The following is a 71901-nucleotide window of genomic DNA, read 5'->3' on the forward strand; positions in this document are numbered from 1 at the left end:
AGGGCTCTACAATTTGTGTGAATTTCCCTTGGCATGACCTGACATGAGGTTGAGTCAACATCACAAACATCATCCTCAGTTAGGTTGCTCAACTACTGTGAGACTAGACTGGTGGGATTCTGGGCAGTAATGACTACCTATTTTTGAGTGTGTTTCTCAAAGGCATATCACACAGCTGAGCAAGACACGTGACTTAGGTCATTTTAATTTTTAAGAAAAGACAAAATTCCACATTGAGAGTGTGCATTTTCCTTGGCAGCATAACCTGACATGAAACTCATACAGATACATTGCATAGACATCACAAACTCAGCTTGAACACCTTACGGCCAGCTGCTTGGACATATGTAGGATATAAGGATGCCGTACCTTTAGCCTAATTCTCATTTATGAAATCCAGAAATATAATATTTTGACTAATGTATGTATGTCAAACCCTCCCTTACAATTATGTGAAGTTATTCAACTCATTGATTGAGTTGGAGGTATGCGTGGCCATGCAGTCATGGGTGAACAGGGAGTACAGGAGGGGGCTGAACACGCACCCTTGTGGGGCCCCTGTGTTGAGGATCAGCGAAGTGGAGGTGTTTCCTACCTTCACCACCTGGGGCGCAGCCCGTCACGAAGTCCTGGACCCAGTTGCACAGGGCCCAGAGCTTAATGATGAGCTTGAAGGGTACTATGGTGTTGAATGCTGAGCTATAGTCAGTGAACAGCATTCTTACATAGATATTCCTCTTGACCAGATGGGATAGGGCAGTGTGCTGTGTGATGGTGATTGCATCGTCTGTGGATCTATTGAGGCGGTAAGCAAATTGAAGTGGGTCTAGCGGGTCAGGTAAGGTAGAGGTGATATAATCCTTAAATCTTAAATGTAATGTAATGTATAATCCTTAACCTCTCTGGGGTATGTGGGATGCTAGCGTCCAACCCGCGGGACACACTATTCAATAGCCAGTGAAAAAGCAGGGCGGCAAATTCAAAACAACAAAAATCTCATAATTCAAATTTCTCAAACATAAAACTATTATATCCCATTTTAAAGATACACTTCTCGTTAATCCAACCACATTGTCCGATTTCAAAAAGGCTTTACAGCGAACGCATAACATTAGATTATGTTAGGACAGCGCTGAGACAAGAAAAACCACACAGCCATTTTCCAAGCAAGGAGAGGCGTCACAAAAACCAGCAATACAGCTAAAATTAATCACTAACCTTTGACGATCTTCATCAGATGACACTCCCAGGACTCAATGTTACACAATACATGTATGTTTTGTTCGAAAAAAGTTCATATTTATATCCAAAAAAACAATTTTACATTGGTACGTGATGTTCAGGAAATGTTTTGCCTCCAAAACTTCCGGTGAATGAGCACATCAATTTACAAAAATACTCATCATAAACGTTGATAAAATGTACAACAGTTATTGAAAGAATTATAGATACACTTCTCCTTAATGCAACCACTGTGTCAGATTTCAAAATAGCCTTACGGCGAAAGCACATTGTTCAATATTCTGAGTACAGAGCTCAGCCATCAAAGCAAGCTATACAGTTACCCGCCAAGTTCTGGAGTCAACAAAACTCAGAAATAGTATTATAAATCTTCACTTACCTTTGCTGATCTTTGGCGGAATGCACTCCCAGGACTCCCACTTCCACAAGAAATGTTTGTTTTGTTCGATAAACTCCATATTTATGTCCAAATACCTCAGTTCTGTTCGCGCGTTCAGATCACTATTCCAAAGGCACAATGCGCGAGCGCAAAACCCTAGACGAAGAGTCAAAAAGTTCCATTACCGTTCGTAGAAACATGTCAAACGATGTTTACAATCAGTAGTAAACAACTCATTGGTCTCAGGCAGTCCACTTGTTGAGTCAGCTCTTATTCTCTCCCCAGTAACAGTAGAAGCATGAAACAAGGTTCTAAAGACTGTTGACATCTAGTGGAAGCCTTAGGAAGTGCAAAATGAACCCTAAGTCACTGTATAGGCAATCACTTGAAAAACGAAAAACCTCAGATTTCCACACTTCCTGGTTGGATTTTTCTCAGGTTTTTGCCCGCCATATGAGTTCTGTTATACTCACAGACATCATTCAAACAGTTTTAGAAACTTCAGAGTGTTTTCTATCCAAATATACTAAATATCCTACCTTCTGAGCCTGAGTAGCAGGCAGTTTACTATGGGCACGCCTTTTATCCGGACGTCAAAATACTGCCCCCTTCCCTAGAGAACTTAATTAGCCTCTCAAAGCACTTCATGATGACAGAAGTGAGTGCTACGGGGCGATAGTCATTTAGTTTAGTCACCTTTGCGTTCTTGGATACAGGAACAATGGTGGGCATCTTGAAGCAAGTGGGGACAGCAGACCAGGATAGGGAGAGATTGAATATGTCCATGAACACTCCAGCCAGCTGGTCTGTGCATGCTCTGAGGATGCGGCTAGGGATGCCATCTGGGCTCGCAGCTTTGTGAAGTTTAACACGCTTAAATGTCTTACTCAAGTCGGCCACGGAAAAGGAGAGCCCACGGTCCTTGGTAGCGGGCCGTGTCGTTGGCACTGTGTTATCCTCAAAGCGGGCGAAGAAGGTGTTTAGCTTGTCCGGAAGCAAGATGTCGGTGTCCGTGGCTGGTTTTCCCTTTGTAGTCCGTGATTGTCTGTAGACCCTGCCACATATGTCTCGTGTCTGAGCCGTTGACATGCGACTCCACTTTGTCTCTATACTGACGTTGTGCCTGTTTGATTGCCTTACGGAGGGAATAAATACACTGTTTGTATTCGCCCATATTCCCAGTCACCTTTCCATGGTTAAATGCGGTGGTTCGCGCTTTCAGTTTTGCGCCAATGCTGCCATCTATCCACGGTTTCTGGTTAGGGTAGGTTTTAATAGTCACAGTGGGTACAACATCTCCTATACACTTCCTGATGAACTCAGTCACCATATCCATGTATTCGTCGATGTTATTCTCAGAGGCAACCTGGAACATATCCCAGTCTGTGTGATCAAAACAATCTTGAAGTGTGGAATCCGATTGGTCAGACCAGCGTTGAATAGTCCTTAGCATGGGTACTTCCTGTTTGAGTTTCTGCCTATAGGAAGGGAGGAGCAAAATGGAGTCGTGATCAGATTTGCCGAAGGGAGGGCAGGGGAGGGTGTTGTAGGCATCCCGGAAGTTGGAGTAGTAGTGGTCAAGTGTTTTAGCAGCGCGAGTACGACAGTCAATGTGTTGATAGAACTTCGGTAGCGTTTTCCTCAAATTTGCTTTGTCAAAATCTCTAGCTACAACAAATGCGGCCTCAGGATATGTGGTTTCCAGTTTGCATAAAGTCCAGTGAAGTTCTTGGAGGGCCATCGTGGTATCGGCTTGAGGTGGAATATACATGGCTGTGACTACAACCAAAGAGAATTCTCTTGGGAGGTAATACGGTCGGCATTTGATTGTGAGGTATTCTAGGTCGAGTTTCTGTATGTTATCACGATCACACCATGAGTGGTTAATCATGAATAGTATTGGGGCAGTACTCAGTGACATCACTTCCTGATGCCAAGAGTGTGCAAAGCTATCATCAAAGCAAAGGGTGGCTACTTTGAAGAATCTCAAATACCAAATATATTTTAATTTGTTTAACACTTTTTTGGGTACTACATGATTCCATATGTGTTATTTCATGGTTTTGATGGCTTCACTATTATTCTACAATGTAGAAAATAGTAAAAATAAAGAAATACCCTTGAATGAGTAGGTGTGTCAACTTTTGACTGGTACTGTATATACACAAAATATTAAATAAGGATTTTAAAAAATGAAATAATTTGGACATTTTGAATCTTTAAGTCAGTTTTAAGTCGAACTCGTTAAGACCAAGTGGCGACAGTGTGTTGAGCCTGTGGATCCAGAAAGATTCCCATTGAAGAAGTTTCCTCTCAATGTCCCCTCCCCTGCGTGACATCTTGACCATTTGTATTCCAATGTATCTCAGAGAACTAATAGGATGTCCAGCTTGTACAAAATGAACAGCAACCAGCAAGGACATTTCAATATGTAAACATTGGTGGATATGCAGGTAATCAGGCTTTTGATCTTACATCTTCGTCCTGTGCGGGGGTGGGAAAATTAGTCACATTTGTACTTGAAACTGCATTGAGCACATTTGTAATTACCCTCCGGAACCTTGTCCAAGAAGTTTCCCTTTTCTCTGGTGGATAATCAGATTTGACCACAATGTCTTTCATGTTTGGGGGTCTTTTAAAGACCATACTTGAGTGATATTTAAAGATGGGTTTCAATTGTGGGTCACTATCAATAATGTACCAGTGCTTCCTGATAATGTCTTTAAATGCCTTCCCCAATGGTGAGTATTGGGTGAAGAGTGGGGCACATGTTCTGCGTTTTCTTTAACTTTTGGAAGAAGGCGTTCCAACTGTGTTAGTTAGCCCTTCAAAACGATCATTGGTATGTTTTGCCCAATTGTCTTTGTACCCCCTTTCCTTAAACCTTTGTGTGAGGTACATGGTATGTTTCTGGAAAGAAGCATCAGAGCTGCATACTCTTCTGGTGCGGCTGAATTGATTTACAGGGAGACTTTTAATAAGTAGACGTGGATGAAAACTGTCACCTCTAAGGAAGGTGCTCCTGTCCGTAGGTTTCCTATCGAGAGGAGGGGTCTGGATTCCGCACCACCTCTTATTCTACCCGTGTGGCTAGATGGAGTAGGTCTACAGCGCCATCTACTGGTCGCGTCGGAGACAAGTTGATGACAACTGTAATATTAGCCTATCCCTTTTCCTAACCTTAACCTAATTTTCCTAAACTGCTACGTTAATTCATATAACATCCCACGTTAATTATCCTAACCTGTTATGTACACAAACCATCTGTGATGTCGACAAATCATGATTATCACCACACCGGAATGTTTGTTTATTTTTCACACACTATTACTTAACCAAATTATTCCGACAACGTGTCTTGTCAGAACAAGATTGGAAAACCATGAATAAAACAGTAGTTTTCTATTATCATGTAACGTTGATCAGCGATACACTTCCGATATAAAAAAATGTCATGCGCGTAGTAGAGCACTGACGCGGGAAGAAAGCGCGGAAACAGTCAAGATACACCCTACCAGTTAGCTAGCAACTAGCAAGCTAACCTTCTCCCCCAAATTGGTTGACACAATCATATGTCAAAAATGGAGGAATACAAGGAGAATATTCAAGACAGGGATGGCAATGTGAAATTGTCCTCTAAACCGGAGGAAGATGACAAGGTTAGTAGCTACTGCTATCTAGCTTGCAAGATTGGAGTAGAAATAGAATCCAGGGATATGTTAAACTAGCTATGAAACTACAGTACCTACTTATGTGACTAACATTGACGGTACATTCCTTCCTATATGTCAAAGTCTTGCAGCAGAGTCAGAGTTTGTAGTAACATCGGTGAACCCGTCCGTCAAGCATCTCCTACTCACGGCGACTTCAGTGATCCAGTTTACAAAGAGATTGCTCTTGCAAATGGACATATCAACCGCATGAACAAGGATGAGCTTCGGGCCAAACTGGCAGAATTGAAGCTTGACACAAGGTATGTAGGAACACTTGTTTCAGTACCTAAGGAATTGTGCTGTATGTAATCACATACCACGTTACAATCGTATAACTAGTGTAGTGTTTCAGCAGGAGATGGCTACAATCATAATCCATTGGAGACCAGGGGTGTAATCATTAGTCCAAACTAAATCGCGTATTTTTGTTGTTGTTGACAAATTCAGGTTGGTCCCTCCCCATTCCGTTTGCTCCTGTTTTTAAGAAACGCTTTGCAACAGAACCAGCTTCATGAATATGCCCAAGGATCTCTGTGTTTGGAAATCCCAGAGCTGCTAGACATGCCACTGAAGAAGGTTCATTCCACTGAATGTCAAATGATCCCAATTTGTGTGTGTGTGTGTGTGTAGGGGTGTGAAGGAAGTGATGAAGAAGCGGTTGAAGAACTACTACAAGAAACATAAGCTGTTGATGACGCAGTCTGTGACAGCAGGTGAAGCCACGGATACCTACTACGACTACATCTGCGTGGTGGACTTTGAAGCAACGTGTGAACAGGACAACCCTGCTGACTTCACTCATGAAATCATTGAGTTCCCAATGGTCCTGCTCAACACGCACACTTTAGAGATTGTGAGTGGGAATGGAGGGGACATTGTTAGAAGCAATGCATTGTTAGGCTTGTGTGTACGATCATACAGGTCATAGATATATAGACTTTTGATTTAATATTAGTTGTTGACGCAAATAATACACAAATGTTTTGGTATCATGATTGACACTGGTTTTCCTTGTAGGAAGACACCTTTCAGGAATATGTCAGACCAGAAGTCAACACACAGCTGTCAGAGTTCTGTGTAAAGTTGACAGGAATAACACAGGTGAGACACCAGGCATAGACGTTGACTGAACTATCTTGAAGGACTTGAATAGTATGATTTAAAAATACTTCACACAATGTAATGTTCATATAAGAGTTTGTAACTGCTTTTTTTTGCCCAGAAAATGGTGGATGACGCAGACACGTTTCCTGATGTCCTTGAGCGGGTTGTGCTTTGGCTTCAGGAGAAAGAGCTTGGCACAAAATACAAATACACTCTTCTTACAGACGGGTATGTCAGTGTGGGCAGAGGGTACTAACACTGCTTTGGTGTATTAATGATAACGCTAGTAAGATATTAAATGTTCTCATTAGTATACAACTATGTGCTTTTGTTATTTCCACAGATCTTGGGACATGAGCAAGTTCATGAACACCCAGTGCCGTTTAAATAGTCTCAGATATCCACAGTTTGCAAAGAAGTGGATCAACATCAAAAAATTATACGGGAACTTCTATAAGGTTTGTTTTTTTGTATGATATGAAATTAGCTGAAATCTCTCTAAATATAGACGCATGTAAGACATTCCTTAGATACACTATGTTGAGTAGCATAGAATCTTCCCTTTACCACAGGTCCCTCGCACCCAGACCAAGCTGAGTAGCATGCTTGAGAAGCTGGGACTTAAATACGAGGGCCGCCCTCACTCTGGCCTGGATGACTCGCGCAATATCGCCCACATTGCGATGCGAATGCTGCAAGACGGCTGCCAACTGCGCATCAACGAGCGCATGCACGAAGGACAGCTGCGGACTGTGCCCAGCTCTGCCCCTGTGGAAGGAGCTCCACCCCCACATACCCCCCGCAGCAGAGACTAGCCCTCGACCTCGGCTCCGCATCCTCGGCTCCGCATCCCCCCTGCATTGAGGCCTTCAAGCAGGCATCCCATGTCTGTTTTACCCCCATATGGCTTTAAAAAAAAAATCATAGCACTTTTCCCACTCAATCGAAAACTCTGTTCTTTTTTCTTTTAATTTTTTTCCCCCAAATTGTGGGACTGTGTGGATAGCTGTTTAATTAGACTAGTAGTGCCACTTACCACAATATGAATTTTGTTGCTGCCTTTTGACATCCTCTGTAGATTTCTACAGTAGGACTAAGACATCTGCTAGGGATTTTCTTTAAAGAATGATTTTTAAATTTGTCTTTCATATTGTCTGAAAACAAAAACATCTTTGCTGCTAACCCTCGAAGGCTGTGTTTACACAGGCAGCCCACTTTGGATCTTTTGCCACTAATTAACCGTTTGACCAATCAGATCTCTTGCCCATAATTGGGTAAAAGATCAGTGGGCAAAAGATCAGATATGGGCTGCATGTGTAAAGCAGCTAAATTTACTTGACTGTGTCTGTTAGAGCACATGTGGCTTTTAAAATCGGTTCAAGACAATTGAGGATGTTGGCTTTAACTTTGGTGTAAGCAATGCATATACTTTGTGATTTACAAGATACATTTTTGCACAAGCTCACATGCAAACAATGTATTAACTATTTAGCTATTGTCTTAACAATTTCTTTTAGTACTAATAAATATGTATAAACTCCAGTAATTCTACTGCCTTGTTACAAACCATACCAAGTACATCTTATTTTTTTTAAGCAACTAAAATGTACTTCTATTTTTCTATTAATTTCCTGATACTGGTAACTATATAAATGCCTATTATTATACTGCTTAACTATTGCCAGTTCTGGTTAATAGGAGTTAGTAGTGGGTGATGTTCATTTTTAGCCTGCTTTCTTCACTTTCTGGGGGCAGTTTAAAGCCTTTGACAGTCCTTGACATGTATTGTCTGTCTGGTTTTTCTTGTGCTGCGTTTTATAATCGATTTGAACTTGATGGACTCGATGTACAGTGCCAACTGATCGATGGATAAGGACAATTGTAATACACACTAGCATAACATTTGCATTACATTTTTCAATGTACAATTGGTACAACCCCTAACATTTCTAACACGTCTGTGCTTCATGGCATCAGGTTCAAGAGAATTTGTCCTTTTTGTTATGTACAAAACCAATCAAATTTCTACCATAAGCGGTAAGTCAATGATTTCTAGTTAAATAAAATACATTTCAACATTCTATACAATATGGTGACGTAATGGTTTTGCCAACCCCGGTGCAGTCGCATCATAGCCATTAGATGGAGACAAAGCAGATAACACGCCGAAAGAACACGCACTGTTTCCCATCAAGAGAATACCAAGAGAAAGTGGTACGTGTTTTGTATTTGTCCCAGTGAGTCATGTTGCACCATGTAAGTTTCAATGTCTGCTACTGAAAATAACCTTTTCGCAGAGGGATATTTTTATCTTCCGCAATAACATATCTGGTGTTTGATCGAAATAGCATTGCAGAAACTACATTCTATATACTATTTTGTATTTTTCTTATAAAATAATTTTGTATCCCATCTGACCAGAATAATTATGGAAAAATTAGCTTAATATAGAATAATACATTTAACTTTCTCAACTCAATGGGTGTGGAAAACAGATGTAAAAAAAGTTATCTAAATAAAAAGGAAAACACCTCTCTCGCTGTAGATAAAATACATATTCCTTTATTTAATCTTATAAATGTTCTAGCCTAGCAATAAAAATACAATGTCATCATGGGCAGTCAATCGAGAACTAAACCAAGTAGGCAAAAAAATCTGACGCAGTGTTAATCTAGGCGTTGCTGCTGTTCACTCCCCCTTGAGCAGCAAGGACTAGTTTACGAGAGATCACAGGCAGAGAGATGAGCGAGGCACAAGGATGAGACATTGGCCGCTGTTTGATTTCATGCTTTGTTTTTTGATAATAGGGCGCGATTGGATGCCACGATACTAGAGAATGTGCTGGCGGGGCCAGCCCAACCGCCTGTGTTCTAAAATGGATTTGAAATTGCGGTAGGTTTCCCTGTTCATTGTGCGGTCTGCGGCCGTAGATAAAGATGCGTGAAGCACTGCTGGCCAAGTCCAGTATTGATTCGATTGAAAAACATGTGTTCTTGGTCGAAATGGAATTACTGTCGTTTTCTCTGTTGTTTGGATTGTTCATTATAAGAACACTAATCGATGACACAAGGGCACCTAGACCACCATATTGCCAGGATAATTGATGATTCCTCCCAATGAAAACAAGGAGGTGTCGGTTTTCAAAACAATGGGGGACAAGGAGAACAATCTCAAAACGGCTAAATTGTGGAGAGATGCTGCTCTCCGCTCTAGGAAGCTGCGAAGCAACCTGCGACAGCTCACCCTCTGCTCCCAAAACAGGGAGAAGATCATTCTACCTGAAAATATAAGCGATATAGAGGTACTCAATCTGGGCAATAACTCACTGCACGAGCTACCAGAAGGATTGGGGGCAACCCTCACAAACCTGCGTAGCCTTGTCCTACGCAGGAACAAATTTGTCACAGTTCCTTTTGTGGTGTTTGAACTGGGTCCTCTTGTGGAACTGGACATGAGCCACAACTGCTTGGGCCACTTCTCTGAGGACATAGGCCTGCTGAAGGGGCTGAAAAAGCTCTGCATCAGTCACAACAACATCCAGTACCTGCCATCACAGATTGGGGCACTGCATTGTTTGGAGGAGCTGGACATAAGCTTCAATGACATATGTGATTTCCCCAGGTCCTTCTCACAGCTCAAGAGGCTTCGTTCTCTGGATGCTGATCACAACAAGCTGAACCAGTTTCCCCCAGAGATTCTTGCCCTCAGTGACATGGAGGAGCTCGACTGCTCTGGGAATACATTTGCGTGTCTACCAGAGGACATCATTAAGCTGCAGTCCATCAAGATCCTGTGGCTCAGCAGCATTCACATCTCCATGTTACCAGACACGTTCTGTCACCTGCACAACCTGGAGAGCCTGATGCTGGACAGTAACAACCTCACAGCTCTGCCTCGTTCCTTTGGCAACCTGCAGAGACTTAAAATGGTCAATCTATCCTCTAATGAGCTTGAGGAGTTTCCCCAGGTTATCCTAAACATCACAGGACTAGAAGAGCTTTACCTGAGCAGAAATAAACTGTCTTTTGTTCCAGAGGAGATAGGCCAGCTGCGTAGGCTGGCAAACCTCTGGTTAGACAATAATAACATTACTTATCTGCCCGACTCCATTGTGGAGCTAAATAGATTGGAGGAGCTTGTTTTACAGGGTAACCAAATAGCCATACTTCCAGATAACTTTGGAAAACTCTCCAAGGTAAACATTTGGAAAGTGAAGGATAACCCCCTCATCCAGCCTCCCTATGAGGTCTGTATGAAGGGGATCCCCTACATCGGTGCTTATCAAAAGGAACTTGCACATTCCCAGCTGGCTGTGAAACCCAGGTTAAAACTGGTCCTGATGGGAATGAAAAACGCTGGGAAAACACAGCTCAGGCAGAGTGTTGTGAGTGAGCAGCAGGATGCCAACTCTGCTCAGGGAAACAAAGGGGTTGATGTGACTAATTGGGTAGCGGACGCCGATCGCAGTCTTACATTTTTAGTGTATGACCTGTCAGGGAAGCCAAACTATGACCTCATCAAACCTTTTTTTCTCTCACCTGGTGCTCTGTACATCCTCGTTGTGAATCTGAAAACATACTCACCCAAGAACTTTTACGCCCACGTGGGCTACTTCCTCCATCTCCTCAATGCAAAAGTGCCCCACGCTGTGGTCTGCATGGTGGGCACGCACACAGACCTGTGTGGAGACATGGAGGTGGAGGGGAAGAGCCTTGATATCCACAGACAGATTGCCCTGCAGGAGAAGTGGGACACCCATTGCCTGCGGAGCCTTGCCCAGCAGGTGGACCAGGCCCTGGAGCAGGGCTACAACGTCCGCACCTCCAGCCCTCACATCCTCTTCTACGGCGTCACAGACAAGAACCTGAGACGGAAGAAAGCCCAGCTGCAGTACATGCTGAACCACAGGCTACAGATCCTGTCCCCTGTCCTGTGTGTCAGCTGCACGGAGAGCCAGATAAATATCCAGAGGCTGAGGGAGAAGCTCATGTCAGTGGCTGACCATCGTGACATCTTCCCCAACCTCCACCGCGTGCTGCCCAAGTCCTGGCAGATGCTGGAGGAGCTGCACTTTAAGCCCCAGGACCTGTGGCTCTCGTGGTGGGACTCGGCCCGTTTGGGCCTCCAGGCTGGGCTCACGGAGGACCGCCTGCAGAGTGCCCTGTCCTACCTACACGAGAGTGGGAAGCTACTCTACTTCGAGGACAGTCTGACACTAAAGGAGTATGTCTTCCACAACCTGCCACGCTTCATTGCAATCCTCAATGTCTTCTTCCAGAGGGATGAGTCCACGCTGCTGGAGAGACTACTGTCGGACAGTGAGAAGGGGGACAAGAGGAGGACCAGTGTAGTTATAGATGGGGAGAAGGGAGAGAACCTCAGGGCTACCCATCTACAGCACCAAGTGGAGGGCTTCCTCAGCCACGGCCTCCTGCCTTCTAACGTCATACGGCTGCTCCTGAGACCTCTCATCCAAACCCAGCAGGACCTCCACCTCATCATGGAGCTGCTAGAGAAGATGGGGGTCTGCTACTGCATTAACAAGCCCCGCAGCAAGCCTCTGAACGGGGCCACCGTCTGGTACAAGTTCCCCAGCTATGTCAGCAATGAGGAGCCCCATGCCGAGGCCTGGGTGAACGGCAGCTCAGTGGCTGCTAGTCAGTTCTTCTCTGTGGAGCAGCTGCAGATTGAATACAGCTTCCCCTTTCTCTTCCCTCCTGGACTGTTTGCACGCTACAGTGTGCAGATCAACAGCCATGTGGTTCAGCGGTCAGACGGGAGGCACCAGATCTTTGCCTATCGCGGTAAAGTGCCTGTGGTGGTCAGTTACCAGCCGGCTCGGGGCAGGCTGCAGGCCGAGTCACTGTCCATAGCCAGCCATGCCTCCCTGCCAAATATCTGGACTGCTTGGCAAGCGATAATCCCACTGGTTGAGGAGCTGAATGTCCTTCTGCAGGAGTGGCCCGGGCTCTACTACACTGTTCATGTTCTGTGTTCCAAGTGCCTCAAGAGAGGGTCACCCAACCCACACACCTTTCCGGGTAAATATGCTGTCCCTTCTCTTTCTGACCCCTCCCACCCCTCAGTTACCAGGGGTTTAGAGTCATGGCATTATGGAAATATCTCATGGAGGGACATCTGATACATTTTATTGGATGAAAGGGAATAATTAAACGCTAATAACGTTTCTTCCTATTATAAATGTCTAAAAACAATCTCTCGAGCTTTGAGTGAGAAAGAGAAAACCATACTGTACATTCATGCACTGCCCTTGTTCTATATTCAATAGAAATAGGGGTTTATTGCTGTGGGTGAGAAGATTAGTCTTTAGGTTGAAGTTCTATCAGTCAGTGGGGATGGAGGCTAAACAAGGTGAGGTGGGTTCCAAGCCCCACCTCAAAGATACAAATTGGCCTCGTAGCTGTCTGTTCTGGGCCTCCTGCTGAGATCATGGACAAGTTCTGACATGGCTGTGTAGACAGAGTTGCCATGGCAATGCAACTGCCTTTATTTTCTTATAATGTGACTTGAGTACAATAGATCATACAGCATGAGCAAGCCCATAGTCAGCTCTTTGTTATGATATAAACGATGCCATCCTGACATCCGTAGGTGTGTGTACGCACATATGGAAAAATCAGTAAAGATTTCCCTATTTGTGCTTTCAGTGGGAACAAGTGTACAATGTCTCATTACTATTATGAGAATTTTGCTGTGATATCATCATATTACCTCCTCAGTGTGAATAGAGTACCTACTCCTTTTCCTGCCCCTATGTTATGACAGAAAGTCTGAAAATGTCTTTCCATTTTAAATTGTGTTTTTAAATAGGCCGTTCCATGCTGCAGATCTTGTTTGTATCTTGTGCTGGAGCTATGCACCAACCAGGATTGTTGAGATCTCGTAATTTAGGTGTGGCCCTGAATTGAGCAGGCACAAGAATGACAGCTGGGTTTCTGCCAGCAGGATGGGTAGCTGTATCTACCCTATTCCCTGGCCTTTGTCTTATTTCTTCCTCATGTTCCCTGTGTCAGCTCCCCACATACTCTTGTTTTCACGCTCCGCTCCCCTCATCCCCCTCGCTGGTCCAGGGAGCGCTTTGGCGGTCTTTGTGGATTAGTTCACGTCTGCGCCGTTGCTGGTTTGAATCATTAGACACGAGGCAGTGCTTTTTCAGAGCTCTTCTACTGGCATGCCTGGGCTTCCGGAGCAACTGTCAGTCTGACTGGTTTGGGAGCCGGGACACAGACCAGGCCCTACTATACTAATACACCGGAGCTTAGCTAGGCACATAAACTGGCTGGTAGATCAAAGTAAGGCAGTTCTCTGGCAGATACAGTATATGACATCTAGTCTAACTAGAAGAGGAGACATGGGAGGACAATACATACAAGCACAATGTGTTGTATGCCCTTGTAGTTTGCCACATTTCACAAGTCACAACATATACTGAGTATACAAAACATTAAGAACATCTGCTCATTCCATGACAGACTAACCAGGTGAATCCAGATGAAAGCTATGATCCCTTGATGTCACTAGTTAAATCCACTTCAATCAGTGTAGATGAAGGGGAGGAGACAAGTTAAAGAAGGATTTTAAGACAATTGAGACAGTTTATGTACGTGTGCCATTCAGAGGTTGAAGGGGCAAGACAAAAGATTTGTGCCTTTGAACGGGGTATGGTAGGTGTTACGTTCCCCAGCAAGAAAACCAAAAATATCACTCAAACAGAAGAGGGAACTAAGAGTCACTGACCAAAAAATTATAAAAAAACCCCGAACAGGTGGGGTTTTAGAAGGGGTTCTGAAAGATACTCATGGGGGTGTCCACTGAAAGTTGACTAGCAACAACATCTGGAACCTAAAAGACACCTACCATGAGCGCCCATTAAATTTGCCCAAGAAGAGCAAAACAAAAGAAAACCTCACACCAAACTTAAAGACACAAAGAAAAACTAAATCAGGTAAAGGATTGTTTGTCTAGAAATAAGAATAGGGAAAGCCAACTAAAGGTTTTAACCCTCGGTCTCTCAAGACGACTGTAGCACTAGGCCAGCCACTCTTAAATTGCACCTGGGCCAGCACAGGTGAAACACCTTCCCTCTAATGAGATGACCAACCAGCACAGGTGTACTATAGATTGACTAACGAGGTGACACCAATCAGTGCACCTGACGTGCTAACTGCAAGTATAAAATGGAAAAACCAAAGTCTGTAACATTGCTGCTGGTTTGTGTCAAGAACTGCAACACTGCTGAGTTTTTCACACTCAACAGTTTCCCGTGTATATCAAGAATGGTCCACCACCCAAAGGACATCCAGCCAACTTGACACAACTGTGGGAAGCATTAGAGTCAACATGAACCAGCATCCCTGTGGAATGTTTTTGACACCTTGTAGAGTCAAAAGGTGGGGGCAATTCAATATTAGGAAGGTGTTCCAAATATTTGATATACTCAGTGTAGACATTAACTTTAGCAAGATGATTGTCAACTGTTTTGGTGTACTAAACAGTTAAAAAAAAATATATATATATATATATATATATATATATATATATTTTTTTTTTATGCGTAGTAACTAGACGGTGATGGCTCATGTAAATGTACCACATTTCATGGCATGCATCGTTGTAATTTCTGCTAGATAGGAGTGAGTTACTTCACCACAATCTAGTCTTTCTACTTGGCAAATGAAGTAAGGCTGGATGTGCTATCATACGCTGATGGTTTGGCTTGAGCTGAAAAGAAAACTGTTTCTTTAGTGTCTGGACCAGAGAGAAACAACCCTGCCATTATTTGGAAGGGTCAAAGCATTTCCTCTACTTTGTCGGCAACACATTTTTGTGAGGCAGCAATATTATGGCATCTGATCTCTCATAAAGAGGAATGTTTATTCTTCTACAGTACAACTGCAACTTCCTCTACATTCTCTCTGTGTCCACTTCCATCCACACCAAGGCCTTCTCAGTTTATCATCACAATTTACTTAGAAACTCTGTCAACTGTCAATCTGGATGCTTGGGAGGCACAAAGGGAGGTGAATGTTTTGTTGATGGAGTGGGGGATGTAATGTGTTACAGGTTAGTGATTGGAATTCAAGGAATGGAACTTTAGCACTGTAGCCTACTCCTGACCCTCACCAGCTGTAAGCTTCATAATTTAGACTGGCCAATATCTGAACTTGAACAGCTGGAAGGGTGGACAGAGCTTCAAATATATGACATGACTTGATTGTAAATTGGAAAAAGGGTATAGATTGTCTTCAAGCCTTACAATGTTGGCATTCATTTAGAATGTTGGCATAAGATTCATCAATGCATCCTAAATGAAGTTCCTTCACTGATTCTCCCTTGGTTTTACGAGGGAGTTTTTCATTGAGGTCCTAAGCCCTGGTATAGGTGGTAACCATAGAGGTGTCCATTGTAGTATTCTAATTCCTAATTCTATGATGGTAACATCCTCCCTTGAGTGTTATCCTATAGAGTTTAATGAGGGATTTATCCTAGCCTTGCGTTGCGACAGGATGTGGTCGTCTGTTTGGCACTCCCTGAAGCACTTGGAATGCCCCACCCCCACCACTGTTCCCATGGTGTGTATGTGTCAAGACCAGGTTAAGCAGAAGCAAACAGTGACTCAAGTACTTACTTTTGCAGGTGACTGGCTCTCAGCTGCACCTGTCTATCACCATGGACTGTGCCCTGTTTATTGGAGCAACTCAATGGTTGCTGCTATAGATTTCTCTCATGCATGCGGTCTGATGATTTCAGTTACTTTAGAATGTGATGTTTTTCCTTTTGCCCCTGCTTTGTCCCCGTAAAGAAATTAAAATCGACTACCTTTTCCACAACCTGTTTGTCCTCTGTTTAACTGCACAGCTTTTTATCTGTTACTATATAGACATATTTTTGGCTGCTGCTGCTTGTTGATTCACTTTTGGGGCTCCTCTCTCTCCGTTTGACTGAACATGGCGGGCTCTTGAATACACTCATTCTTCTGTAGAATCTGTAGAGAATACCTCCATTGCAATATCCTTTACTCGCATCTGTTTCCTGCTAAATCTCTGAATCAAACAAAGGCATACATTCCTGTTCCTATTCATGACCTGATCTGCCTCTGTATGGCTGGAAAAAGTCTCAGCTATTTTAATTTTTACATTTTTTTAATTTAACCAGGTAGGCTAGTTGAGAACAAGTTCTCATTTACAACTGCGACCTGGCCAAGATAAAGCAAAGCAGTGCGACACAAACAACAACACAGTTACACATGGAATAAACAAGCGTACAGTCAATAACACAATAGGAAAAAAATAAAGTCTATATACAGTGTGTGCAAATGGCATGAGGAGGTAAGGCAATAAATAGGCCATAGTAGCGAAGCAATTACAATTTAGCAGATTAACACTGGAGTGATAGATGAGCAGATGGTGTTGTGCAAGTAGAAATAATGGTGTGCAAAAGAGCAGAAAAGTAAATTAAAAAAATATGGGGATGAGGTAGGTAGATTGGGTAGGCTATTTACAGATGGGCTATGTACAGCTGCAGCGATTGGTTAGCTGCTCAGATAGCTGATGTTTAAAGTTAGTGAGGCAAATATAAGTCTCCAGCTTCAGCGATTTTTGCAATTCGTTCCAGTCATTGTCAGCAGAGAACTGTAAGGAAAGGCGGCCAAAGGAGGTGTTGGCTTTGGGGATGACCAGTGAGATATACCTGCTGGAGCACGTGCTATGGGTGGGTGTTATCGTGACCAGTGAGCTGAGATAAGGCGGAGCTTTACCTAGCATAGACTTATAGATGACCTGGAGCCAGTGGATCTGGCGACGAATATGTAGCGAGGGCCAGCCTACTAGAGCATACAGGTCGCAGTGGTGGGTGGTATAAGGGGCTTTGGTGACAAAATGGATGGCACTGTAATAGACTGCATCCAGTTTGCTGAATAGAGTATTGGAAGCTATTTTGTAAATGACATCGCCGAAGTCGAGGATCGGTAGGATGTGACCTTTCCAACCTTATGGTGTGTGTATGTGTTAACATATGTTTGTTGTGTAAGCGAGAGAGAGTCTGTGCTTGTGACTGTGAATGCATTTGTTAAATGACAGAATGAGGGTTCTGAGTGAGTAGTGGTCCTGTGTAGCTCTGTTGGTAGATCATGGCTCTTACAACACTAGGGTTATGGGTTCGATTCCCACGGGGGACCAGTATGAAAATATATGGACTCACTACTGTAAGTCACTCTGGTTAAGAGCATCTGCTAAATGACTTAATTAAATGTGATTAGTAGTGTCCTCTTAATTACTTCCACACACATCCAGATTGGGTCATTGCTGATCTGACAGTTAATAACACTTAGTGTGAACTGAAAGGATGTGATCCTCCACATTCCACAGGGTTTAGTCACAAAGGTTATCCTTAAATGTGAACTGCCCACTCACTCCTGACCACTCAAATAGCCCTAGTTTTGGTGGAATTGTCAGTGACCTCCTCCTAGGGGATTTCATGGGAAAAACAGGCCTACTTGTATATGAAGGTCATTTGGTGAGTTCTTTCTGGTGTGCATCTCCTGTGTCAGACCAGATGAAGATTTGGTCACTGGTGCTATTTATGTTTGTAGGGTATTGGAACAGTGGATATTTTGGTCCCATTGCATACCTCGAGCTTAACAATGTTGCTGTGTTTTGAACTGGGTGTTGTAGACCTGCAGACAGACTGATAAGAAAAGGTTCAGCTTCAGACCCGACATTGGGCTAGTTTGTATATAGGGTCCCCTCGACCTGTTTTGTTAAGTCATCACCCTGTTGCATCATTCAGGGTCATTCATGTGATGCTGATGTTGAGTACAGCATCCACATGGGGTTAACCCGAGGACCAGGGTGTCCATTATGAAAACGTGGCACCCGGACATTTGACCAGCAGCATTTTAATTTACCAGACATTTGAGAAATATACCAGACCCATATGCATTGGGTGCATAAATGATTAGGGCATCCTCCCACGGTGGTCAGAATAACAGAAATCACATTTTAGATTATGGTAATTCATCTTAACAGAACATGCAAGTCGAGGATGCGACAAAGTGCGTCCGTTTTACCGAATTCCGATGCGGACTTCGAAGATGTTAGCGTAATTGTCCACATTTACTTTTCCTCAGTCAACAACATGAGTAATGAACAACAAAATCACTAGCCTACATCAATCTACTATTCTCCCACAGTAGAAAAGTGGACCTATTCTATTGATCAGCTTGTCGAGAAAGAAATATTCCAGACAGACTCTGGGACAGTTGTGGGACGATAGATCCTAAATTCATACAACCAGTAGGCCTAGGCTACATAAAAAACAAACATTTAAAAGCAATGAGTCTGATGCAACCGATCAGAACATTTAGCTTAAAATGTTGATCAACTATTAGTCCTTCACATTATAAGCGCAGCAATGCTCACAAGGCCATAGGCTATGCGCAAACGTTAGTTTCCTAATACAATTAGCAGGAAAACACCAGGTACATGAGAGAAATAGGTTACTGATGAAGCCTGCCTTTGCATTTGAATGGCGAATTGGAAGTGTGCTTCAGTTATTCTACCGGTTGAGAAATAGGCCTAAAAATAGTACCTCATCAAAATTATTTTTAACACATGATTGCAGTTTTAGAATTGTTGTGCAATGATTGGGTTTATAAAAATGCTGTCTGACAGATTTTCCGCTCAAAGGCGCTGTATCTTTATGCTGTGCATGTGTGATAAATAAGATGCAAAACGAATATATACACACGCAGGAATTTAATTCCACTAAATTATATAAATTAACCCATAGATCGATAAGTATGACTGGTCAAATGTACAGATTTCCATCAATGAATAGGCAAAAAAACATTATTTTGCAATGGGACTTTTATTTTTTCTTCTTCTCCCGGACAATTGGTCGGTGGAAGTTTTATTTATCGTCTTTTCAAAAAATAAAATAACGGAAACCCTGCTGAGGACATGCCCTGGTGCTTTGCTGGAGGTACGGTATATATTTCTGAAAAACCGAGCAGATCAAAGTGTGTGTGTGTGTGCAGATATCTGAGCTGCCGTCAGTCGACCCTGAGTGGGAGATGTGTGAGAAACCAGAGCCTGATCTCTGGCTGGATGCCCACGGTCTGCCCTTTTCCAGTACAGTACCACAACCTGCTCACTGCCGGGCCGGCCAACTGCTTACTACTCTGAGAATAGCTGTACAGTAACGTTACAACAAATAAATCTGGCCCGCTGGCCTATCAGCTTGACAACCTGTGAACTACTTAGCATACATGGTGCAATTACATCCCAAGATGTTAACCAACATAGATGCATTTCGTTGGCATACCATGGTGTATTTTCTTACATGTCATCGTTGCTTTTCAAAAAAAGGTGCCACTTCAAAGTAGGATATGTAAAAGGTTGGTCTTTTGGGTAGAACAACTCTTTTGAAATCATATTTATGTCCATGTCCTTTTGACTTTGTGGTTACCAGGTTTAAGTATAGCCTACAGTTGAGGGGCAGGGATCCAGGTGAATCCTTGAGCACTTTCCCTCTTTGACTCACTACCGCTGAGCAAGCCCCTTTAATCCAGTTAGGAGATCTGATAGGATTAGGCCGCTAGTGATAAGTGTCCTGCAGGTGACTGGCCAAGAAGGAAAAGGTGAGATGGTTAGATAATCACAGAAAACACACTCATAGTCACATAGATACAATCACACACGTACACACAGAAACAAACACAAAAGCCATTTACACTCAAGCTGTTTACATAGTGTACCCTCACAGCCTCCTCCACCCACACATTTAGTGGTATAATAGTTAGACAGTTTTTCCTGTTTCATTGCTGCACTCTTTTGTATTATGAAAGAGATGCGATTTGCTGAAAGACTTGAGGCTGTCTGCCCAGTAACGATGGTATGAAGACAACTTCGTTCGCTGGAACATTTGTTTGGACACTATTTCAGTTTAATTCTGACCTGATACCTTTTTTGTTGTTGAAGTGAATATGAATACTGGAGTCTTTTCACTGTGGAAGAGCTAGCCGTTTTCTGAGTATGAATAGCGCGGAGTCATACATGCCCCTAGGGCTCCCTGCTTGCCAGTTATTACAGTCTTAGTCTATCCTCTTCCTTCCATCTAGGAGCATAGATCAGTCATACAGTCATCATGTATTGTTTTCTCACCACATTGAAGACATTTTAATTGGGCTTCTTACAGGTTCCGTACATCCCCTGGGGAATATCCTGAAAAAGCTTTGGCCAACTTAAGATAAGTTGGTGTGCTTTACCCCAGGAGCCAGAGAAGACTGTGTCTCATTTTATGGGTGTGTGTTGCCAATGTAACCAAAGGCCTCCAAGATAAAGTAAGACAAGTCACAACATTTATACCTGTCACAGGAATCACAGAGAAGATGTCAGGATCGGCTAAGTTTTATTGTTTGCAAATTGAGCAAACCACCTTTAGAAATCTTGAGGAATTTGTAGCTGTCAGTAACAGTAGCTTTGTTGATTACATGGATTGGCAATACAGAGAGTATTAATGAGGCAAAAGTTCAAATCCTGTCTGTCAGTCTCTTGCAGCTCTTGAGCTGGGACTTCTCGGCCAGTTATGACTGAGTGTTTTACCAATAAAAACATTCTGCTGGTGGAAGTGCTGGGAAATGACACAGCTCAGACACTCTGGCCAAGGACTGATTGCAGGGTCAGGAGGAGACAGACTCAAGGCTGGGGATGATTGTTGCCATACAGTAACTGCCAAGCACAAGGAACTCTGGCAGAATGAGCCAGAATCTCACAACCAAAGTAAAGCTGTTTTTGGGAAAGTTCCATGGACTGGAGATCTGAGAGGCAGAGACTAGACTACAAATACACATGAAGTGAAGAGTATTGATTAATACTAACTTGGTATGCTGCTGAAGGGCCTACATTAATGTTTAGTTGTTATTTCTAGTGAATGTGGGTCAATCACAACTGTTGAGGCAGAGACATAAAGGTTGCCAAAATAAAGGAAAGGGAAAAGTATACCTAGTCAGTTGTACAACCGAATGCATTCAACCGAAATGTGTCTTCCGCATTTAACCAACCCCTCTGAATCACCAAAATAGTGTCTTAATAGGGCGTTAGGCCACCACGAGCCAGAACAGCTTCAATGCACCTTGGTATAGATTCTACAAGTGTCTGGAAGTCTATTGGAGGGATTCGACACCATTCTTCCACAAGAAATTCCTTCATTCATTTTTTGTTGTTGATGATGGTGGAAAACGCTGTCTCAGGCACCGCTCCAGAATCTCCCATGCATTCAAATGGGTTGAGATCTGGTCATATGGTTGACATTGTTTTCATGCTCATCAAATCATTCAGTGACCACTCGTGCCCTATGGATGGGGGCATTGTCATCCTATGGGGGCATAGCCATTGTAGCCAAAATAATGGCCTGCCCAGTATTTTTATACATGACCCTAAGCATGATGGGATGTTAATTGCTTAATTACCTCAGGAACCACACCGGTGTCGAAGCACCTGCTTTCAATATACTTTGTATCCCTCATTTACTTGTGTTTTCATTATTTTGGCAGTTACCTGTAGCCATCGTACTAGTGGCTGATAACCTGAGGGAGGTTCTGTATTGATGGAGAGGTTCAGATGTTTTGAGTTTTCTGGCTCAGGGACAAGCCTGGAAGTGAAAATGATAGAGCTCATATTGCCCCTCGTACTGATGTGCTGCTGTGACCTTCTGAGTTGTCTTTCTCTGTTGTGTGTGTTTGTGTATGTCTGTGTGTGACGTGAATGAGCTGTTGACATGAAAGAAGATTACGCCGTTTTTTGTTTTGTTTTTAACTCTGTAGCCATCACATGAGTAATGGTCTTATGGACATCTCTCAGTAAATATGGTCCTCTGAAGACCTTACATAGAGTTAAATAGGGCAGCATAGGTCTACCTACTAAGATTCTCTTCCTGTACAGCTCATGCTGAAATGTTCTTATTTTCTACCTGTAAAGTATATCTCATTCATGCTATAGCTAGGAGCTAAATATCTGGCTGAGAGCCTGAGGAATTACTCCTGTCCTCTCAACCACACACGAACACTGAATGACACGGCTTAGATAGATGAGACACCAGTGAGCTAAATTAGTTCTGCAAGTTGCTGCAGGTTTTGGATGGTTTAGTCTGCTTTAAATGTTGTTTTTCATATTTTCTACTTGTTTTTTTATTTTGCTGTATGAAATCTGCCTGGAGTTGAAAGCAGTAAGCCTGTCTGCTGCATTATCTCTCAGCCGTGGCGGAGACGGTGGTCGTGGGGGTGGAATTGGTTCACAGCTTCTATTCTGTAGGACCACAGAGGCAATGATGTCAATTGTCACCTGGGAGACTGACCTCATCACATAGGCAGTACACCAATGGGGTGGGTGGAGACATGATGTCTGAGGTGAAAGAGGGGAATAAAGGATTCTTCTAAACAAGATTGGCTTACATACATCTCCCAGATGGACAAAAAAGGCAATTTTCTATCTACTATATCAAATACTTTTGTTTTTCTATGGCTGAGTCATGAGCATTATACAGTGTATTGTAATCAAATATTTGCATAGACTCTTGAAATGTTTGGCTATAAAAGTCTAGATTTGTGTTTCTTGACTTAGTCTGTCAAGATTAATTTTCTTAAAAAATAAGAATACAAAATAACGACTTAACTTACTTGCTATGTTGCTGTGATTACTGTGTATTCCTCCCAGAACACATCTACAGTACTCAAATCAAATCAAATGTTATTGGTCACAGACACATGGTTAGCAGATGTTAATGCAAGTGTAGCGAAATGCTGCTGGGCTGAAAATGGTCTGGAGTGGACTGTTATAGTGTACAGCCAAGAGGCTGACTGGAGTTTGAAACCACGTCTGTACTAAACACTGGCCTTGTAACCACAGCGACACTGCTGCTAAATGCTCGTCCCACCACTGCAGCTACTGAACGCTTGCGTTGTTACCACGGAGGCACTGCCACAGTGTCTAGTCAATAGATTTTCTAGTGAATCCAGCATTCCTTGCAGAGTTATTTTCGTCCACAATCCTGTGCAAAGATAGTGGTGTTGCTGTATTCATAATCTATGGGTTCTGGAAGCCTGGTTGCCAGCCTTCGTTTTGTGTTATGAATTATATCAAATCCCTTTCAACATAAGTTTCCCCCTTTGCCCACTAGCATCAGTCAAAATCCTGAATGTGTTGAATGAATATGAAATGAACAAAGCCATCAAGGCTAAAACTTCTCCTAGAAGGGAGCAGTTCTTATTTGAATTTGTCGGGCCATTGTCTACCTTGAAAGAGAAATGGTGTCTGGAAATTAAATTAGGGCACTCCTGTTTATAGCCATGCACCTTCAGGCTTTCCTTCCAGTCAGACGTGGTCAGAGATCTGGAACTGATAGTAATAGTGGAAATGGACCATTGGTCAGACAGTCCTGGATGGAGCATGAGCACTTGACCTCAATTGCTGCTTTGGAATATTATTCAGCTGTATAACTTGTGTTCTTCCTGGTCTTCCAGGCCAGTAAGTCAAGTAAAGCAGTGTCACGGTGAAGAATAAAGAGTTCAAGATCAGATTGTGTTTTCCTCCATCTTGGCTTGGGCAGGCAGAGCCGCTGAGATAGATCCTTGAATTTGAGGATGTGGTGTCAAGGGAAAGGTTGAGGACGTCGAGCTGTGGGGAGGAAGAAGGAAAAGGAAGCAGTACTCAGATCAGTTCCAGGCAGATTGCCTTGCCTGGGGTGCGTTTCCTCAAAACCATCTTCAACATTCTTGAACAGACTTTGAGGTACATTTGCACGATGTGAAGGGTGTGGCGGGGTGTGGCTTGAAGCAATGAGTGTGCACCCTAACCCACAATAGGGCTCGGCGGTATACCGTATTTTATGATATACTGATGCAGGGACCGGTTTGGGTTTTTACCTTCTATACCGGTATTTGAATGTTTGGTTTGTTAAATGTGAAACGCCTTGTGTAATGTCAATTTGTATTGTTTACCTCGCTACTTGAGTCATCTCTCTCCGCTCTTTCTCTCCGTGCCACTTTCCACACAGACCTAGCCACGCCTCCTGTCACTCAAGGAGCGCATTTGATGTTCCTCAACCACGAGACACTTGCGTTCAGTCTGCATGGTCAATGCAGCATATGTAACAATGTTGATGACAACAATGCTGTTTTCACTTTGCTTCTTAATATAAATCCACTAGCGTTCTGTAATGACACTATTAGTTTGTTTCTTACATCAGCAAACGGCTAGTTTGTCTTTTCTTAGCAAGTTTCCCTAAATATTGTGAGACGCTAACTGTTAGCTGCTGATAGCTAGCTAGCGAGCTAATAAATGTACTGAGTAAGAGCAAACGTAGCTAACTAATGCAGCCTGATTATACCAGTGATGGTGTAGACCTATATCAGCATGTTGTTTGTGCAACAGTATCTTCTAAATCAAAGAGGAATATGCAAAGCAAGAATATGTTAGCTACATGAAGTAGCTAAGAGAAAACATGCAATGTAGCCAAAGCTTATAGGGTACCCTAGGAAACACTTATCAACACTTTAGTTCCTACCCTGTCACAATAACTCCTCCCTGGTATTTTAGTTCATTGTCATCTCAAACAACACTGTATTCAAAGTGCCCAATCTTATATTCTAACTATAGAATTAGAATAGTCATACTGTTTCCATGATTCCAACATTTTTTCTCTAATTCGCAAGTCAAATCGCAATTGCAACATTTGGTTAAAAATAAGTCCTAGATTATTTGCCCATATTGTTCAGCCCTACGTGGCAGTGTGGAAATTCTCAATTGAGCAGTGGTGTAAAGTACTTAAGTAAAAATACTTTCAAGTACTACTTAAGTTGTTATTTTTGGTATTTGTATTTTACTATTTTTATTTTTGACAACTTTTACTTTTACTTCACTACATTCCTAAAGAAAATACTGTACTTTTTACTCCATACATTTTCCCTGACACCTAAAAGTACTCGTTACATTTTGAATGCTTAGCAGGACAGGAAAATGGTCCAATTCACGCACTTGTCAAGAGAACATCCCTGGTTGTCAACTGCCTCTGATCTGGAGGACTCACTAAACACAAACGCTTTGTTTGTAAATTATGTCTGAGTGTTGGAGTGTGCCCCTGGCTATCTGTAAATTAAGAAATATATTTTTAAAAATGGTGCCATCTAGTTTGCTTAATATAAGGAATTTGAAATGATTTATACTTTTACTTTTGATACTTAAGTACATTGTATTAATTACATTTACTTTTGATACTTAAGTATATTTAAAACAAAATGCTTTTAGACTTTTACTCAAGTAGTATTTTACTGGGTGGCTTTCACTTTTACTTGAGTAATTTTATATTAACGTATCCTTACTTTTACTCAAGTATGACAATTGGGTACTTTTTCCACCACTGCAATTGAGTGCAGGAAATGCAGAAATGATAAAAGTGCTGAAATTTGTATAAAACAATCAGAATGGAGAAATCACTTAGAATGTATGTGTTGCCACCCTAGGATCACTCACTACTCATAAAGCAAATGTAGAACTTTTATTCATCAAAAACAAAAAATACCGTCATACCGTCCAACAAAAAAATACTGTGATATAAAATTTCGGCCATATCGCCCAGCTCTAACCCACAACCTAACCCCTCCCCGTTTTTTAACTGGTCGTTCAGAACATCACCATTTCGGTTGAATTGAACGTTCCACTAGGTTTTTTTGTACCTAGCGCGGCCCTCCTGTCTATTACTCAGCTCTGCATGAGGAACGATAAATGAATCCACTTTAAACCCAACCAGTCAGTGTATTTATAGTATGTGGGTTGTTTGTGTGTTTATGTGGTGGGGCATGGGCAGCATTGCAGAGATGAGCAGGCTGTCTGTTTTAATGACCATAATAACCTAGCTACTACTGTTAGCTGCTAATTAATACACAGGGCTGTTCAGCAGCATTCCATCCACAGCCTGTTCAAGCCCCCTTCGGACAATGATCCCCTGGAGTGGTAACCCCCCCACCCCCCCCCAGGCATGGACAGCTATTTTAGGAGCCCTTCTGTTTTATGAACTCCTCTGTTGTTGGTTCTACTTTTGGTTGATTTTCACAATTGGTGGATATACAATACACAACCGAAGGTATGTGGACACCTGCTCGTCGAACATCTCATTCCAAAATCATGGGCATTAATATGGAGTTGGTCCCCCCCTTAGCTGCTATAACGGCCTCCACTCTTATGTGAAGGCTTTCCATTAGATGTTGGAACATTGCTGCAGGGACTTGCTTCCATTCAGCCATAAGAACATTAGTAAGCTCGGGCAGTGATGTTGGGCGATTATAGGCCTGGCTCGCAGTCGGCGTTCCAATTCCTCCCAAAGGTGTTTGATGGGGTTGAGGTCAGGGCCCTGTGCAGGCCAGTCAAGTTCTTCCACACCGATCTTGACAAACCATTTCTGTATGAACCTCGCTTTGTGCACAGGGGCATTGTCATCCTGAATCAGGAAAAGGCCTTCATCAAACTGTTTCCACAAAGTTAGAAGCACAGAATCCCTTCTAAAATGTAATTGTATGCTGTAGCCTTAACATTTCCCATCACTGGAACTAAGGGGCCTAGTCCGAACCATGAAAAACAGCCCCTGGCCATTATTTCTCCTCCACCAAACATGCATTGGGGCAGGTAGCGTTTTCCTGGCATCCGCAAAACCCACATTAGTTAGTTGGACTGTCAGATGGTGAAGCGTGATTCATCTTCCCAGAGAAAGCGTTTCCACTTCTACTGAGTCCAATGGCGGGGAGCTTTACACCACTCCAGCCGACGCTTGGTATTGCGCATGGTGATCTTAGTCTTGTGTGCGGCTGCTCGGTCATGGAAACCCAGTTCATGAAGCTTCCGACGAACAGTTCTTGTGCTGACATTACTTCCAGAGGCAGTTTGGAACTCGGTAGTGAGTGTCACGTGTGCTCCCACTCCGGCCTCTAGGTCACCAGGCTGCTCGTTATGGCGCACACCTGTAACCATCGTTACACGCACCTGCGCGTCATCAGACTCACCTGTACTCCATCACTTCCCTGATTACCTTCCCTATATATGTTACTCCCTTTGTTGTTCGTGTTTCTTATTTTGTATTATGTTGCGTTTATTTATTATAACACTCACTCCCTGAACTTGCTTCACGACTCTCAGCGCACATTGTTACAGATTTTTACAGGCTTCAGCATTCGGTGGTCTCGTTCTGTGAGCTTGTGTGGCCTACCACTTCACAGCTGAGCCGTTGTTGCTACTAGACATTTCAACTTCACAATAACAGCACTTACAGTTGACCAGGGCAGCTCTAGCAGGGCAGAAATTTGGTGAACTGACATGTTGGAAAGGTGGCATCTTATGACGGTGCCACGTTGAAAGTCACTGAGCTCTTCAGTCCGGGCCATTCTACTGCCAATGTTTGTCTATGGAGATTGCATTGCTGTGTGCTCAATTTTATACACATGTCAGCAACGGTTGTGGCTGAAATAGCCAAATCCACTAATTTGAAGGGGTGTCCACATACTTTTGTGTGTATATATAGTGTATATATGATTTCTTTCATGTTTTGCCATATTACCATGTACCGTAAATTCCGGACTATAAGCCGCAACTTTTTTCCCAGCTTTGAACCTCGCGGCTTAAACAATGACGCGGCTAATATATGGATTTTTCCCGCTTTCAATTTTTTTTCATCCAAAAAAACACATTCTGTGACGTGCTCAGTTTTTTGGCGGCATGAAGCTTTCATTAGACCAATGAAATTGCCGAACGGGTTAAGGTCAAACAACTTTTTTGTTTACTGTTTAGATTAAATCGAGCGCTCTCAAACTTCCCATCATTCTGATTACGGTAGTCATTTTGTCACCCTCATCATGGCAAAGACACGGAGAAATGCATATGATGCAGCTTTCAAGTTGAAGGCGATTGATCTGGCTGTTGGAAAAGGAAATAGAGCTGCTGCATGGGAGCTTGGTCTTAATGAGTCGATGATAAGACGTTGGAAACAGCAGCGTGAGGAATTGACTTAGTCCAAAAAAGACAACAAAAGCTTACTGCTAATTTTGTATTTTTTGTTACAAGCCGTGTTTCGTTAAAGCCTATTTATTTTTGTTACAAGCCGTGTTTCATTAAAGCCTATTTATTTTTATTACAAACCGTGTTTCGTTAAAGCCTATTTATTTTTGTTACAAGCCGTGTTTCGTTAAAGCCTATTTATTTTTGTTACAAGCCGTGTTTCGTTAAAGCCTATTTCTTTTTGTTACAAGCCGTGTTTCGTTAAAGCCTATTTCTTTTTATTACAAACCGTGTTTCGTTAAAGCCTATTTATTGTTGTTACAAGCCGTGTTTCGTTAAAGCCTATTTATTTTTGTTACAAGCCGTGTTTCGTTAAAGCCTATTTCTTTTTGTTACAAGCCGTGTTTCGTTAAAGCCTATTTCTTTTTGTTACAAGCCGTGTTTCGTTAAAGCCTATTTCTTTTTGTTACAAGCCGTGTTTCGTTAAAGCCTGTGAAAAGTTCATTTGTTTCAATGTACCGGTAGGCACCTGCGGCTTATAGACATGTGCGGCTTATTTGTTCAAAATAATATATATTTTTTAATTCAGTGGGTGCGGCTTATATTCAGGTTCGCTTAATAGTCCGGAAATTACGGTAATTAATGTATATCCAATGCTCTAGCTGATTTTTAAGAGGATACTGAACTGTGTTCATTTGCAATGTTTTGATATAGGCTATTGTGAGCATTCTTGATTTTACCCTGAAGAAGGCACAGTGATGCCGAAACGCGGGTGGTTTACCCAACCCATTACTGGGAGCTTATATAGTGTGCGACTCTATTTATTTTTACAGAGTTTATGCAACACGTTCTGAAACACAGGAAAAAAATTATTTTTTGCTCGAGTGGACAATCATTACATTAATTTAGGAGAGGGAATCTCTCTCGCTTTTTCTCTCATTTTCTCTCCCATTTCCCTGGGGCAGACTGAGGCATATTTAATAGTCACGTCACATGGTGTATTTGCCTGCATGATACAGTCACCAATTTGCAAAGTTAAACCCATGTTTAGTCATTTCGTTGTTGCGTATCTGTCCATGCTACAAGCCGATATACAGAACCCAGCGTTTAAACAGATATCCAAAAGTGCATTACTGGGTGGTTCGAGCCCTGAATGCTGATTTGGCTGACAGTCGTAGTATATGAGACGGTATACCACAACATTTATTTTTATTGTTCTAGTTACATTGGTAACCAGTTTATAAAGGCACCTTGGGTGTTTGTGGTATATTTATTGAACCTTTATTTAACCAGGCAAGTCAGTTAAGAATAAATTCTTATTTTCAATGACGGCCTAGGAACAGTGGGTTAACTGCCTTGTTCAGGGGCAGAACAACAGACTTTTTACCTTGTCAGCTCGGGATTTTATCTTGCAACCTTTCGGTTACTAGTCCAACACTCTAACCACTAGGCTACCTGCCGCCCCAATATACCAATATACCACGGCTAAGGGCTGTATTCAGGCACTCTGCGTTGCGTCTTGCGTAACAACAGCCCTTAACCGTAGTATATTGGCCTTATTGCTTAATTAGCATTCCTTTAGAAAAAACCCATGATTTTGTCAGTCCAAAATCAACATGATGGTAATTTGGGGCCCATCAGTGTGAGTGGTCTGATTTTAAATGTGATTGGACAGCTTCAGTGAGAGGAACGCATTGGGGCTGCTCTGCCTGCTGTGCTGCAGCAGGGTGATCAGCTCATTATGCAGCAGATGTTAACATCTGGCCCTGCAGCGTGTGCGCTCGTGCGTACACGCACCACTGTCCGAGCAGATGACCAGCAGCTGTCTCTGAGTACATACAAATGCAATGTACAGGGGAGAATATAATGGTCTTCTAGAAGTCTTTCCATAGCCATCAGATGACTAGAAGAGTAATTTTTGTATTAATTTGATATTTATCCCAGCTCATTGCCTACCCTGGCTATGATAGGAGCCTGTCTGCACTATGTTACTGCCGCCTCCTCCCCTCTCTTTAGTGTAGTTGTGTGCAGGTTAATGCCCCTGTGATTAAAATCCCCTCTCTGCCTGCCTGGATTAAGCTCCACTTTAACCACAGCCATCTTGAACACAAAGGTGCTGCTAGACCCCCCCCTTCCCCTCTCCATCTTAAAGGTCCCTAGTCTCTGCAGGGCCACTTGCTGTTTGCAGGGCAGGCCCAACTCCACAGATTCCAAGGCAACCCTCTATTGAATGGCCAGAATGGGTCATTTTTTAGGCATCTCCTCTGACAGAGAAGTAGGGCACACATTCCTCAGGCTGTGGGCCCATCCATTTCAGGAGGCAGGAGCCGCTCGCTGTTCAAACAAGCTTAATCTAATTTAACGTGTTTGAGAAAATGTTCACGATATCTGCCTGTCTCTCTTTGTTAAGCAATCTCTAAGATAGTCGTGTCTCCAGTCTATGTCTGTGTAACATTTAGTCATGTCCCAGCTCCTGGTTTGATCCAGTGAAGAGTCTGCTTGTCCACAGTTTTAGATTTTAGCCTCTAAAATGTCCTCTGGCCTGTTTTCTCTCACTGGAGAATGAGTCCAAGAGTCACAAACTACTGTTTGTGCAATCTGCTGATCTGAGCCCAAATGTAGGAAATGTTTAGTTAGTGGCCACCAGGATTGGGGTCAATTCCATTTAAATTCCAGTCAATTCAGGAAGTAAACCACATTCCAATTCCTAATTTTCGTAATTGAAAAGCATTGAACATAATTGAATTTGGAATTTAAGTGTACCTGAATTGACTGGAATTTAAATGAAATTGACCCCAACCCAGGTGGCAACCCAATTCGTCACCCTGTCCCCATCACATGTCAGCTCATGGAATTAGTCAATTCTGATCTAGACTGGCCTAAGAAGGAAACTCTGTGTAATTCTCCAGCCCACTTTCTGGCGCTGTGTATTGTTCATAAACAAGTATAGTCAGTTACCTCATCAGATGAATGAAGGGCTCATTGAGGTTGCGGTCCAATTTGACGCAGCAACTAAAACTGGAAAGCTTTGGTGTTACGTTTGCCGGCCAAGGAAAGCGAGTCCCAACACCCAAAGACAAGGAGATTGCAGAATTGTTAACAGAGACAGAGTAGGTCTTGGCTGAGGCTACTCAGACCAAAATGTACTTTCCACACCAGACGTTGTCACAGACAGGCTAGGAAGAGAACAGTGCGTTTGGTGATCTAAAACCCTCATTATGCAGGTAATGACCCTGGTGATAAAAATGTGGGTTATGCAAAGTAGAACGAGTTATTAGGGGGCTGTGGTTTTCATTAAGACATTTGACTGGTGTTCTGTCTGGGCCTGGGCCTGGGCCTGGGCCTTGTCACCAATACAGTACAGAGTGGGCAGAGCAGTCAGCTGCCTGTGTGGAAATCTCATTAGCGCACAGCCCTGACTCAACTGCATCTGACCGCTAGAAGGCTGCTAAGCTCTCTCTCTCTGTGTGTGTGTGTGTGTGTGTGTGTGTGTGTGTGTGTGTGTGTGTGTGTGTGTGTGTGTGTGTGTGTGTGTGTGTGTGTGTGTGTGTGTGTGTGTGTGTGTGTGTGTGTGTGTGTGTGTGTGTGTGTGTGTGTGTGTGTGTGTCAAAGAAGACAGTGTGTTTGTGTTTTTGTTTATGTAGCACTGTGCTATATGTCAGTCTATGTCTGGCAATGTGTTGATTGTGACTAGTGTGGCCTGGGTGCTTCATGTGACGTGCTTGGCCTTATTGTTGTTTAACCCACTGTGGTGCTAATCCTGTGACCGAGCTGCTGGCCTCTGGTTGTGATCTCAGAGCAGCTGGCTGTGTCCTCTGCCCTCTGCATCTCTCTCGCTCACTGCTCACTCACTGCCCACACCAGGCACTGCTGCATGGGTGCTTCCATGACTGGTAGCAACCCGAGCGCTGTGTCTTCTCTACTGTCCAAGATGTCTGATCTGTTTACTAGAAACTCAAAGGTCACTGTCTCAACAACACTCTGACATTTAAACATCCTTAGTTCCTGATCTAACTGTATGAGTCACACTGATCTACTTTACAGGAATAACCTGAACTGATCTGACTATGTACAGGCAACCTGAACTTGGCTTTCCCTCACTTCTCTGTGAACGTGTCAAATGGTAGGCTGCTGATGAGGGACATGTGTGGGCCTGTTGAACTGCAGGACAGAGGACACTCCACCTGAAGAAGTGAAAGGTGATCTTATGTACTGATTTGAGGTTGTTGAGATACAGGCTAGTCTTGTCTGTCCTGATAAATCACCCTGAAAATAACATTTATTTGTACTGTTCTAATTACGTTGGTAACCAGTTTATAATAGCAATAAGGTACCTCGGGTGTTTGTGGTATATGACCAATATACCACGACTAAGGGCTGGCAACATGGATATAGCCCTTAGCCGTGGTATATTGGTCATATACCACAAAATATTTATTAAAGTTATGTGAATAAATGATGGTTAATAAGTGATAAGCAGTAATGGGCATTCACTACCATCATAGGACTTTTATGAATTGTTTTATTCTGTTACAAAATTCACCCACAATGTATAGTGCATTTAATGTCCAAAAAATGTGGGAAACATGATCATTTTTTTACAAATCAAAACAAAACCGAGCCGACCTCAAAAAGCCCTAATCACTCAGCACTATTGAATGCACCACTGAAAACGTAATAGATTGTTAGGACTGTATAGTTATAGTTTATTACAGGATGTTATGACAACACAATCAACAGTATTCCTGGGGCTTAGTTCAAATGCAGTATTTAAAGCAACACACCAGGCGTTACAAAGTGAGGTAATTTCTGACATGAGTCCATAAACCTGACATTCTTAGGCTGTGTTTAGACAGGCAGCCCAATTAGGATTTTTTTCCCTTACTAATTGGTATTTTGAGTGGAAAAACCATCAGAATTGGGAAGCCTTTCTAAACATAGCCTTAGATATCTGTGGTTCATATATTTTCAAAGATGCACATGACGTGGAGAATCCCGTATACAGGTTGATTCCCTGTCAGATTATTCAGGCTGTTTATTCAGGCTGTTTCAACAGAAACTGCAGTCAGTCCTGTGTGACTAATTAGCACACAGGAGCTTGTAGAGATCCTCCTCTGGTGTGTGTGTAGAGGTCAAATCAAATCAAATTTATTTGTCACATACACATAGTTAGCAGGTGTTAATGCAAGTGTAGTGAAATGCTTGTGCTTCTAGTTCCGACCATGCAGTAATATCTAACAAGTAATATAACCTAACAATTTCACAAAAACTACCTTATACACACAAGTGTAAAGGAATGAATACGAATATGTACATAAAAAAATATAAATGAGTAATGGCCGAATGGCATAGGCAAAATGCAGTAGATGGTATAGGGTACAGTATATACATACAGTGAGGGAAAAAAGTATTTGATCCCCTGCTGATTTTGTACGTTTGCCCACTGACAAAGAAATGATCAGTCTATAATTTTAATGGTAGGTTTATTTGAACAGTGTGAGACAGAATAACAACAAAAAGTCCAGAAAAGCGCATGTCAAAAATGTTATACATTTATTAGCATTTTAATGAGGGAAATAAGTATTTGACCCCCTCTCAATTACAAAGATTTCTGGCTCCCAGGTGTCATTTATACAGGTAACGAACTCTTAAAGGGAGTGCTCCTAATCTCAGTTTGTTACCTCTATAAAAGACACCTGTCCACAGAAGCAATCAATCAATCAGATTCCAAACTCTCCACCATGGCCAAGACCAAAGAGCTCTCCAAGGATGTCAGGGACAAGATTGTAGACCTACACAAGGCTGGAATGGGCTACAAGACCATCGCCAAGCAGCTTGGTGAGAAGGTGACAACAGTTGGTGCGATTATTCGCAAATGGAAGAAACACAAAATAACTGTCAATATCCCTCTGCCTGGGGCTCCATGCAAGATCTCACCTCGTGGAGTTGCAATGATCATGAGAACGGTGAGGAATCAGCCCAGAACTACACGGGAGGATCTTGTCAATGATCTCAAGGCAGCTGGGACCATAGTCACCAAGAAAACAATTGGTAACACACTACGCCATGAAGGACTGAAATCCTGCAGCGCCCGCAAGGTCCCCCTGTTCAAGAAAGCACATATACATGCCCGTCTGAAGTTTGCCAATGAACATCTGAATGATTCAGAGGACAACTGGGTGAAAGTGTTGTGGTCAGATGAGACCAAAATGGAGCTCTTTGGCATCAACTCAACTCGCCATGTTTGGAGGAGGAGGAATGCTGCCTATGACCCCAAGAACACCATCCCCACCGTCAAACATGGAGGTGGAAACATTATGCTTTGGGGGTGTTTTTCTGCTAAGGGGACAGGACAACTACACCTCATCAAAGGGACGATGGACGGGGCCATGTACCGTCAAATCTTGGGTGAGAACCTCCTTACCTCAGCCAGGGCATTGAAAATGGGTCGTGGATGGGTATTCCAGCATGACAATGACCCAAAACACACGGCCAAGGCAACAAAGGAGTGGCTCAAGAAGAAGCACATTAAGGTCTTGGAGTGGCCTAGCCAGTCTCCAGACCTTAATCCCATAGAAAATCTGTGGAGGGAGCTGAAGGTACGAGTTGCCAAACGTCAGCCTCGAAACCTTAATGACTTGGAGAAGATCTGCAAAGAGGAGTGGGACAAAATCCCTCCTGAGATGTGTGCAAACCTGGTGGCCAACTACAAGAAACGTCTGACCTCTGTGATTGCCAACAGGTGTTTTGCCACCAAGTACTAAGTAATGTTTCGCAGAGGGGTCAAATACTTATTTCCCTCATTAAAATGCAAATCATTTTATAACATTTTTGACATGCGTTTTTCTGGATTTTTTTGTGTTGTTATTCTGTCTCTCTGTCACGGCTGTCAAAAGGAGAGGACCAAGGTGCAGCGTGTGTGTAGTTCCACATTTTATTTAATCTGTGAAACTTTGCAATACATAAATAAACTGAATTGACAAAACAACAAACCGTGACGCAGAGGAGAAAGAAACACTACTCAAAAATAATCACCCACGAAACCCAGGAAGAAAAACATCTAATTAAGTATGATCTCCAATTAGAGAAAACAAGAACCAGCTGCCTCTAATTGGAGATCATCCCAAACAAACCAACATAGAAATACAAAAACTAGAACCTAAGACCATAGAAATAGAAAAACACAAAACACCCCGTCACGCCCTGACCTACTCTACCATACAAAATAACATCTTACTATGGTCAGGACGTGACACTCTCACTGTTAAAATAAACCTACCATTAAAATTATAGACTGATCATTTCTTTGTCAGTGGGCAAATGTACAAAATCAGCAGGGGATCAAATACTTTTTTCCCTCACTGTATGAGATGAGTAATGTAGGGTATGAAAACATAAAGCGGCATTGTTTAAAGTGGCTAGTGATACATTACATCAAGATGGCAAGATGCGGTAGATGGTATAGCGTACAGTATATACATAAGAGATGAGTAATGTAGGGTATGAAAACATTATATATATAAAGTGGCTAGTGATAAATTGATTACATCAATTTTTCCATTATTAAAGTGGCTGTTTAACAGTCTGATGGCCTTGAGATAGAAACTGTTTTTCAGTCTCTCGGTCCCCGCTTTGATGCACCTGTACTGACCTCGCCGTCTGGATGATAGCGGGGTGAACAGGCAGTGGCTCGGGTGGTTGTTGTCCTTGGTGATCTTTTTGGCCTTCCTGTGACATCGGGTGGTGTAGGTGTCCTGGAGGGCAGGCAGTTTGCACCCGGTGATGTGTTGTGCAGACCTCACTACCCTCTGGAGAGCCTTCCGGTTATGGGCGGAGCAGCTGCCGTACCAGGCGGTGATACAGCCCGACAGGATGCTCTCGATTGTGCATCTGTAAAAGTTTGTGAGTGTTTTTGGTGACAAGCCAAATTTCTTCAGCCTCCTGAGGTTGAAGAGGCACTGCTGCGCCTTCTTCACCACGCTGTCTGTGTAGGTGGACCATTTCAGTTTGTCCGTGATGTGTACGCCGAGGAACTTAAAACTCTCCACCCTCTCCACCACTGTCCCGTCAATGTAGATAGAGGGGCTGCTCCCTCTGCTGTTTCCTGAAGTCCACGATCATCTCCTTTGTTTTGTTGACATTGAGTGTGAGGTTATTTTCTTGACACCACACTCCGAGGGCCCTCACCTCCTCCCTGTAGGCCGTCTCGTCGTTGTTGGTAATCAAGCATACCACTGTGGTGTCATCTGCAAACTTGATGATTGAGTTGGAGGCGTGCATGGCCACGCAGTCGTGGGTGAACAGGGAGTACAGGAGAGGGCTGAGAACGCACCCTTGTGGGGACCCAGTGTTGAGGATCAGCAGGGTGGAGATGTTGTTACCTACCCTCACCACCTGGGGGCGGCCCGTCAGGAAGTCCAGGACCCAGTTGCACAGGGCGGGGTCGAGACCCAGGGTCTCGAGCAAAATTATGAGTTTGGATGGTACTATGGTATTAAATGCTGAGCTGTAATCGATGAACAGCATTCTTACATAGGTATTCCTCTTGTCCAGATGGGTTAGGGCAGTGTGCAGTGTGATGGCGATTGCGTCGTCTGTGGACCTATTGGGTCGGTAAGCAAATTGGAGTGGGTTTAGGGTGACAGGTAGGGTGGAGGTGATATGGTCCTTGACTAGTCTCTCAAAGCACTTCATGATGACGGAAGTGAGTGCTACAGGGCGGTAGTCATTTAGCTCAGTTACCTTAGCTTTCTTGGGAACAGGAACAATGGTGGCCCTCTTTAAGCATGTGGGGACAGCAGACTGGGATAAGGTTGATTGAATATGTCTGTAAACACACCAGCCAGCTGGTCTGCGCATGCTCTGAGGACGCGGCCGGGAATGCCGTGTGGGCCTGCAGCCTTGCGAGGGTTAACACGTTTAAACGTTTTACTCACGTTGGCTACAGTGAAGAAGAGCTCTTAGGTTTTGGTAGCGGGCCGTGTCAGTGGCACTATATTGTCCTCAAAGCGAACAAAAAAGTTGTTTAGTCTGTCTGGAAGCAAGGCATCGTGATCCGCGACGGGGCTGGTTTATCTTTTGTAGTCTGTGATTGACTGTAGACCCTGCCACATACCTCTCGTGTCTGAGCCATTGAATTGCGACTCCACTTTGTCTCTGTACTGACGCTTAGCTTGTTTGATTGCCTTGCGGAGGGAATAGCTACACTGTTTGTATTCGGTCATGTTTCCAGTCACCTTGCCCTGATTAAAAGCAGTGATTCACGCATTCAGTTTTGCGCGAATGCTGCCATCAATCCACGGTTTCTGGTTTGGGAATGTTTTAATAGACGCTGTGGGTACGACATCGCCGATGCACTTGTTAATAAACTCGCACACCGAATCAGCGTGCTTGTGGATGATTGGGCGGTGGGGGTTCTCACACACAGCCAATTGTGTGGCCATTGTGTGCTTTGCCAAGTACCTCAACTCCTCCAGAGTTGAGCGCAGACTAGAGTTTTGAACCTCCGAATCAATCGAATTGCTATGCGTCGATACTTAAAAATGTAAATTCTTAAATAGCCTTTTTCCTTGTGTGCACCGTCAATGTCCCCAGTTGGTCTAATTTATGGTTTGTTTACTATTCTTGTGGGGACTTCTGGTCCTCACAAGTATAGTTAAACATGTCCCCCCCAACACAGACAGACAGACAGACAGACAGACAGACAGACAGACAGACAGACAGACAGACAGACAGACAGACAGACAGACAGACAGACAGACAGACAGACAGACAGACAGACAGACAGTTAGTTAGGAGAGGAGGCTGCAGGCTGTTTAGGTAGACAGAGGTTGGTAGGGGTGTGTAGTGTGTAATGTTATGTTGTCCTTTGTGTGGACATGCTCTAAGAGAATAATAATTTCTCTGTTTACTCTTATGGCAGGCACATGTAATGCTGCAGTAGAGGGGTGGGGCTGCCTGGGGCATGTGTAGATGTTATCACGAGGACCATTATCCATGGGGGATTAAACTGTGGAATTGGTTTCTGAAATCCCTTTGCTGTGATCTAAGCAGATTTCAGTATTGAGACCAAATATAATATTTTGTTCTTTGTCCAATCCCTCCCTCTGCCCTGTTTTGCCTTAATGGTGAATATGGATATGGCTGTAACATGCTCAGTGTGTTTGTTCTCCGTGTGAACTTCGTTTGGTGTAGTTTTTCATCCATGGCTGTTGAGTTAGCTGTAAAAAGTTATCCTCTCTCTCCCCTCATTCATGTGGAGTGACAGGGCAGAAGGCAGCTAGCTGGCAGCCCTGTTTGCTTTAGGCCTGACCTGGGAACACTGCCAGCTTTGTCATGGCATTGGCAGTTACTGACAAAGTAACTGCCAATGAACAGCTGACAAGTAATTTCCCTGTGAATAACTTTGTATCGATCTTATCAAGAGCTTATCAAGAGCTCCTTCAAACCCTAGTGTGATTTTGAGATCTCAGCTACCATTGTGGAGAGAAGTGCAGCTGTGAAAAGAAGTGTGGAAAGAGGGAGGGAACCCCACTGTTTTATTGGATAATGATGTAACCTATGGATGAGATGAGAAAGAGGAAATGAGTGTGTAAAATCAGACGATGTGATTGGAACTTGGGAAAATTATGACGTTGTGAAGGAATGGAGGAGGTGGGACAAGGCCTGTAAAATCAGTCTGTTGATTGGATGCTGGGGGTCATTCCCTTTGCAGGAATAGTGGCTGACCATAAGTGACACATCTGATCTTCCTACAGAAACAACCTGTACAGAGAAAGACATTTGAAAGTGAAAGTAATTGAGCCAGACACCCTCAGTAATATGTCCTTCTTCTCCACCCATCTCTTTGCGTGTATTGTCATCGATCATTGTCAATAGCCTTCTTTGAAACGAGAACCCTCCTCCAACCCCCAAACCCTCTTCGCCCCCTCCCTCTCCGACCATGCTGCTAATGTCAGGAAACAAAAGAAGGAGAAGTGGAAGGGAAGGGACTGAGGCCTCTGGAGTCCATTGTGAAAGGATCAGACGTGGACGTTCTCAGCTAAACTCTTGGGGATTTCCAAACATGTTCAGCATCCTACTGGGACTTTCTTAGAGACAGGGAAAGGGCTCTTTTTATAGCAATTCTGGAGAAATATCAGTTTTCCTTTTATGGAGGCAGCGGTAGAGCTCTCTGGAGAATAAAAGAGAGAAAGAGCAGAAATGGAGGGCCTGGCAGAAGATCAAGCCCAGCAGGGCAGAGCAGCAGCACAGGAATGTACAGGCTCATTATTCTACCTGCCTGCTGATGATATTTCAGTGAGGAGGGGGAGTTGGGAGTTGAGATGAATTGCACATTCCTAGTCCCTGATGTCAGGGTCAACCGATTCCTCTATCCGTCTGCATACTGCATTACTAGCCGACACCCATTCAGCAGTGATGAAGGTGAGACTAGTGTTCTCAGTCTGACTCTCTCTGACCAAGATGAAGAGGCAGAGATAACTGGCTCTGTGATTCAGCATCCGTGCTGCTTCCTGTAACAGACTCCCTCCCCCTATTTCCACACAGAGAGATCTGGAGCCAGCAACATTCTCAGGAAGGAACCGCTAATACATCATGTCAGGATGTCCTGTATAGTGAACTAATGTTATACATTGACTGTTTTGCAGTGTATGGCAACACGACAAGCAAAATGCTGTAAAAATCACACCTATTTAACAGGACAAGAAATACCATGACCGGCACCGGTTTGAGTGTGTCATGAACTGCAACGCTGCTGGGTTTTTCACACTCAACAGTTTCCTGTGTGTATCAAGAATAGTCCACCAAAGGACATCCAGCCAACTTGACACAACTGTGGGAAGCATTGGAGTCAACATGGGCCAGCATTCCTGTGGAAAGACCCTGTGTAGAGTCCATGCCCTGATGAATTGATGCTGTTCTGAGTGCAAAAGGAGGTGCAATGCAATAGTAGAAAGGTGTTACTGATGTTTTGTACACTCAGTGTACATTGTGTTGTTGAGTGTAGGAAATAAAATACGTGTGAACTCCATTGTTTCAGGACAAAAGACAGAAAAAGAAATGGACACCGCTTGAAATTAATTAGAAATACCAAGACCAGAGAAAATATCAACCATGTCCTTGGTAACTAACTATGCCCATTACCTTTTGGATAGGGTTGCTACGAGGGTTCTAGTTTTACAGCACGGTGACACTCAGACATAGTTACACAGACAGCCCATGAGACCGTTCTGGAGCTACCGTCTGTTGATCCAGCAGGTCAGGAGGATATGAGGTTTCAGATAGTGAATCCAGGTCAATCTGTGTCTGTAGCAGATAAGCTCAGATCCTCCTGGTGATGGGTCAATACAATATTAGTGAGCTCTCTAGGCAGATGCCTAACAGAGATTTTTAGTACCAATTATGATTTGCTCAAAACAAGAGGGGTGCAGCAGTATTTAGCCAAGGAAAAGGGTTTAACATCGAGGCCTAATCCATTCCCATAGCTTAACCATAAAAACCATGTGAGCTCTGAACATGGTACAGGGGACTATAGCTTGCACAGCAAAAGAAGCATGCAATGTTCTCTCGCTCTCTCTCCTTGTGCTCTGTTTTGTGCCCTGTCTCTTTCTCTCTTTATCTTTCTCTCTTTCTATAAAATATTGATTGGTTTACCTTTCCAGCATGCAACAGAGATGTTATAATAAAACCCTTGCATAATGATAGAATGTATTGACATAGTATTACTGACAGGATTTAACTACTGTTGTCTCATGGCCTTCAAAACACTAAGTGAGTACATGATCCAGCCGGTTACAGTAGCAGTGTGTGGTCAGACTTTGTACAGACAGTGAGTGGCTTTAGTATGTGCTGCACTGCATTACTGTCAGAGGTGGAGGCAGCCAGGCGGGATGACCGTAATGTTATTGAGTGACGAATGATGTAACAACCCATTGTTTCTGCCTGCCTCAATCAGACCAATACCCAGCATCACAAACAAACTCCTGCACAACATCCCATACCCTGTTAGTTGTGGACTGGCTGACAGCGTTTGGAGGAACCATGGCTGTGCCACTCAGGACTACTTTTAGAACTAGTTTCCTTCCATTAAGGATGCAGCAGAGGATGAAGGAATTGGGATGTTTGTTTTAGCTTTTTGCTGTTTTCCTGATTCTGTTCAGTCATGCTGCACCTGCTCTGGTACTGCTATTGTTCTGAAATGGAGGGAAGAGGTCTTTCAGGGTTGCCATATTGTCTAGTGAACCAGTGAACCAAGTGAACTAAGCAGTCGCGCAAATCATGTTAACCTCTATTATTGAACACAGAATGAGTCCATGCAACTTATGTGATTTGTTAAGCAAATTTTTACCCCTGAACTTATTTAGTCGTGCAATAACAAAAGGATTGAATACTAATTGACTCAAGACATTTCAGTTTTTCATTTTTTATTAATTTGTCAAATGTTTTACAAACAAAATTACACGTTGATATTATGGGGTATTGTGTGTAGATCAGTGACACAATCTTGATTTAATAAATACAAAATTCAGGCTGTAACACAACAACATTTGGAAAAAATAAAGGGGTGTGAATACTTTCTGAAGTCACTCTACTGCTGAAGTGTCTGCCTGTTCTGTGCTGGTAGTCAGGAAACGGTCTTGACTACAGGAAATTGTATAATTAACACACACATGCACGTTCACAGTCAAACACACACATACAGGCTCTTTGTCTCACTTACACACACATTCCCCAACAACCTGGCAGTGCCTTGTGATTTTGCTGATGAGGACAAACCCTTTCAATATGAGTTGATCTGCAGTTATTAAGCCTGGTGATGGAGTCCTCCACTCCAGTGGTCTCTAGGAATTGAACATGTGGTTACTGTGCTCATTTTGCTCTGTAGTGGGCTCTGGAAATCAGTGGTAATGAAGTCAAATCGCCATCTAGGGAACAAATAAAGAACTGTTGTTTTTTTACAGATCAAATCTCTTTCAATCTTGGCAAAACATTGACTTGAGCTCCTGTACAAAATCCACCATTTCCTGATATCATTGGATAAATAATCTCTCAGTCAATTAGATAATTAAGTATTATATACAGTTGAAGTCAGAAGTTTACATACACTTAGGTTGGAGTCATTAAAACTTGTTTTTCAACCACTCCACAAATTTCTTGTTAACAAACTATAGTTTTGGCAAGTCGGTTAGGACATCTACTTTGTGCATGACACAAGTCGTTTTTCCAACAATGTTTACAGACAGATTATTTCACTTATAATTCACTGTATCACAATTCCAGTGGGTCAGAAGTTTACATACACTAAGTTGACTGTGCCTTTAAACAGCTTGGAAAATTCCATAAAATGATGTCATGGCTTTAGAAGCTTCTGATAGGCTAATTGACATCATTTGAGTCAATTTGAGGTGTACCTGTGGATGTATTTCAAGGCCTACCTTCAAACTCAGTGCCTCTTTGCTTGACATCATGGGAAAATCATAAGAAATCAGCCAAGACCTCAGAAGAAAAAAATTGTAGACCTTCACAAGTCTGGTTCATCCTTTGGAGCAGTTTCCAAACACCTGAAAGTACCATGTTCATCTGTACAAACAATAGTATGCAAGTATAAACACCATGGGACCGCGCAGCCGTCATACCGCTCAGGAAGGAGACACGTTCTGTCTCCTAGAGATGACCGTACTTTGGTGCGAAAAGTGCAAATCAATCCCAGAACAACAGCAAAGGACCATGTGAAGATGCTGGAGGAAACGGGTACCAAAGTATCTATATCCACAGTAAAACGAGTCCTATATCGACATAACCTGAAAGGCCGCTCAGCAAGGAAGAAGCCATTGCTCCAAAACCACCATAAAAAAGCCAGACTACGGTTTGCAACTGCACATGGGGACAAAGATCATACTTTTTTGTGAAATGTCCTCTGGTCTGATGAAACAAAAATAGAGCTGTTTGGCCTTAATGACCATCGTTATGTTTGGAGGAGAAAGGGGGAAGCTTGCAATCCGAAGAACACCATCCCAACCGTGAAGCATGGGGGTGTCAGCATCATGTTGTGGGGGTGCTTTGCTGCAGGAGGGACTGGTGCGCTTCACAAAATAGATGGCATCATGAGGAGGAAAATTATGTGAATATATTGAAGCAACATCTCAAGACATCAGTCAGGAAGTTAAAGCTTGGTTGCAAATGGGTCTTCCAAATGGACAATGACCCCAAGCATACTTCCAAAGTTGGGGCAAAATGGCTTAAGGACAACAAAGTCAAGGTATTGGAGTGGCCATCACAAAGCCCTGACCTCAATCCCATAGAAAAGTTGTGGGCAGAACTGAAAAAGTGTGTGCGAGCAAGGAGGCATACAAACCTGACTCAGTTACACCAGCTCTGTCAGGGGGAATGGGCCAAAATTCACCCAAATTATTGTGGGAAACTTGTGGAAGGCTACCCGACACGTTTGACCCAAGTTAAACAATTTAAAGACAATGCTACCAAATACTAATTGAGTGTATGTAAACTTCTGACCCACTGAGAATGTGATGAAAGAAATAAAAGCTGAATTCGTTCTCTCTACTATTATTCTGACATTTCACATTCTTAAAATAGTGGTAATACTAACTGACCTAAGGTGGAATTTTTACTAGGATTAAATGTCAGGAATTGTGAAAACTGAGTTTAAATATATTTGGCTAAGGTGTATGTAAACTTCCGACTTCAACTGTATAAACTAACTCACCCTCTTCTTGCTCTCTCAGGTGAGCTGCTAAGCCAGCCACGCCCCGAGGGGCTGACTGAGATCATCTGCCCAAAGAACGGTTCGGAGCGGGTCAACGTGGCACTGGTTTACCCCCCTACGCCCACCGTGGTCAGCCCCTGTCTCAAATGAGCCCTTCTGCCTAGCCTCTACTGTCCTGTCCTGTCTGACTGTACCCTCACGCTGCCTGCCTCTCTAGCCAACTCCTGAGTCTGAACACCACACCCCAGCTCTCCCTCTGAATCTCCTCAACCTACCCAGGCAGCAGCCTGACTGGACACATAGCCATGCAAGGTCACAGAGATATGCACCGTCAGCTGGATGGAGCAGAGCAGATAACTGTAAGTATCCTGAAATATTAATGCAGGATTGGCCTTCTCGAAAGGGTCATAGGTTGGTAACTAGAGGGTTGGATGCTTAGAGCCTTCTATTTACTGTTGAAATGTAATTGACAAAGTATCGAATTATAAGTAAGAGTGTCTAATATTGTCCTTTTTTTTCTCCTTAATTTTTTTAGGTTATCCAGCTGTTTCTACATGCCTCGCCATGGTGACAAAGACGGTATTAAAGGACTTTGGCTGAAAGCAAACCTGGGTTGTTTTTAAGACCCATGCAAGCCATCAACAAGCAGTATCTTTTCCAACTGTCCTACTCTCTACTGCCCTCCAAAACTCTAACAAACCTCTGCCTACAACCTACCCAAGACGAAACACAGGAAATCAACCTATCCATGCTATCAATTCAACAACAAGAGAGATGAGTGGGCAAAGACTTGGACTGGTTTCTCTCTTTACTACTTAGTGGTGTCATGAAATGTTGGAAACCTCTTGGCTGGACTGCTACCCATTCTAACTTCCCGTAATGCTGCTTATCCTGTCCACATGTCAAGGTTGTGATTGATGAACGTGGGAAAGAGAACTGACTGAACCTCCTACGTTATCATGCTGTTTGTAAACCAAATACTGTCTTGTATAGCCAAATACATGAACCACATACTCCTGAACACACATTACCCATGTACAGACCTTATTCTTTGCTTTAGCCTTTTGCGAATGGACAGATGTATCATATGAAGTAAATGCTGGGTCTTACATATTATGACAGACATACTGAACAAAAATATAAATGCAACATGCACCAATTTCAAATATTTTACTGAGTTACAGTTCATATAAGGAAATTGGTCAATTGAAATAAATGAATTGGGCTCTAATCTATGGATTTCAAATTACTGGGAATACAAATATGCATCACAGACAACTTATTAAAAAAAAAAATTAAGGGCATGGATCATCAAACCAGTCAGTATCTTGTGAACATTCCCGCAGTCAGCATGCAAAGTGCATTCTCCCTCAACTTGAGACATCTGTGGCATTGTGTTTTGTGACAAAACTGCACATTTCAGAGTGGCCTTTTATTGTCCCCAGCACATGGTGCACATGTGTAATGATCATGCTGTGTAATCAGCTTATTGCTATGCCACACCTGTCAGGTGGATGGATTATCTTGGCAAAGGAGAAATGCTCACTAACAGGGATGTAAACAAATTTGTGCACAAAATGTGAGAGACATAAGCTTTTTGTGTGAATGGAACATTTCTGGAATCTTTTATTTCAGCTCATGAAACATGGGACCAACACTTTACATGTTGTGTTTTATATTTTTGTTGGGTGTTTTATGTAAGATCAGTGGACTGCCTTTATGCCAAGGAAATTCCAGTTCAGCTGGATTTGAAAATATGTTTCATTTTAACATATCCTGACCAAACCATGGTGTGATGTATATGTGATATGCCATTTCAACTTCAGTAAGAAAGGTACTCGGTTTCTCATTAGACTTGTTCAAAAATTATCATTGTATTTAAATAAAATATAATAATGTTCTCTAAAGGAAACAGAAAAAGAAGACCTCTGTAGGTGTTGAGTTTTAAGTCTTCATAAGACTATTTGTGGTCATGTTGGAAGAGGACTTTATTTCAAGATGTTTGTTCACTGCTATGGGGAGATACTGCAATATGTTTAAAACATGGAAGAAACAAGTTAATACACCTTTTGTGTGTAATATCTTTATTTTTGTATGTCGACACAAGTTGTCACCACCCTCTCTCAACATTATTTACAGTGCAATGTTGTGCATGGCTCTCTTGGCCAATGTGAGAGTGTACATACAATTTTATATGTAGCTGGTCAAACCATCTCCCAACACAACATATAAAGCACAAAATACAAGTATGCCAACTACTGGTTTTAATATTACCATATTGTTGTGTCTTTTTCATTTCTACTTTTTTTTACACACTACTACCAAAGATTTGTATAACTAAACCAAAATAGACCACAGCCTGTCGTTTCAAATGCGAACAAATTAGTTATAGTAGAAAGAACAAGCAAGGAGGTGGGCAGAGCCAAGCACGAGCTAGCGAGATCCTATTGGCGCGTTCTAGCATACATTTGCATATGTCTGTTAGGGAAGGCATACTCTGAATTGCGCGTGTGCAACAATGCAATTAGCCTTTTCCCTCCTAAACAACAACATTTTTGGAAACTTTCGTCAGAGATTCTAGTTTTGGAAACAGAAACCTGTATTGAGATCAAATGTTTAATCGATGAGAAAATTAGCAGAATTTCGGCCAAAATCCATCTCGTTCCATCTTTTCCTACTGCCAGCCACTGGGCTTCCTCCGTGGTAACGCCAAGCTGATGCTTCACATTTTTATACATCTGTCTCATTGTTCTATCTGTGCTACTACTGTAGATATGATGGCTCTATGACCTTTATGGGAATAATATTTTGATACTGCTCGATGATTTATATATCTTGACATTGAGGATCACATCCAATAACATTTCTGAAACAGAATATCACACATTTTACTTATTGATGAGAATCGAGAGGCTAGTTTCTCTACCCTCTGTATTTGAATGGAAGTTCTTACTCTGGTTCTGCCAATTACACATTAAATCAAATCACTTTGTATTTGTCACATGTGCCAATAAAACAGGTGTAGACCTTACAGTGAAATGCTTACTTACAAGCTCTTTCCCAATGATGCAGAGTTAAATAAGAAGAATTTTTAAAATGCATGAGAAACAAAACACAAGAATGAAGCTACAGTATATACAAGTAGTACCAATACCATATCAATGTGCAGGGATATGTGGTAATTGAGGTAGATATGTACATGTAGGCAGGGGTAAAGTGACAAGGCATCAGGATATACACTCATCCTCAGTTTTCTCCTATCACTGCCATTAAACTCTGTAACAATTTAAAAGTCACCATTGGCCTCATGGTGAAATCCATGCGTGGTTTCCTTCCTCTCCGGCAACTGAGTTAAGGACACTTCTATCTTTGTAGTGACTGGGTGTATTGACACACCATCCAAAGTCTAATTAATAACTTCACCATGCTCAAAGGGATATTCAATGTATGTTTTGTTGTTGTGTTTTTTTCATCTACCAATAGGTGCCCTTCTTTGCGAGGCATTGAACAATCACCCTGGTCTTTGTGGTTGAATCTGTGTTTGAAATTCACTGCTTGACTGAGGAATATATATATTGACATTGAGGATCACAACCAATAACATCACCTTACTATACTGTACATTTTTCTAACCTTTATTTAACTAGGCAAGTCAGTTAAGAACAAATTCTTATTTTCAATGACGGCCTAAGAACAGTGGGTTAACTGCCTTGTTCAGAACAACAGATTTATAACTTGTCAGCTCGGGGATTTGAACTTGCAACCTTTCGGTTACTAGCCCAACGCTCTAACCACTAGGGTACCCTGCCGCCCCACATACAGTATCTACTTCTATCCCTCCAGTATCCCTGCACATTGTAAATATGGTATTTGAACTGACCTTCTTACTTTCTCATGTTCTTCTGATTTCAATTTCTTGTTTGTTTTTGTTCTACCGTATATTAGTTTTAGTGCTTCATGGATATTGATTGTTGGGTTTGGAGCTTGCAAGAAAGGCATTTCACTGTACTTGTGCACGTGACATAAAAAGAAATATATACAGTATCAGTCAAAAGTTTGTACACACCTACTCATTTAAGGGTTTCTTTATTTTTACTATTTTAAACATTGCAGAACAATAGTGAAGACATCAAACTATGAAATAACACATATGGAATCATGTAGTTATAACGACACAAGGAGAGACCCAGATGCAGACACGGGAGGCAGATGGTTTGAGCTCTGATATTTATTTTAGACCATTCTGCCTGACCCTGACCTCGAGTCTGCCTGCTGCCCTGTACCATTTTGGACTCTGACCTGGTGGTCAGAGAATGGTCAGGCAGGCAGGCGGGCACAGAGTCAGGACAGGCAAGGGTCAGAACCAGGAGGACGAGAAAAACAGACTGGGAAGAACAGGAGCTAGGAGAAAAACGCTGGTTGACTTGGCAAACAAGACAAACTGGCACAGACAGACAGAAAACACAGGTATAAATACACAGGGGATAATGGGGAAGATGGGGGACACCTGGAGGGGGGTGGAGACAAGCACAAGGACAGGTGAGACAGATCAGGGTGTGACAGTAGTAACCAAAACAGTGTTAAACAAATCAAAATATATTTATATTTGACATTATTCAAAGTAGCCACCCTTTGCCTTGATGACAGCTTTGCACACTTGCTTCACATGGAATGCTTTTCCAACAGTCTTGAAGGAGTTCCCACATATGCTGAGCACTTGTTGGCTGCTTTTCCTTCACTCTGCAGTTCAACTCATCCCAAACCATCTCAGTTGGGTTGAGGTTGGGTGATTGTGGAGGCCAGGTCATCTGATTCAGCACTCCATCACTTCTTGGTCAAATAGCCCTTAAACAGCCTGGAGGTGTGTTGGGTCATTGTCCTGTTAAAAACAAATGATAGTCCCACTAAGCGCAAACCAGATGGGATGGCGTTTCACTGCAGAATGTTGTGGTAGCCATGCTGGTTAAGAGTGCCTTGAATTCTAAATAAATTACAAACGGTGTCACCAGCAAAGCACCCCCATACCTCCTCCTCCATGCTTCACGGTGGGAACCACACAGCCGGAGATCATCCGTTCACAAACTCTGCATCTCGCAAAGACACAGTAGTTGGAACCAAAAATCTCACATTTGGACTAATCAGACCAAAGGACAGATTTCCACTGGTCTAATGTCCATTGCTCGTGTTTCTTGGCAAGTCTCTTCTTCCCAAGCAAGTCTCTTCTTCTTATCGGTGTCCTTTGGTAGTGGTTTCTTTGCAGCAATTCGACCATGGCCTGATTCATAAATGTCACCTCTGAACAGTTGATGTTGAGATGTGTATGTTACTTGAACTCTGTGAAGCATTTATTTGTCCTACAATTTCTGGTAACTAATGACTCTGAGTCTTCCTTTGCTGTGGCGGTCCTCATGAGAGCCAGTTTCATCATAGCGCTTGATGGTTTTTGCGACTGCACTTGAAGAAACTTTCAAAGTTATTGAAATGTTCCGGATTGACTGACCTTCATGTCCTAAAGTAATGATGGACTGTCATTTCTCTTTGCTTATTTGAGCTGTTCTTGACATAATATGGACTTGGTCTTTTACCAAATAGGGTTATCTTCTGTATACCACCCCTACCTTGTCACAACACAACTGATTGGCTCAAACGCATCAAGAAGGAAAGAAATTCCAGAAATGAACTTTTAACAAGGCACACCTGTTAATTGAAATCCATTCTAAGTGACTACCTCATGAATCTGGTTGAAAGAATGCCAAGAGTGTGCAAGGCTGTCATCAAGGCAAAGGGTGGCTACTTTGAAGAATCTTAAATATAAAATATATTTTGATTTGTTTAACACTTTTTTGGTTACTACATGATTCTATATGTGTTATTTCATAGTTTTGATGTCTTCACTATTATTCTACAATGTAGAAAATAGTAGAAATAAAAAAAAGCCTGGAATGAGTAGGTGTGTCCAAACTTTTGACTGGTACTGTTTATATATTTACAGTATAATTTGTTAAAACTTGATACAGATATTTGGGTTAAAGAAGTCCTCCAGTGATTTTTTTACTTTTCCTATTGAAAAGCGATATCCCAAGTATAAATATCAATATGCCTCTTCTATAGGGAGAACACATATAACAGTACAAAATAACAGTACAAGCACATAAGGATGTATGATGTTATATGATACATATGAAGGTAGTTAGAGAATAGTGTGTCATCAATATTCTTCTTTCCATTGGAATAAATGCTTGTCAGAAATTACACCAAAGAACCGTTGAAATTTCATAAAATCTCGCGAGACGACATTCACGACTTCTACTCCCAGAATGCTCTTTTCTACCTCTTCCCTTCCGCGGCCTGAGAAAGTAAGTGAACAGACATACAAATGGGTCCGAAAATCTATCTAATCTCTTCAATATCTACGGCATCCCGACTCTTTAAATGTTTAATTTACATGTATTCCAACTACTACCAAGAAACGTCGGCGTTCATGATTGTATCTTTTCAAGAAAATATTGTAATATTGGTGATTTTCTTGGCCCGATGTAGCACGCCGGTTTCCAGCCATTTTTACCTTTGCTACCAACAAGAAAACGTCCTACGACTGAATCTTTATAAAAATGCATTGTCGTATTGATGTAGTTATGTGATTTATTTGTTGGAACTAAAGCAGAAACGTTCTAGTTATGCTGACGTTAGCTAACTAACACGTAGCGCATCCTCCAGTATGTCGGATTTATTTTCTCAAACAACCCACTGACACGTTCGCCGATTAGGGTACCGGTCTGTTACAAACTAACAAACCTTTTATCGTTTGCAGATCTCTGAAAATGGTCCGCTATTCGCTTGACCCCGAGAACCCGACTAAGTGTGAGTATCTACCGGGTGGTAATTGTCACCCTGGCTTCATTCATTGGCTAGCTCGCTAATGCTAGCTAGGTACTATCCTTCTGGCAGCATGCATGGTTAAGTCTTAACGGACCTTGCAATTACCCATGATATTAAGTCATACGTACCTATATGCAGTGGTTGTAATGATGACTTTCTTAGGACACCTTTGGATTACCCATGAAAATAAATATGAATGAGGCTGAGCAACCGCATGTTCGTAAACGTATCATTGTTTAATCACCATACTTTTTTGGTGACCGCACTGATTATTGCTGGATTTCCCCCCCCCACAGCATGCAAGTCGAGGGGCTCTAATCTCCGGGTTCACTTCAAGGTAAGGCATTGTCTTTTCTAACTGAGTGACACGAAGTTCATTTCAGTCTGGTTGTCCACTGTAGTTAATTATATCAATGTGGGAGTTGCATTTGGTGGTAATTGGTATTTATTGATAGACATAAATGAGTACAGACTTAAAGGTGTGGTGCTTTGTTATGATGACAACATTGGAGACCTTTGGAATCAAATGTGACAATATCTAACAAATAACGGAGCAATTTTGAATCCATGCCTATTGGGCCAACCTTTTTGACATGTTATTTATATGTAGTTACTACAGTATGTTGATTTTTTTTTGTTTGTTTTTCCCATCAGAACACCCGTGAGACAGCTCAGGCCATCAAAGGCATGCACATCCGCAAGGCCACCAAGTACCTGAAGGATGTTACCGTCAAGCATCAGTGTGTTCCCTTCCGCCGCTACAATGGGGGTGTTGGCAGGTGTGCCCAGGTGAGCTTCAGTTATAGTTGACCTAGCCTCTATTGAAATGGCTTTAGGGGAGACTGCTTGGTATCTTTATGAGAATGCTAACTCTTTCCTATATTTCCCATTTAAAAGTAGTGGGACCTTGCACGTAGTCATGTTTTTTTAATGCGTGCCTGAATGAAATGGTTGCAGTGATGACTTTCTTAGGACACCTTTGGATTACCCATGAAAAGAAACATGAATGAGGCTGAGCAACCACACATTTGCACTTATGTCTACATTAATCTGTCCCAATGGGGCCAGAAATGGGGTCACTTATTCTGGCCCAGTCTGTTATGCACAACTGACAACCTTTCCTCTGCAGGCCAAGCAGTTTGACTGGACACAGGGACGCTGGCCCAAGAAGAGCGCGGAGTTCCTTCTCCACATGCTGAAGAATGCTGAGAGCAACGCTGAGCTTAAGGTAAAGTTGAGTTATTTGCTAGGCCTGAGATTTATTGTGCCATGCCTGTAGTGGAGAGTAGTACCTTTTACGTGGCTTTCTCTTGTCCCTCTGCTGTAAACATGGTGAGCAATGTGTTTGGACCATGGAATCTCAATAAAATCAGTATTGAATCTTAATACATATAGAATCGCAGTACATGTTGCATCGGCACCTAAAGTATAGTGATAATATCGTATTGTGAAGTCCCTGGCAATTCCTAGCCCTAGTGGAGAGATGGGTGAAAGTATGATGCTATCAAGCTTGTAGCAAAGTCTGCATGTTTGGGATTTGTTCTTTTATTTGTGTTCAGGCTGTGTAATGCACACATTTCATGATTGCAATGACCGTTAACCATGAAAATGATCTTGGAATAGAGTCGTCATGATTCTTGTATGACCAATCTAACTTGGTATGTATTAAGTACTGTGTATATATCTGACAACTAAGTGTATGATTTACTTGTTGACCGGTTTGTCTTTGCTCTATTCTGACAGGGTCTGGATGTAGACTCCCTGGTGATTGAGCACATCCAAGTGAACAAGGCCCCCAAGATGCGCAGGCGCACATACCGTGCCCACGGTCGCATCAACCCCTACATGAGCTCTCCATGCCACATTGAGATGATCCTCACAGAGAAGGAGCAGATTGTTCCCAAACCAGAGGAGGAGGTCGCCACTAAGAAAAAGGTGCACATGCGTCAAAGCCTTTTGCACAATCTGCTTAGTATCTTTCTCATAATATTTACTCTTTCACAGCGTCATTAGAAGGAACAACAGTTCTGCAGATAGGAACAAAATGGTTTACTGTCCTTCTGGCATCATAAATCATGAAGTCTAATCAGACCTTACCATTATGGTTTTTATACATTCCTGTATGAGATGGTTGCAGTGATGACTTTCTTAGGACACCTTTGGATTACCCATGAAAAGAAATGTGAACGAGACTGAGCAACCCCGCATTTACATTTGTCATTCTGTTTGTATGTGGGTATTAGAATTGGTATGGTGTATATGTTGGTCTGACATTCTTTGTCTTGCAGGTTTCTCAGAAGAAGCTGAAGAAGCAGAAACTCATGGCACGGGAGTAAATGTAAATAAAATGGAACCATTCTTACCAAAACAAGTCTCACGCTTCATTACTTCATGAGTGTATTTGGAAATTCCCTACTGCTCATGTAAAATGTTTAAATCCAATATTCCATATCGAGGCAAATGGTTTCAAACCAACCCACATAATAAATGGACAGTTGTGTAGCTTAGCGGCAATGCTGTTCAGATGCAGTTTGTTACTTGCTGAAATGTCACACGCAGAACTGAAAATATTGCAGCCTTATAAGAGATGAAGCCATTGTAAAATTCTATTACAACCACAGCATGCATGTACATGGTGAAATCAAGCATTTGTGATTAATGCAGTCTTATTCATAAGAGGGGCAGATGGATATGTAAAGATGGCAGTGACGGAGTCCATGATGTCTGAGGATTTCAGGAACCCCCTCAAGCCTTTTAGACCAGGGCTGTGCACGAAGGAGCAAATTATGCATTTGACTTAATGTCTACACTTGCCTCCACTTGGTGGTGCCAAAGTTCAGATTTCAGCCCTACACAGTATGTAGGCCTCTAGGATTAACCATGGCAACATTTTAGTACTATTGGAATAATAGTCACTTGGAAGGGTCACGTTACCTCAGTAAAATCTGCCTGTTTGAATGGGCCTAAATCATGAAAGGAATTTTGTCTACAATTAGTTTTCAATCGAATGCTAGTTACAAACTAGTTAGTCAAGACCGCCAACAGAGGGCAGGTGTAGCCTACTCAAATCTGAGAACAGGTCTGGTCTGCTTTCAGTATGAAAAAAACATTGCAAAGTTGAATTAAATGTAAACGGTGCTGTTCTGAACGACACGTTGAAAAACAGGGAGTTGTCGGTTGGAGAACGCTGCAGGCATACGTGTCTGGGGTGTAGGCTTATTATTAGTCCAAACTCTGTTTTGCAAATTATTGGACAAATTCATGTCTCCCTGTTTCGTCCGGCTGAATGAATATACACCTGTTTGAATGTTTTAGGGGAACGTATTGTTCAGTACAAACCATTATGCTGCGCAACGTGCAAGTGGAGTAGCTTACCGTTTCCTCCCCCGGTTGGTAGTTTGTCACTCATAGACCGCTGCTCCGCTCGGGAGCCTACGGCACTGCATCTCAGTGCTAGAGGTGTCACTACAGACCCTGGTTCAATTCCAGGCTGTATCACAACCAGCCGTGATTGGGAGTCCCATAGGGCGGCACACAATTGGCCCAGTGTCGTTAGGGTTTGGCCGGGGTAGGCCGTCATTGTAAATAAGAATATGTTCTTAACTGACTTGCCTGATTAAATAAAAATAATTTGCCAGACTCACCTGGAGCCCTATGTCTGAATCAGTGGCAGGTTAGGGAGTAAATGTTATTAATAAGGGTTACCTCCATGGAGAAAATCAGAACTCTGAAATAAATGTATGGCCGTCCCTTAAGAAAAATATATATTCACTTAAACCCTCCTTGAATGCTTGAGAAAAGTTACCCATATATTCCAAATAATAATTAAATAAAGTGGAAGGCAGAGAATATGCCTACGGTTTACCCTCACTTATTGGACAGATCAACAGCCTTAGATATGTAGTTGTAGACATTTCGTCCTGTAAGAATTAGAGTTGGACTACGGACGCAGAAAAATTCAAGCTGTAACTGCTGGCTACTCTTCTTCTGTTGCTTAACCCAACAAGTGTTACCTCAAAAGCTGTCTGCGTTTAAACATCTATTCTACAGAAAGTGAATCGCTTAATCAATTCATAGAAACACAATTGGATTACTTCTCAAGCAAAATCCATTTTTGGTCTCGTAAGCTATAGGTTGTAGCTCAGTCTCTGAATGTCAAAGAAACAAAACAATATACACTGCATACGGAGAGTATTCAGATTCAGTATTCAGCATTTTTCCACATTTTGTTACTTTACAGCCTTATTCTAAAATTGAATAATTCGTTTTTATTCCTGAACAATCTTCATACAATACCCCATAATGACAAGGCAAAAACAGGTTTTTGCAGCGATTACAGCCTCGAGTCTTGGGTATGACGCTACCAGCTTGGCACAACTGTATTTGGGGAGTTTCTCCCATTCTTCTCTGCGAATCCTCTCAAGCTCTTTTAGGTTGGATGGGGAGCGTCGCTGCACAGCTATTTTCAGGTCTCCAGAGATGTTCGATCGGGTTCAAGTCTAGGCTCTGGCTGGGCCACTCAAGGACATTAAGGGACTTGTCCCAAAGCCACTCCTGCGTTGTCTTGGATGTGTGCTTAGGGTTGTTGTCCTGTTGGAAGGTGACCCTTCACCCCAGGTTGAGGTCCTGAGCACTCTGGAGCAGGTTTTCATCAAGGATCTCTCTGTATTTTGCTCCGTGCATATTTCCCTCGATCCTGACTAGTCGCCCAGTCCCTGCCGCTGAAAAACATCCCCACAGCATGATGCTGCCACCACGATTCACCGTAGGGATGGCGCCAGGTTTCCTCCAGATGTGGCACTTGGCATTCAGGCTGCCATGTGCCTTTTACTGAGTATTTGCATTTATTATGGATCCCCATTCGCTGCTGCCATAGCACTCTTCCTGAGGTCCAGCAAAATTAAGGCAGTTTATACAGTGGGGCAAAAAAGTATTTAGTCAGCCACCAATTGTGCAAGTTCTCCCACTTAAAAAGATGAGAGGCCTGTAATTTTCATCATAGGTACACTTCAACTATGACAGACAAAATGAGAAAAAAAATTCCAGAAAATCAAATTGTAGGATTTTTTATGAATTTATTTGCAAATTATGGTGGAAAATAAGTATTTGGTCAATAACAAAAGTTTATCTCAATACTTTGTTATATACCCTTTCTTGGCAATGACACAGGTCAAACGTTTTCTGAAAGTCTTCACAAGGTTTTCACACACTGTTGCTGGTATTTTGGCCCATTCCTCCATGCAGATCTCCTCTAGAGCAGTGATGTTTTGGGGCTGTCGCTGGGCAACACGGACTTTCAACTCCCTCCAAAGATTTTCTATGGGGTTGAGATCTGGAGACTGGCTAGGCCACTCCAGGACCTTGAAATGCTTCTTACGAAGCCACTCCTTCGTTGCCCGGGCGGTGTGTTTGGGATCATTGTCATGCTGAAAGACCCAGCCACGTTTCATCTTCAATGCCCTTGCTGATGGAAGGAGGTTTTCACTCAAAATCTCACGATACATGGCCCCATTCATTCTTTCCTTTACACGGATCAGTCGTCCTGGACCCTGTGCAGAAAAACAGCCCCAAAGCATGATGTTTCCACCCCCATGCTTCACAGTAGGTATGGTGTTCTTTGGATGCTACTCAGCATTCTTTGTCCTCCAAACACGACGAGTTGAGTTTACCAAAAAGTTATATTTTGGTTTCATCTGACCATATGACATTCTCCCAATCCTCTTCTGGATCATCCAAATGCTCTCTAGCAAACTTCAGACGGGCCTGGACATGTACTGGCTTAAGCAGGGGGACACGTCTGGCACTGCAGGATTTGAGTCCCTGGTGGCATAGTGTGTTACTGATGGTAGGCTTTGTTACTTTGGTCCCAGCTCTCTGCAGGTCATTCACTAGGTCCCCCTGTGTGGTTCTGGGATTTTTGCTCACCGTTCTTGTGATCATTTTGACCCCACGGGGTGAGATCTTGCGTGGAGCCCCAGATCGAGGGAGATTATCAGTGGTCTTGTATGTCTTCCATTTCCTAATAATTGCTCCCACAGTTGATTTCTTCAAACCAAGCTGCTTACCTATTGCAGATTCAGTCTTCCCAGCCTGGTGCAGGTCTACAATTTTGTTTCTGGTGTCCTTTGACAGCTCTTTGGTCTTGGCCATAGTGGAGTTTGGAGTGTGACTTTTTGAGGTTGTGGACAGGTGTCTTTTATACTGATAACAAGTTCAAACAGGTGCCATTAATACAGGTAACGAGTGGAGGACAGAGGAGCCTCTTAAAGAAGAAGTTACAGGTCTGTGAGAGCCAGAAATCTTGCTTGTTTGTAGGTGACCAAATACTTATTTTCCACCATAATTTGCAAATAAATTAATAAAAAATCCTACAATGTGATTTTCTGGAATTTTTTTCCTCATTTTGTCTGTCATAGTTGACGTGTACCTATGATGAAAATTACAGGCCTCTCTCATCTTTTTAAGTGGGAGAACTTGCACAATTGGTGGCTGACTAAATACTTTTTTGCCCCACTGTACAATTTAAAAACATTACAATACATTCACAGATTTCACAACACAGTGTGCCCTCAGGCCCCTACTCCACCACTACCACATATCTACAGTACTAAATCCATGTGTATGTATAGTGCGTATGTTATCGTATGTCTGTGTGTGTGTGTGTGTGTGTGTGTGTGTATGCGTGTGTCTGTGCCAATGTTTGTGTTGCATCACAATCCCTGCTGTTCCATAAGGTGTTTTATTATCTGTTTTTTAAATCTAATTTTACTGCTTGCGTCAGTTAATGTGGAGTAGAGTTCCATGTAGTCATGGCTCTATGTACAGTCGTGGCCAAAAGTTTTGAGAATGACACAAATATTAATTTCCACAAAGTTTGCTGCTTCACTGTCTAGATATTTTGGTCAGATGTTACTATGGAATACTGAAGTATAATTACAAGCATTTCATAAGGGTCAAAGGCTTTTATTGACAATTACATGAAGTTGATGCAAAGAGTCAATATAATTGGCATGCTGTCAATTAACTTCTGGGCCACATCCTGACTGATGTCAGCCAATTCTTGCATAATCAATGCATGGAGTTTGTCAGAATTTGTGTGTTTTTGTTTGTCCACCCACCTCTTGAGGCTTGACCACAAGTTCTCAATGGGATTAAGGTCTGGGGAGTTTCCTGGCCAAAATATCGATGTTTTGTTCCCCGAGCCACTTAGTTATCACTTTTGCCTTATGGCAAGGTGCTCCATTATGCTGGAAAAGGCATTGTTTGTCACCAAACTGTTCCTGGATGGTTGGGAGAAGTTGCTCTCGGAGGATGTGTTGGTACCATTCTTTATTCATGGCTGTGTTCTTAGGCAAAATTGTGAATGAGCCCACTCCCTTGGCTGAGAAGCAGCCCCACACATGAATGGTCTCAGGATGCTTTACTGTTGGCATGACACAGGACTGATGGTAGCGCTCACCTTGTCCTCTCCGAACAAGCTTTCTTCCGGATGCCCCAAACAATCGGAAAGGGGATTCATCAGAGAAAATAACTTTACCTCAGTCCTCAGCAGTCCAATCCCCGTACCTTTTGCAGAATATCAGTCGGTCCCTGATGTTTTTCCTGGAGAGAAGAGGCTTCTTTGCTGACCTTCTTGACACCAGGCCATCCTCCAAAAGTCTTTGCCTCACTGTGCGTGCAGATGCACTCACACCTGCTTTCTGCCATTCCTGAGCAAGCTCTGTACTGGTGGTGCCCCGATCCCGCAGCTGAATCAACTTTAGGAGATGGTCCTGGCGCTTGCTGGACTTTTTTGGGTGCCCTGAAGCCTTCTTCACAACAATTGAACCGCTCTCCTTGAAGTTCCTGATGATCTGATAAATGGTTGATTTAGGTGCAATCTTACTGGCAGCGATATCCTTGCCCTTTTTGTGCAAAGCAATGATGACGGCACATGTTTCCTTGCAGGTAACCATGGCTGACAGAGGAAGAACAATGATTCCAAGCACCACCCTCCTTTGGAAGCTTCCAGTCTGTTATTCGAACCTAATCAGCATGACAGAGTGATCTCCAGCCTTGTCCTCATCAACACTCACACCTGTGTTAACGAGAGAACAACTGACATGATGTCAGCTGGTCCTTTTGTGGCAGGGCTAAAATGCAGTGGAAATGTTTTTGGGGATTCAGTTCATTTGCATGGCAAAGAGGGACTTTGCAATTAATTGCAAATCATCTGATCACTCTTCATAACATTCTGGAGTTTATGCAAATTGCCATCATACAAAATGAGGCAGTAGACTTTGTGAAAATTAATATTTGTGTCCTTCTCAAAACTTTTGGCCACGATTGTAGCACTGTGTGCCTCCCATAGTCTTCTGGACTTGGGGACTGTGAAGAGACCTCTTGTGGCATGTCTTGTGGGGTATGCATGTGTGTCCGAGCTGTGTGCCAGTAGTTTAGATAGACAGCTTAGTGCATTCAACATGTCAATACCTCTCATAAATAAAAGTAGTGATGAAGTAAATCTCCTCCCCTTTCAGCCAGGACAGATTGACATGCATATTATTAATTTTAGCTCTCTGCGTACATCAGAGAGCCAGACGTGCTGCCCTGTTCTGAGCCAATTGCAATTTTCCTAAGTCCTTTTTTGTGCCACCTGACCACCCGACTGAACAGTAGTCCAGGTACGGCAAAACTAGGGCCTGTAGGACCTGCCTTCTTGATAGTGTTGTTAAGAAGGCAGAGCATTGCTTTATTATAGACAGACTTCTCCCCATCTTAGCTACTGCTGCATCAATATGTTTTGACCATGACAGTTTACAATCTAGTGTTACTCCAAGCAGTTTAGTCATCTCAACTTGCTCAATTTCCACCTGATTTATTACAAGATTTAGTTGAGGTTTAGGGTTTAGTGAGGGTTTTGTTCCAAATACAATGCTTTTAGTTTTAGAAATATTTAGGGCTGACTTATTCCTTGCCACCCACTCTCAAACTAACTGAAGCTCTTTGTTGAGTGTTGCAGTCATTTCAGTCGCTGTAGTAGCTGATGTGTATAGCGTTGAGTCATCCGCATACATAGAAACTCTGGCTTTACTCGAAGTCAGTGGCATGTCGTTAGTAAAAATTGAAAAAAAGCAAGGGGCCTTAACAGCTACCCTGGGGGAATTCCTGATTCTAACTGGATTATATTTGATAGGCTTCCATTAAAGAACACTCTCTGTGTTCTGTTAGGCAAGTAACTGTGTAAAGCCATAACACATATGTTTTTCCAGGAGCAGACTATGATCAATAATGTCAAAAGTCTAACAAGACAGCTGTCTGGCCATTCTACCATAAATGCCTGATTGGTGGTGTGCTGCAGAGATGGTCGTCCTTCTGGAAGGTTCTCCCATCTCTACAGAGGAACTCTGGAGCGCTGTCAGAGTGACCATTGGGTTCTTGGTCAGCTCCCTGACCTAGGCCCTTCTCCCCTGATTGCTCAGTTTGGCCAGGCAGCCAGCTCCAAACTTCTTCCTTTTAAGAACGGTGGAGGCCACTGTGTTCTTGGGGACCTTCAATGCTGAAGAAATGTTTTGGTACCCTTCTCCAGATCTCGACACAATCCTGTCTCGGAGCCCTACGAACAATTCTTTTGACCTCATGGCTTGGTTTTTGCTCTGACATGCACTGTCCAGTGTGGTACCTTATATAGACGCTGGGCCAATTGTGCGCCGCCCTATGGGACTCCCAATCATGGCTGGTTGTGATACAGCCTGGAATCGAACCAGGGTCTGTAGTGACGCCTCTAGCACTGAGTTGCCTTAGACCCCTGCGCCACTCGGGAAACCAGCTATGTTTTTTTTAAAGGCAGTAAATGAGGCTGAATGAACTGGTTCGCTGCCAGACAAGGCTCCGCTGATAGCCAGGTGTAGCAGTGGTAAGGTGTTGGGACAGCTTTATGTAGGCCCTAACAGTTTGTGGGCACCGTTTGTCACCGTTATAGTGCAATTCATGCATTGTTTAGTGTTGTGTTCTGTAGTGGCTTCGCTGGCATACATCCCACATTTATTTATATAATTTTTGCTCCAAGATTTATACGCTAAAATCGCCACTGGGTCTGAATACTTTCCGAATGCACTGTATTTTACAACTTGTTTCTAGCATGAAGCATTGCGGACCTGTTTCAATTTCTGTCACACCCTGATCTGTTTCACCTGTCTTGTGCTTGTCTCCATCCCCCACCAGTTGTCTCCCTTTTGTCCCTATTATCTCCTGTGTATTTATACCTGCTTTTTCTGTTTGTCAATGCTGGTTCATCGTGTCAGGGAGTTCCAGCGTGTTTCCCGTTTTTCCTGTTTCTCTAGTTTTGTTTTCTAGTCTTCCCCGTTCTGACCATTCTGTCTGCCCTGAGCCTGCAAGCCGTTCTATCCCTGAATGACTTTGCCTTGGATTACTGACCTCTGCCTGCCCTCGAACTGTCCTTTGCCTTCCCCCTGTGTTAAAATAAACCTTCTGAGATTAGAACTATCTGCCTCCTGTGTCTGCATCTGGGTCTTATCCTGAGTCGTGACAGTACGAACTAGCTATGACTGACCCAACAGACTCAGACCAGCTCTGTAACGCTGTCTCCTTCGAAGGAGCCACCATTGGAAGACACAAAGAGTTCCTTCAAAGCCTTATGGAAAGACTCCAGATCTTGGTGGAACACCATGACCACGCTTTCAATGCATTACTGGAGCTATTCCGCGGATTATCTACCAGGCAGCAAGCCACTACGGTCACCTCCCAGACTCTCAGTAACCCTCCTACCAGTGGTGATTCTCCCCAGCCTACCCTGACTTCCCGTGAACCCCACTTAGCTCCTCCGGGACGCTATGTGGGAGATCCAGAAACCTGCCGGGCGATTCTCTCCCAGTGCTCTCTCATCTTCGAGCTGCAGCCTTCTTAATTTCCCTCGGACCACTCGAAGATAGCGTACCTGCTAACGCTCATGTCTGGGAGAGCACTTGCCTGGGCTACGGCGGTGTGGGAGCAACAATCCACTGTTTGCCTCAGTCTGGAGGAGTTCATGGCGGACCTAAGAAAGGTGTTCGATTCTCTGTTGTCTGGGAGAGAGGCTGCTCAGAAGCTACTTCAACTGTGTCAAGACTCCCGTAGCGTGGCAGACTACGCAGTGGATTTTCGCACTTTTGCCACCAAGAGTGCCTGGAACCCGGAAGCCCTGTTTGACACATTCATTCGAGGTGGTTAAAGACAAGCTCACAGCCCGGGAGCTGCCCATGGACCTCAACTCTCTCATAGCCTTGACCATACGGATCGATGGGCGGCTACGGGAATGTAGGAGGGAGAGGTCTGTTCCCGGTCACACTCGCTCGTCCACGATTCCCACCTCGCCTCTGAGGAGTTCTGAGTGATTCCAGAGTTCTCTCGGGAATCACAGAGGGCAGTCGACTCATCTCCTCCGGAGCCCATGCAACTGGGCAGGGCTAGATTGTCTCCTGACTGAGCACCAAGAGCTGTCTGTATTGTTGTATTACAGGGCATTACATATCTACCTGTCCATTAAAAGACCATGCTCAGGGCCTCCCGAGTGGCGCAGTGGTCTAAGGCACTGCATCGCAGTTGCTAGCTGTGCCATTAGAGATCCTGGTTCGAGTCCAGGCTCTGTCGCAGCCGACCATGACCGGGAGACCCATGGGGAAGCGCACAATTGGCCCAGTGTTGTCCGGGTTAGGGGAGGGTTTGGCCGGCAGGCATGTCCTTGTCCCATCGTGCTCTAGTGACAAATGTGGCGGGCTGGGCGCATGCACGCTGACACAGTCGCCAGGTGTACGGTGCTTCCTCTGACACATTGGTGTGGCTGGCTTCTGGGTTAAGCGGGCATTGTGTCAAGAAGCAGTGCGGCTTGGTTGGGTCATGTATCAGAGGACGCATGGCTCTCGATCTTCGCACTCCCAAGTCCGTATGGTAGTTGCAGCGATGAGACAAGACTGTAACTACCAATTGGATACTACAAAATTGGGGAGTAAAGGGGATTAAAAAAAACATGCTCATCAGTAGGTAAGAGTACGCTGGTGAGCCATACAGGAAGTTTCCAATCTCCCCTTACTCGTAACCCTCTTCATGCCATCCTGCTGTGGGGTGACCGGTCCAAATCTCTCCGTGTGCTCATTGACTCTGGGGCTGATGAGAGTTTTATGGACATTACCCTGGTGTCGTAGCGGTCGTAGCTGGGTATCTCCAGCTACGTCCATTCCCATGGACGTCACTGAGCTGGATTGTCAGAGGTACCCACAATACGGTTCCTATCGACCTGCGAGTGTCAGGTAATCACAGTGAGTTTATACAGTTCCTGCTCATTGAATCACCTTATGTACCTGTGGTTTTGTGGTTTTTGTGGCTTCAGAGGCACAATCCCCTGATCGACTGGGCTACTGGATCTACATGGGTTGGGGCCAGTACTGACACGTGCATTGTCTGAAGTCAGCGGAGCCTGCTTCGGAATGTATTTCTGCTGGCTTGGGAAAAGCCTCGGATCTCTCCACTGTTCCCACAGAGTACCAGGACCTCAAGGAGGTTTTCAACAAGGCTTGCGTCACATCTCTTCCTCCATCTGCGCTATCGACCTACGACTGCACTATCGACCTTCAACACCGCCTCGGGGGTGGATTTAGTCCCTGTCGGGTCCTATGGAAAGGTGCATTGGGGACTCTTGAAGCTGGAAGTATTCGTCCATCTGCCTCCTCCGCCAGAGAAGGGTTCTTCTTTGTGGAGAGAAAAGACAAAACCCTGTGTCCGTGTATCGACTACCGGGGCCTTTCTGACATCACGGTTAAAAAAGTTACCCGCTAACACTCATCTCCTCGGCTTTCGAGCCTCTCCAGGGGGCTACCATCTTCTTGAAGTTGGACCTTCGGAACGCCTACCATCTGGCTCGGATACAGGAAGGAGACGAATGGAAGACAGCCTTTAACACAGCTAGCGGGCACTACGAGTTCCTGGTGATACCATTCGGACTGACCAAAGCTCCCGCAGTGTTCCAGGCCCTGGTCAACAATGTGCTCCGTGACATGTTGAACCGGTTCGTGTTTGTCTATCTCGACGACATCCTCGCTTTTTCCCGGTCAGCTCAAGAGCACGTCCTCCACGTCCGACAGTTCCTCCAGTATCTCCTGGAGAACAAGATTTTTGTTAAAGCAGAGAAATGTGAAATCCATCGTTCCACCATCCCCTTCCTACGATACGTCATCGCTGCAGGAAATATTCAGATGGATTTCGACAAGGTGAGAGCGGTGGTGGATTGGCCTCAACCCACATCCAGAGTGCAGCTGCAATGTTTTCTGGGGTTTGCTAATTTCTATCGCCACTTCATCCGGGGTTACAGCACCCTGGCTTCCCCCTCTCAAATCAAATCAAATCAAATGTATTTTTATATAGCCCTTCGTACATCAGCTGATATCTCAAAGTGCTGTACAGAAACCCAGCCTAAAACCCCAAACAGCAAGCAAAGCATGTGAAAGAAGCACGGTGGCTAGGAAAAACTCCCTATGAAAAACTCCCTAGAAAGGCCAAAAACCTAGGAAGAAACCTAGAGAGGAACCAGGCTATGAGGGGTGGCCAGTCCTCTTCTGGCTGTGCAGGGTGGATATTATAACAGAACATGGTCAAGATGTTAAAATGTTAAAATGTTCATAAATGACCAGCATGGTCAAATAATAATAATCATAGTAGTTGTCGAGGGTGCAACAAGCACGTCCGGTGAACAGGTCAGGGTTCCATAGCCGCAGGCAGAACAGTTGAAACTGGAGCAGCAGCACGGCCAGGTGGACTGGGGACAGCAAGGAGTCATCATACCAGGTAGTCCTGAGGCATGGTCCTAGGGCTCAGGTCCTCCGAGAGAAAGACAGAAAGAGAGAAAGAGAGAATTAGAGAGAGCATATTTAAATTCACACAGGACACCGGATAAGACAAGAGAAATACTCCAGATGTAACAGACTGACCCTAGCCCCCGACACATAAACTACTGCAGCATAAATACTGGAGGCTGAGACAGGAGGGATCAGAAGACACTGTGGCCCCATCCGATGATACCCCGGACAGGGCCAAACAGGCAGGATATAACCCCACCCACTTTGCCAAAGCACAGCCCCCACACCACTAGAGGGATGTCTCCAACCACCAACTTACCGTCCTAAGACAAGGCCGAGTATAGCCCACAACGATCACCGCCATGGCACAACCCAAGGGGGGGGCGCCAACCCAGACAGGAAGACCACGTCAGTGACTCAACCCACTCAAGTGACGCACCCCTCCCATGGACGGCATGGAAGAACACCAGTAAGCCAGTGACTCAGCCCCTGTAAAAGGGTTAGAGGCAGAGAATCCCAGTGGAAAGAGGGGAACCGGCAAGGCAGAGACAGCAAGGGCGGTTCGTTGCTCCAGCCTTTCCGTTCACCTTCACACTCCTGGGCCAGACTATACTTAATCATAGGACCTACTGAAGAGATAAGTCTTCAGTAAAGACTTAAAGGTTGAGACTGAGTCTGCGTCTCTCACATTGGTAGGCAGACCATTCCATAAAAATGGAGCTCTATAGGAGAAAGCCCTACCTCCAGCCGTTTGCTTAGAAATTCTAGGGACAATTAGGAGGCCTGCGTCTTGTGACCGTAGCGTACGTGTAGGTATGTACGGCAGGACCAAATCGGAAAGATAGGTAGGAGCAAGCCCATGTAATGCTTTGTAGGTTAGCAGTAAAACCTTGAAATCAGCCCTTGCCTTAACAGGAAGCCAGTGTAGGGAGGCTAGCACTGGAGTAATATGATCACATTTTTTGGTTCTAGTCAGGATTCTAGCAGCCGTATTTAGCACTAACTGAAGTTTATTTAGTGCTTTATCCGGGTAGCCGGAAAGTAGAGCATCGCAGTAGACCAGCCTAGAAGTAACAAAAGCATGGATTAATTTTTCTGCGTCATTTTTGGACTGAAAGTTTCTGATTTTTGCAATGTTACGTAGATGGAAAAAAGCTGTCTTTGAAACAGTCTTGATATGTTCTTCAAAAGAGAGATCAGGGTCCATAGTAACGCCGAGGTCCTTCACAGTTTTATTTGAGACGACTGTACAACCATCCAGATTAATTGTCAGATTCAACAGAAGATCTCTTTGTTTCTTGGGACCTAGAACAAGCATCTCTCTTTTGTCCGAGTTTAAAAGTAGAAAGTTTGCAGCCATCCACTTCTTTATGTCTGAAACACAGGCTTCTAGCGAGGGCAATTTTGGGGCTTCACCATGTTTCATTGAAATGTACAGCTGTGTGTCGTCCGCATAGCAGTGAAATTTAACATTATGTTTTCGAATGACATCCCCAAGAGGTAAAATATATAGTGAAAACAATAGTGGTCCTAAAACGGAACCCCGAAATTTACAATTGATTTGTCAGAGGACAAACCATTCACAGAGACAAACTGATATCTTTCCGACAGAGGCCAGAACTTGTCCATGTAGACCAATTTGGGTTTCCAATCTCTCCAAAAGAATGTGGTGATCGATGGTATCAAAAGCGGCACTAAGATCTAGGAGCACGAGGACAGATGCAGAGCCTCGGTCTGACGTCATTAAAAGGTCATTTACCAGCTTCACAAGTGCAGTCTCAGTGCTATGATGGGGTCTAAAACCAGACTGAAGCGTTTCGTATACATTGTTTGTCTTCAGGAAGGCAGTGAGTTGCTGTGCAACAGCTTTTTCTAAAATTTTTGAGAGGAATGGAAGATTCGATATAGGCCGATAGTTTTTTATAATTTCTGGATCAAGATTCGGCTTTTTCAAGAGAGGCTTTATTACTGCCACTTTTAGTGAGCTTGGTACACATCCGGTGGATAGAGAGCCGTTTATTATGTTCAACATATTATGTTCCATGGGACAAAACTAGGTCCAGAGTATGACTGTGGCAGTGAGTAGGTCCAGAGACATGTTGGACAAAACCCACTGAGTCGATGATGGCTCCGAAAGCCTTTTGGAGTGGGTCTGTGGACTTTTCCATGTCAATGTTAAAGTCACCAAAAATTAGAATATTATCTGCTATGACTACAAGATCCGATAGGAATTCAGGGAACTCAGTGAGGAACACTGCATATGGCCCAGGAGGCCTGTAAACAGTAGCTATAAAAAGTGAGTGAGTAGGCTGCATAGATTTCATGACTAGAAGCTCAAAAGACGAAAACGTCATTGTTTTTTTTTTGTAAATTGAAATTTGCTATCGTAAATGTTAGCAACACCTCCGCCTTTGTCGGATGCACGGGGGGTATGGTCACTAGTGTAACCAGGGGGTGAGGCCTCATTTAACACAGTAAATTCATCAGGCTTAAGCCATGTTTCAGTCAGGCCAATCACATCAAGATTATTATCAGTGATTAGTTCATTGACTATAACTGCCTTGGAAGTGAGGGATCTAACATTAAGTAACCCAATTTTGAGATGTGAGGTATCACAACCTCTTTCAATAATGGCAGGAATGGAGGAGGTCTTTATACTAGTGAGATTGCTAAAGCGAACACCGCCATTTTTAATTTTGCCCAACCTAGATCGAGGCACAGACACGGTCTCAATGGGGAAAGCTGAGCTGACTACGCTGACTGTGCTAGTGGCAGACTCCACTAAGCTGGCAGGCTGGCTAACAGCCTGCTGCCTGGCCTGCACCCTATTTCATTGTGGAGCTAGAGGAGTTAGAACCCTGTCTATGTTCGTAGATAAGATGAGAGCACCCCTCCAGCTAGGATGGAGTCCGTCACTCCTCAACAGGCCAGGCTTGGTCCTGTTTGTGGGTGAGTCCCAGAAAGAGGGCCAATTATCTACAAATTCTATCTTTTGGGAGGGGCAGAAAACAGTTTTCAACCAGCGATTGAGTTGTGAGACTCTGCTGTAGAGCTCATCACTCCCCTAACTGGGAGGGGGCCAGAGACAATTAATCGATGCCGACACATCTTTCTAGCTGATTTACACGCTGAAGCTATGTTGCGCTTGGTGACCTCTGACTGTTTCATCCTAACATCGTTGGTGCCGACGTGGATAACAATATCTCTATACTCTCTACACTTGCCAGTTTTAGCTTTAGCCAGCACCGTCTTTAGATTAGCCTTAACGTCGGTAGCCCTGCCCCCTGGTAAACAGTGTATGATCGCTGGATGATTAGTTTTAAGTCTAATACTGCGGGTAATGGAGTCGCCAATGACTAGGGTTTTCAATTTGTCAGAGCTAATGGTGGGAGCCGTCGGCGTCTCAGACCCCACAACGGGAGGAGTAGAGACCAGAGAAGTCTCGGCCTCCGACTCCGACTCGCTTAATGGGGAGAACCGGTTGAAAGTTTCTGTCGGCTGAATAAGCGACACCGGTTGAACATTCCTACAGCGTTTCCCTCCAGAAGCCATGAGAAAGTTGTCCGGCTGCGGGGACCGTGCGAGGGGGTTTATACTAACGTTACTATCTGTACTTACTGGTTGCACAGACGCTGTTTCCTCCTTTCCTACACTGAAATTGCCCTTGCCTAACGATTGCGTCTGAAGCTGGGCTTGCAGCACAGCTATCCTTGCCGTAAGGCGATCGTTCTCCTGTATATTATAAGTACAACGACTGCAATTAGAAGGCATCATGTTAATGTTACTTAGCTTCGGCTGTTTGAAGGCCTGACGAACCATGTCCAGATAAAACCTCTGGGGTGAAAAAGTTGAATGAAAAAAGTTGAGTGAGGGAAAAAGTAAAAATATGAATGAAAAAAGTTGAGTGAGGGAAAAAGTAAAAATATACGGTAATGAAAAAGTAAAAAAACCGTCAGGTAGCAAAGTAAGATCGGCAACAAACCGCACAGCAGCGTAAACAAGTCTGCAATCTCACCACTCACCTCTCCCAAGGTTCCTTTCACGTGGTCTCCAGCAGCTGACAGGGTGGTCTCGAACCTCACGCATCGATTCTCTACAGTTCCCATCTTAATCGATCCGGACTCATCCTGTCAGTTTGTGGTGGAGGTCAATGCCTCGGATGTCGGAGTGGGGGCCGTCCTGTCCCAGCGTTCTGCCCAGGACCAAAAGCTGCATCCCTGCACCTTCTTTTCCCATCGTCTTAACCCCACTGAGAGGAACTATGACGTGGGAAATCGAGAGCTATTTGTGGTTAAGATGGCATTGGAGGAGTGGAGGCACTGGTTAGAGGGGGCGGAACATCCATTCTTAGTGTGGACTGACCATAAGAACCTGGAATATCTCTGCACCACCAAGCTCCTCAACTCAAGGCAGGCTCGATGGGCCCTCTTATTCACTTGTTTTAATTTCACTATCTCCTACCGCCCTGGGTCCAAGAATGTAAAACCTGACGTGCTCTCACGCCTGTATAGCCCTGCGGCTTCACCGTCTGACCCAGAGACCATCCTCCCTACCTCCTGTCTGCCGGCTGAACTCATCTGGGGTATAGAGAGTCGGGTCCGTAAGTGGGAGCCCGGCTAACTGGATGTTTGTCCCGGACTCTGCCCGTTCTCTGGTCCTGGCACATTCTTCTAGACTCACCTGCCATCCTGGCTCGCGTTGGACCTTGGCTTTCGTCCTACGCTTTTGGTGGCCCACCATGGTTCCTGACGTCTCTGAGTTCGTCGCTGCCTGCACTGTGTGCACAGAATAAGACTCTGCGGCAAGCTATGGCTGGCCTTCTTCAACCACTCCCTGTTCCTCACCACCCCTGGTCTCATATATCCCTGAACTTCGTCACTGGTCTCCCTCTGTCAGATGGCGACACCGCCATCATGACGGTGGTGGATAGGTTTTCCAAAGCCACTCATATCATTCCCCTTCCCAAGTTGCCCTCAGCCAAGGAGACGGCCCAGCTCATGGTGCCGCACTTCTTTCGGATCCATGGACTTCCGGTTGACATGATCTCTGATCGCAGCCCTCAGTTCTCGTCCCGGTTCTGGAAGGCGTTCTGCACCCTCAATGGGTCATTGGCCAGCCTGTCATGCACAGTCTAACGGCCAGTCGGAGTGAGCCAATCACCACCTGGGGCCAGCAACGTGTGTGGGTGGAATACACCTGCAACACCCTACCCTGCCCTGCCCTGCTCGGCCACTGGTCTCTTGCCCTTTGCGTGTTCCTTGGGATATCAGCCCCCGCTCTTCCCTGAGCAAGAGGAAGAAGTCAGCATACCCTCTGCTCAGATGTTCGTCCGCCGCTGTCGTCGTACCTGGAAGACAGCCTGGTCCACTCTTCTCAAGACCATCTCCAGATATTACTGACCTCTTTCTGCCCTTGACCTGCCCTTTGCCTGCCCCCTGTGTTAAAATAAACCTTCTGAGATTCTAACTATCCACCTCCTGTGTCTGCATCTGGGTCTTATCCTGAGTCGTGATCATTTCCTTTAATAAAAGGTAGGCCTATGGCATACATACCCTTTCATACCCCCTAAATTCGAGTGTTGGATATAACCTAACAGCCTTCACTGATAAGGAGGAAGACTATTTAAAGAGTGCATGGTGGGTGAAGAAATTGACCACAAATCTAAAGTCTAATTTCATCTTTCAAACAGGTAGGCCTACCTCTTATTTCTTAAATAGGAAGAAATAGGCTCCAACACAAAGCCCTCTTGTTGTTAGTAAAGTTTAATTAAAATTAAGACATTGAAATGAATTATGCCTACTCAAATGTGCCTAATTTCAGCACCATGAGCTGCCCTTCTCCGATTGATTGTGCTGAGGCTGCTGCTTCAAGTTTCAGCACCACAATCAATGTAAGTTACTCGAATCTGGCTTATTGTGAATTCAATAATTCTGATACATACATTATGGGCAAGAAAAATACTGTTTTTAATCAAATCAATTATATTACCAAGCTATCAAAATTTACCTCTGGTCCTTCGGATCTTCGCGCTCTCCTCAAACTGAACATAGGCTATAGTAGCGCTATTCAACCCTTAGGTCTGGAACCGGCTGGTTTTCTGTGCTACCTGATAATTAATTGCACCCAGCTAAATCAGTCCCTGATTAAAGGGGAACAATGAATAAAACGCAGTTGAACTGGTTTCGAGGCCAGAGTTGAGTTTGAAGGGTGTGTAGGCTAGTCCGCCCGCGCACCGTTTAGGGAAGAAACCTTTGAGTCTCCTGTACTGCCACCGTAGGCCTACACAGCACAGCCATTGGTTAGGCAGCACACAAACATGCTTATGATCAGCAAGAGCAGAGCCGACCGGGAATCAGGGTTGGAATATCCATTACAGTGTGTAATGCATCCTAGTTTTATTTATACCATCCCACAAATATACCTTTGCCCCGTGCTTCTCCGAGCATGAACTTTGTAGCCTATAGGCTATGGATCATTTGATTGAGCTCACACTAAATAGCCTATCGGTGCACTTGATATTACGTGCTCAGCCGAGAATCAGAGGTGAGGGGCGGCATCGGACACAAATTGATATATAGCTTAATAAGCAACTAATTCTAAAACAAACTATAAAATGAGAAATATTGAAATGTCATCAAGTACATTACTCTCCACTGGACTAGATTAAAAAAATATGAAACCCTCCCCTTGACTGAAATTGAAAAAGTATGACCCTCCCCCATTTCCTCCAGGTAAACATTCTGTAAATGTCGATCCATATCTTAGAATAAAAATATATAATCAGTTGAGGTCCAGATTTGATAAAGTAATTGCTAGAAAATATTGGTGAAATCCAGCGTTTTATTAACTGCAGTATTAGAGTATACCACAGGGTGTCACTGGTGTCTTGCAATCCTTAAATCTAGTTTAGGAATAGGGTGCACTGTAGCCTAGACCTACTGAAACAGCGGTGATACATGTGCTTATTTTTTCCAAT

The 71901-nt window shown here is 43.5% G+C and overlaps 3 protein-coding genes and 3 non-coding genes across 7 annotated transcripts; all 6 read left to right on the plus strand.

The window, feature by feature from the left end:
- The first annotated feature begins 5140 nt into the window (after positions 1 to 5140).
- Positions 5141 to 8521, plus strand: thex1 (Histone mRNA 3-exonuclease 1). The gene is given in 7 exon segments (NM_001279008.1): positions 5141 to 5280; positions 5416 to 5594; positions 5965 to 6187; positions 6352 to 6435; positions 6557 to 6666; positions 6782 to 6896; positions 7011 to 8521. Coding segments are annotated over 7 exon segments (1041 nt in total). The 5' UTR covers positions 5141 to 5193; the 3' UTR covers positions 7254 to 8521.
- A 582-nt stretch (positions 8522 to 9103) lies between these two features.
- LOC106568162 (malignant fibrous histiocytoma-amplified sequence 1 homolog) lies at positions 9104 to 46493 on the plus strand. Of its 2 annotated transcripts, none has more exons than XM_014138245.2 (3): positions 9104 to 12479; positions 44240 to 44631; positions 44756 to 46493. In XM_014138245.2, exons 1-2 carry the CDS (start codon positions 9542 to 9544, stop codon positions 44368 to 44370), a joined length of 3069 nt encoding a protein of 1022 aa, XP_013993720.1. In that variant the 5' UTR covers positions 9104 to 9541; the 3' UTR covers positions 44371 to 44631; positions 44756 to 46493. The 2 variants fall into 2 exon arrangements, with proteins under 2 accessions (XP_013993720.1, XP_013993719.1); XM_014138244.2 differs by having other exon boundaries at positions 9105 to 12479; positions 44240 to 44579.
- A 4013-nt stretch (positions 46494 to 50506) lies between these two features.
- On the plus strand, positions 50507 to 53467 carry LOC106568161 (60S ribosomal protein L17). Its single transcript, XM_014138243.1, has 7 exons — positions 50507 to 50576; positions 51032 to 51081; positions 51396 to 51436; positions 51754 to 51888; positions 52229 to 52327; positions 52843 to 53034; positions 53388 to 53467. Exons 2-7 carry the CDS (start codon positions 51042 to 51044, stop codon positions 53433 to 53435), a joined length of 555 nt encoding a protein of 184 aa, XP_013993718.1. The 5' UTR covers positions 50507 to 50576; positions 51032 to 51041; the 3' UTR covers positions 53436 to 53467.
- On the plus strand, positions 51241 to 51310 carry LOC123726260 (small nucleolar RNA SNORD58). Its single transcript, XR_006758651.1, has one exon. It is a non-coding gene; the product is annotated as a small nucleolar RNA SNORD58 (small nucleolar RNA).
- On the plus strand, positions 52051 to 52120 carry LOC123726258 (small nucleolar RNA SNORD58). Its single transcript, XR_006758649.1, has one exon. It is a non-coding gene; the product is annotated as a small nucleolar RNA SNORD58 (small nucleolar RNA).
- LOC123726259 (small nucleolar RNA SNORD58) lies at positions 53231 to 53300 on the plus strand. Its single transcript, XR_006758650.1, has one exon. It is a non-coding gene; the product is annotated as a small nucleolar RNA SNORD58 (small nucleolar RNA).
- Positions 53468 to 71901: the final 18434 nt, after the last annotated feature.

The sequence above is a fragment of the Salmo salar genome, chromosome ssa13, assembly GCF_905237065.1.
Source record: "Salmo salar chromosome ssa13, Ssal_v3.1, whole genome shotgun sequence".
Taxonomy (NCBI): Eukaryota; Metazoa; Chordata; class Actinopteri; order Salmoniformes; family Salmonidae; genus Salmo; species Salmo salar.

Excerpts from the sequence above, each read along its gene's own strand:
- LOC106568161 (XM_014138243.1), top strand. The coding sequence starts at position 51,042 with ATGGTCCGCTATTCGCTTGACCCCGAGAACCCGACTAAGT. Across the intron at positions 52,328-52,842 it reads AGAGCAACGCTGAGCTTAAG|GGTCTGGATGTAGACTCCCT; the intron begins GTAAAGTTGAGT and ends CTATTCTGACAG. Across the intron at positions 53,035-53,387 it reads AGGTCGCCACTAAGAAAAAG|GTTTCTCAGAAGAAGCTGAA; the intron begins GTGCACATGCGT and ends TTTGTCTTGCAG.
- LOC106568162 (XM_014138245.2), top strand. The coding sequence starts at position 9,542 with ATGATTCCTCCCAATGAAAACAAGGAGGTGTCGGTTTTCAAAACAATG. Across the intron at positions 12,480-44,239 it reads CAACCCACACACCTTTCCGG|GTGAGCTGCTAAGCCAGCCA; the intron begins GTAAATATGCTG and ends TTGCTCTCTCAG.